Raw genomic sequence first — 72,089 nt, 5'->3', positions numbered from 1 at the left:
GAACACCTAACAATTTTATATGTGTATGTACCTAATGACAGAGCTACAAATTATATGAAGCAAAAACTTTGAAAAGAGAAATAGAAAAATCCACAATTATAACTGGAGACTACATTTTTCTCTCTATAATTGATAGAACTAGCAGCCAGACAATCAGTAAGGATTTAAAAGTGTTGAACAATGTCATTGAATGAAATAACTGGCGTTTATGAAACACTTACCTAACATCAGCAGAATACACATTCTTTTCAAGTGAATATGGAAGATTTGCCAAGGCAGAGCATGTTCTTGACTATATAGCAAACCATGCAAACAAAAATAATAGAATAAATAAAAAGTAATTTTCTTACCATAACAGAATTAATCTTGAAACTAATAACAGAGTTATCTGGAAAATGCCCAAGTATTTTGAAATTAATCATACACTTCTAAGTACCCCATGGGTTAAAGAGCAAGTTTGAAGAGATATTAAAAAAAAAAAAAAAATTTTGAACTAATTGAAAATGAAAGTAGAATATATCAAATATTTGTGTAATGCAAGTAAAGTAATGCTTAGTGTGGAATTATAGCATTAAACTCTTATTTTAAACAAAAGCATCAAACAGTAACCTAAGATGCTGTCTTTAAATAAATAAATAAATAAATAGGCAAATGAAATTCAAAGCAAGCAGGGGGAATCATAAAGAATAAAGAAAAAATCAATGACATAGAAATCAAAGAAAATAGACAAATTCAATGTAACGAAAAGCTGGTTCTTTGAAATGAGTCATAAAATTAAATGAATTTTCTAGATGAGAAAATTAAAACTCAGAGAGGTTAATCCATTTGCCCAAAGTCATATTAAAGCAGAGACAGAATCCGAATCTAAATCTTTCTTGATTTAAAAGCTCCTAACCTACTATGAGAGGTCACATAGTTTATTTAGTTTCATTTAAATGAAACAAGACCCCCAGATTCTTCATTTGAATAAGAGATTTGACAGAGTATTTTTGTTTTCTCCATATGAGGAGCATATAAACATTCCAATCCCACTGACCAATCAAAGAAGAATTACAAAGATGTATGCCGTTGAGAAATCAGAGATAGCAAATTAAATGTTATTACTATGACAAAATTTCATTAATTAAGACAATCAGTCTGTGGTTAAGATTAAATAACATTCTCCAAAGTTTGGGGGTCATATAAGACTTACTTAAAAAAAAATACATGTAAGAACAATTTATTTTTATCTAACTCTGAGTACTAAATATTTTTCTTTCATGTGTGAGGAAATGGAAAACATTTGATCTTTCTAATTTTGCTGAGACTTCTTTCACGCACAGTTAGAAGAGCTTGCAGTTTCAAATCCTTAATCACAAATAGCGAAGAGTTCTCAACATCTCTGTTTGCAATTTCTCAAAGTTCAAACTTTATGTACTGAGTCATCATTAATTGTTTGTTTATCTATAACTGCAGCCCAGCTTCACAGGATGCTAGAATTTGTGTTTTGCTAAGTTGCACTTCACTCTACAAAATGATGATTACAACTGCATTTTATGCCTGTAAGAGACTATCTTAAAAGTGCTGCCTGATATATCTTGTGATTAAATTTGGGTGGTGGGTGTAAAAGCCACAGCGGCTTTTAGTAGAAAGAGCAGACTCATGATTGAGTCTGGCCTCAAAAAGAATCTTTCTGTGCAGATATTCATGAACTTTATAATACTAGCTAAATATTCTCTGACTTGAGGCTCATATTTTTACTTTCTATTTCATTCATAGTATAGGATAAGTTATTGTATCTTTTAGGGTGCTTTCCATAGATAAGGATAGGAAAACTCAACTAAAACTGGCTTAAAAAGGGAACTTACTTGTTCACATTACTGAAGAACATAGAAATCGAATTAGCCTTAGATGGAATTTGAATGCAGAGTCTTAATATCACCGGATCTCTATCCTTTTCCATCTTTCTGTCTACTCTCTACTCATCTACTCTTAAGCTAATTTTATTCACAGCTCAACATAGTCGTTGCCAGTAAACGATATGGCTACATCATCTGCCTCAAAAAGAGTATATCTTTTAGTCAGTGCCCATATATGTCTAATTGTTAAGATTAATTAAACCAGCTTGGGCTATATAGGCTTATCCCTATAATGGGCGTGACAAGGGTTTGGCTCTGTCTGGGTTCCATTTCCATCACTACACCCAGTGTTATCTGAATCACATGGGATGAGAGTCAGGAAAGTTTTTTTTTTTTGGCCTAAAGGAAATTTGGAAGTCCCAAAACAGGCGAATGGAGGCTGAAGAGGCACAAATAATAACCATACAGTGTAACTACATATATGAAGAAGACAGCAAAATAATTTGTGAGAACTGTTTTCCTTTTCCATTTCAAATCTGGCAGCACAACTTCCTACATGAAACAACACTCACAGTGGCATATTTCAGAATGACATGCCCCTTAGCACTGCTGTACTGATTAGATTGGGAGGAAGTTATGATCAGAACAGTTCTTGGAGCTGTTCTACTTCTGTGTTCGCGGATGGGAATTCAGAGAAGTCTTGCTTGCCTCATGGGAAGACAAATGTCTTAAGAATTAAGAGGAACTTGATACTCATGTTTTAGAGATGACTGCAGGTTGCTTGCTTAGAGAGGTTAAAAGGGAGAGCTGCCACTCAGTGGCAACTGAAAGCGTGTTTGAACGTGTAATGCGCTGTGCTGGAGCTGCGGGAAGACTGAAGGAGTCAGAAAGAAAATGGGCTGTCCTTTGGGCATCTCAACACAAATTCACCATTTTTATTCAAAAACCAATGTCTTAAATCAATAACTCCATCAATTCAGCAGAAGCTGTATCTACAATTTCCCTCATAGTTATCTTCCAACACCCACATGGGCAATACTGAATTTTATGTGACCTGTGACATGGATACTTTTTCTATTCTTATTGAGTCTCCTTAAACAATTATAATTGCTCCCTCAGGGAATCATTTAAGATATTCTTCAACAATTCACCTCTATAAATGATAGGTTATTTCCAAGCTCAATTCTAACACAATAAAATGCAATATAATATGTATTCAAAACTGCTGAGGATTGAAATAGGTTGTTTAATGGAAAACTATAACCCCAGATTTCAATCTATCATTGCTTTACTATCTTTAGGAACTTAAATTTATATGAAACTTTCATAAATGCACATTCTTTCCTATTTTTACCCTCATTTTTACAAGTTAAAAATCAAATTAATTATAATGAAGACTTCTAAGAGCACTGGCTTCGTGCTTTTGGCATTTTAATTGTATTTTCATGTTTACTCAGCCATGGTCAATGTCTATACCCCAAAATGCTTCCCCTCCTAGTGTTGATGCAGCAGATGAAATATTATCACTGAATTTTTAATACTTTGTTCTTTCAATGTTCCATCTTGCCAACTGCAAATATAATTATTTTGGAAATAGTTGAAAAGCTGAGCTATCAAATCTATACAACTCTCCCATGTCAATTTGTTACATCTTATTCTTTCTATCTAAAGTGGATGAGGTAATGCCCCAAGAGAAAGAAAAGAAAAATGGAAAGTATAAAATGGGTTCAATGTAAGTATGGAAATTCTTTCATATTTATAAATTGTACATCTCTACTTATATTAAACAGTGCAAGATGGTTATCTTTTGGTACTGTCCAACTGTTTTTTGAGATTTTTAGTATAGTTTCTGCAAACCTGGCACAACATTGCATATCTTAGAAACCAAAGTAAAATCCCTAATATTTGAAAGTAGCTCATTGTTGTGAGGTAGGAAGGGAGTGAGATGGGGATTGTAATATGAGGATAGATAATAAAAAGTTTTTCTTTACCCATGATCCTAGGATTTAAAAACAAAATAATAATTTAATGACTTGGGAACACAGACAATAAAGTGAAGATATGTCACCTGCCAAAATGCATACAAGATCGTTTAATGTAAAAAAATATAACAGGCAGCTATCACAACCCAGAAATGCAAATTTAGAAAAATTATTAATTTTCTCACTTTCTTAAAGCAAATTCAATACAATTCTGATTCTCCTTTCCCCCAACATATTGGAAAAGTCTATAACATCAGTAGTGTTACCCCTTTCTCTCCTTTCTGAAGGTCACATATAATCCAAGAGAATCCATAAAATTGGAAAGATCTCTGACAGCCAGTGTTTAGAGTCATTGCCAATGTCTTAAAGGAGACAACACAGGAAAAAGAAGTTCCACTCTTGCACAAGCAAACATGCCTCACAGCTTGAAGGATTGGGAGAGCACGGTCCTTGTTATCTTGAGTAGGATTTAGAACATATTTTGCTACAGAAATGATTATACTATAATCCCATAATAGCTACTTTAGTATGAAACCTTTCTAAAATACGAAATAATATCAGCCTCATTTTTCATATAATAGGCAAATCTAAGAGTTGGGCTAAATTACATAATCATATGTTCCTCAAAACAAATAAAAAATCTGCATGAGATGTTTGACTAGTGTATGCTCATCAAGTCTGAAGGACACAAAAATGTTTAACAAATTAATACTGGGATATTAATCAATCAATATGTTTTATTGCTATTTAGTTTTGAATACCTATAATGATTATGCAACAAGTGATAATTATATAAATATATCCTTCCTTCAGTTTACCACAAATTATGATAAACAGAGAGTTAATATTAGTGTGGAATTGCCACATTATTTTTGTTTTTAATATGTGCAAATCTAATACAATAAACATTTATTTTAAGGTTAAAATCATCACATTATTCTTTGATAGGAGAATTATTTATTCCCAACTGTTTTTTCAAAAAAAATTGTGTGTTGACCTAATCTAGCACTTTCTTTCAGTTTCCTCTCAAGCGACTCTTTTCTCTATTAGACTTTCTTTGTTATTTGTTTGATATAAGAAATTGTCACTTTGAAGAAAAGCTGTAATGTTCAAAATGTTCTCTATTAAAAGTAAATACCATCATTGTTTATTTGAAATCACAGAAAAATAACAATTATTCCAAATTGAACTCAATGATAGTTAAATATCTAGACATCTCTTCTTTCCACAGAAAGCATATTTATTAAATCTCAAAGCACTCGGAATAAAATAAAGTCTTGCCTGAGCACCTCTTGGCAGCAAAGTATGCAATTTACTTAAACGTTGAGGATATTTCAGTATCGGGTCTCATCAGTGACTTCATGCTATTGTTAGAGATGCCTGCTTGCAGGGCCACTGTCACCATGCCCAACAAAATAGAAAAATAGAAAATGTCATGCATTTCTACTAGTCATCTGACTAATTCTTTTATTATGTCTACTTTTGTTTCTTTTCCTGGATTTCCCAGTAATTGTATATTTTTTGAATTCCTAGTCATCTCTCCTCTTGTCACTTTTGCCTCTGTATTTTTTTCTTAAAAATCTGGGAGAAATTTTTGAAATACTTTCCCCTCAAATATTTTATTTTCAATTGTATTTTCACTGCTTGCTCAAGTTTCACTTTTCAATGATCTTTACAGTATCATTTAAAATATGTATTAAGTATTTTCTTAATATTTTTTGTTTCTTGACAACCAAATCCATTATTATTGGACATTCAGGATTTTTGCAACTTTATTCTGTTAAATGCAAAACGTAACAAATAATCTTCTACAGAAAATGTTGCATATAAGGCTAATTTTTGTCCTTGTGAACAATTTAAAGTTTTTAAGACATATTGTAAAATTTCCTGTGTGAAATCTGGGCCAATTTATAACTCACTTCACATAGATTAAAACTGATACAATTTTTATGTTTGGAAATTTATTGGGCAAAACAAAAATGATATCTTATTGTTTCAATTTGCATTCATCTAAACACTCCTTGTTTGAATAGTTTTCCTTCCTTTTTATATGCACAGGACAGCCAAGAATGTCTGCAGTCTTATGACAGAAGGTAGAAGCAGAGTCAGGGTGATCCACTGGGCAATTATGAATTATACCTAACCAAGGCTAATTCTGAGTTCATCTCTGCTTCATGGATTTCTTAACTTATTAAAAATACTTTATTTTATTTAAATTAATATGATATTGTGTTCTACCAAAATTTGTATCTACTCCAAGGTTGTGATTTTGCTTGGCAATTTTAAGTTACCCACTTGTAGCCATATATTCACATTTTCCCTGTTCCCAATCATTTGAATTGATGAAATATAATATATTCTGTTTATTTTATATGCTTAAATAGAACAAACCCTAAAGGAAATACAGTCAGTCCTATCCATCTCCAGTTCTTTTGTTATTCAGGTACCAGTTCAGCATAGACTATGCTGTGTAAAACATAGAAGACTCAGCAAATCCAGGGCCCTGCGCAACCCAGCCAGACCCACGTAGACATGACAGGATTCCTCCCTCCACTCCATAGCTCAGCTGCAGCTCTGTGCTTTGGGGGATCAGGCTTCCTCAGTGGCTACCAGAAGGCTAGAGAACACAACTTAAAATTGCAAAGATTTAGCACTCACTCTGTGGGACAAAATTGACCACTGAGAACCAGGAGACAAGAGGGAGTTGGCAGTTAAACACTTCTCACTTACTGTGAAGACTGTTCTGAGCTGTCCTGATCCCTCAACTGGCTGTGCATTCTCAGGGAGCTCTAGCGGACTCAGTAATGCAAGACCTTGAAGCTTCCTCCCCTTCTTTCCCAGCTCACTCCTCCTCCTCCCTTATCTTTTGCTAATTTGAGTGCATACCTCCAATAGGTTGTAAGGTTTACAGAGCCTGCTTTTGAGGGACACCAGGCTATGATACTTGGCCCTATCATAATTACTCCTTTGCATATCCCTCAACCCTCTTTCTTCTTTAACATCATCACCCTATGTTGGCAAAATTACAACCCTGGTTAGATCCAAACCTGCACTTGTGCCATTTAATATGGGTGGAGAAATGTATGAAACAGACTTCATTTTCATTTTCAATTTACTTTTAAACATATATCTATGAACCTCATTAAAGATCACAAACTGTGTCTTTGCATCTGTTATCACTGGTGACTAGGATAGTCTTGTCTAGGTTCAGTCCCCCCATGTATATACCAAATCCTATCCCTACTCATTTACTTATTTATAGACCTTCTCTTTATTCCCTACGTGATCATTATTTTCTTTTCATAACTCTTCTTGATGTTTTCCATCAGCATGCAAATGTAATATTTTTATGTCTCATCTTAAAAACAATACACACAACACACTTCTTTGACCATTTTTACTCTCTAGATACGATCTTGTTTCTTCTGTTTCACTGTAAAATTCTCAAAGATTTGTTTCTAATTCCTCTTCTTCCATTCTCTCTTTAATGCATTCCAATCAGGGTTCATCCATTCAACTGAAACTGGTCTTGACTAAGTCAGCAAGACCTTACAGTTGCTAACTAAAATAAGCAATTATATGTCATCATCTTTCTTGACTTAAAGAGCAGCAGTGGCTTATTGCCTCATCCTTGACATGTTGTTTTTTTATTTTTGGTTTTTCTTTTAGTGTAGCTTCTAAGACATCAAACTCTCTTTGCTTTCGTTCTGTCTCACTGATTGCTCCATCTTAGTCTCTTTCAATTGTTATTTCTGTTCACTCTAACTAGTGCAATAAATTGGTGTTATAAGTCCTGAAAACTCAGTCACTGCCTCTTTTTTCTTTTTGAACTGCACTCACTCATTTCCTTGGTTATTTTATCTAGGGTCAATAGTTGCAATAATTTCTGTATGATGATGAATCTTCAATTTATAACTCCAGCCCAGTACTTTCCAGCCCAAACTTCCTATTTGTTAATGTAACTTTCTTATTACCATCTCCTTTTGGTCACATGATAGATATCTCTCACTCAATATGACCAAAATTGAACTTTTATTATTCAATTCAAAATTAAACTCTTATTATTCATCTTGTAACCAGCTTCATCCGTATCCTTTTCCATAACCATTGATGACAACTCATCATTTCAGTCCAAGGTTTTTGGACTAATGAACCTTAGACAAATACCTCGGACACTTTCACATCCCATATGAAGTGAGGTGAATACAGTTGTTATGCATAGTAATATGTTCTAAAAATTTGCCAAAAACATTGAATTATTGAATATTGAACCATTGCTCCTAGGAGAAGTACAGAGTTAAGTTCCTGTAAGCCTCTGTAAGCCACAACATTTTTGTCCACTGATCAATAAATAACCTTGTTTGATGTGTGTTTCTGTTTAAAGATATCTTATTTACTATATGTTCTTGATTCATTAACTTTGAGCTCAGGCTAACAGCCCAAAAACTCATACCTGGACAAAGTTTATCTAATACTGATATTTGCTCTGTAACCTCCTCCTTGGGTTTAGAAACACTAGATAACACTTCAGCACTACACTTGGGGGCCATTTTAACAGCAAGATCACAAATAAAAAGCACAAAGATATGAAAATCATGACACTAAAAAGACCATGAATAGAAGACTTGTTTACAGTATAATGGTTGAAATAAGACAGCAGAGCATCACCTTGCTTAATCTCAGCTGGAAACCTGCATACTGGGCAACTCAAAGTTTTTGCGGGTCTGCTCATGTCCACAAATGACCACGAAAGCACCCCCAGCATTGATTTGGGGATTGCAAGCAAATATTAGTGAGGAGTCAAATTCATAAATACAGAAACTGTGAAGAACAAGGATAGACTATTTTGAAATGGTACTTTCCAAAAATAACTAGAATGTAAGCATTTATTACCAGTCAGAATTGTAGTCATCTCCCACCTGGATTATTCAAATAGACTCCCTTACTGTTCTCCCTGTTTCTACCCTTGCTTCTGTATGGTTTACTCTCAACATAGCCCCATATGTAACATCACTAAGAAAGAAAGAAGGAAAAAGAAAAAACACTGCTAATTATTATGCTAGGGGACCTTAAATTATGAGTCACTCCAATTTCAGAGATGCTAAAATTTGGGAAAAATGTGTTTCTTAGTACTAAATAAAATACAGTATGTTCCACTTACTTCATATGCTTAAATACAACAAATCTAAAGGATTTACAGTGGGTTATACAAAGCTCCAGTTCAATTTTTTTTTTTTTTGAGGAAGATCAGCCCTGAGCTAACATCCGTGCTAATCCTCTTCTTCTTCTTTTTTTTTTTTGCTAAGGAAGACCGGCTCTGAGCTAACATCTATTGCCAATCCTGCTCCTTTTTTTTTTTCCTCCTAAAGTCCCAGTAGATAGTTGTATGTCGTAGTTGCACATCCTTCTAGTTGCTGTATGTGGGACGCGGCCTCAGCATGGCTGGAGAAGTGGTGCGTAGGTGTGTGCCCGGGATCTGAACCCGGGCTGCCCGTAGCGGAGCGCACACACTTAACAGCTAAGCCACGGGGTGGGCCCTCCAGTTCATTTTTTATCAAGGTACCAGTGTAATCCCCTTTGATCATCATGACTGCAGAAAGCATGGTTGTCCTCCCAGGGCATTGCTTTATGCTGTCCACATCTTGTCTCAATACCCTAGGACCAAGTCTCTGCCTTTTCTTATGTTCTTATCAGAGTGTGAAATTCAGGTATTTATGAAGTATTTTTAGGGAAATTCTTCTTTTTCTCATCAATATACTTTGAAGTAATGCTGGCTGTGGCTGCATCTTACTCAGACAGAGAGTCAAGATAGAGAAAGAACTATCTGACTTGAGGATTCTGTGGGTTTTTTGTCTTTATTCTCTTTACAGAAAGAATTGTAGGCTCTAAAATGTTTTCTTAAAAAAAAAATCTTTGAGAAAAATCACTTTCTACTTAAGTAGGATTCAGTAATGTATATCACCAAAACAAAAAATTCTGTTTAATACTTTTCATAGCAGTAGTTTCTGGATTACACGCTGTCAAATACTTTTTGGCCATTAAATATGCTGTACCATTAGTCCTCACTACTGAGGCTGAGTTACGACAAAACTCATGCATATTATTTACATGTAATCATTTAGTGAAACTAGTTAGATTTCATTTTTAGTGCTAGTTTATGTCAAATATTACTTCCAATTATATCCCTTAATCTCTGTGAGATTTTAACTATGATTAACTGTAAACTCCCATTTTTTAATGAAGGCGAATTAGTCTTTAGAGGTTGACATGTACAGCTCCAGTAAATGGGTTTCAACTGAATGCAACAGGCAAAGGGCAAATTGTAGTAGCAATAAATCAACTGATAGAAATACAACTCCAAGTCATTTAAAATCAAATAGTAACCTACTTAAATTTGCATAGAGGTTAATAAGCTTCTTGTTTAGAGATTATCTCTTTCAAATAAAAAGGCTGATTTTATGACAGAAGTTGAATCTAACCTGCTTGAACTTATTTTCCCTCTTTTCTCCCATCTTCTCCTTCCCTTCCTCCCTTTCTCCCTTGCATCTCTCCTTTTTTTTATTTATGCATAGTGGTTAAACACACATGCTCTAGAACCAGAGAGCTTTGGTTACATTCTGCTATAAATAGTTTCTATCTGATCTTAGACAAACTGTTAATTTTCCTGTACCTCAGTTCCTAATATGCTATTTAACTGTGATAACTTTTTCAAGAGTTTGGTAGGATTTTCAGCATGAATGCAAATAAAGAGCAGAGCACAATGCTCGGCACATAGTAACTGGCCAGGTAGTGAAAATTAAAACATTTTACCACAAGTAAATGGTATGTGGATATGTTTATACATTTTATCATTTGCACTTTGATTATTATTTTAAATGATATAATAATTTTTATTCATTAAATGTTTCATGTTGCTTTAATTTACTCACTGTCTTTTGTTTAATTTTTCATAATTTTATACATTAAGTCAAATCCCCTTTAAAACAAAATGATGCTGAAGAGATGAAATAAACAAAAGTAATATAATTTTCATAGTTTTATTGACCCATTACATATAATGATAATAATAATAAGTATTAAGTATTTACAACGTGACAGAAACTGTGCTAAGTGCTTTAAATGGATTTTCTAATTAAATCCTCACAACAATATTCTGAGATCAATATTAAACACACTGTTTGAGGATATTTAGGTGTTCTGCACACTTTTTCTTTCTAAATGATTTCACGTGCTTTCTTACCTTTAAATATGTATATAATATTAAAACCACTACTCTCCCCTTCAAATTTTTCCTCAGCATAGTTCTTTGTATTATGTATGTGTAAATTCAAGAATAAATTTCTCAAGTTCATTTAGCTGACAAGTATTCTTTCCAAATACAATTTTGAGTAATATTCAGAAAGGAGGCAAAAGAATAATTGGCAGTCGTCCCTAAATAGCTAGATTATATTTATTGTGCTCTTAATATGTGTCAGGCACTCTGTTAAAAGTTTTGCCCATCCTTTCCTCTCCATTCCTGCCAAAGTTCTGTGAACTGTCTTGTTATTTCCATTTACCTATTAAGGAAGAGATGGAAGTTCAGAGAATTTGAGTAATGTTCCCAAAAGTTGCACAGCTCGAAATAGTTCCAGGTCTATTTGATTTTAACATGATCTTAAGCATGATATACACCACCAGTCTCAGCCTGAGTTCCCCAGAAAGCAAAATCTAGGACAAAATTATGTGCTACTAATTTATCAGGAAGCATAAGAGAGCATTCTAGGTTGTGCATGATTGGACAGCAGGCAGTTCTTGTGGCATTTAATACATCAGAGGCCATAGGCAAACCCCTAGATGCAAATTAGCAGTCAAAATGACAGACATGGAGCAAGGAGTATTGTCAGTGAAACCTGTCAAACCACACACGGTTGCTGCAGTGGTGGCTGGAGTGACATCAGTGTTTAATGGCTCAAGGTGGTGTGTACAAGGTGTCTGATAGACCCACTTTCTATTTCACTAATGAGCTCATAGTCTAAGAGTTCCAAATTTTAATTTGGAGAAAAGTTAACTGTCTGACATGTGAGTTGAATGGTGACCAACATAAACTGTAAGAGTGAAACCCATAGGCGTATACTGCAAGAAAAGAGAATAATGTTTCCAACATTCATAACTGGCAATGAAGAAGTGCTTTCCATAATACAGATATTCTGAATAGAGCAGAGAATATTATCTGGATATTCTGTTGAAAACCATAGTGTTATGGAAAAAAGTATCAACCTTAAATTATAAAATATTTGTAATTCACCCTTCCCTAGGTTCTAAGAAAAATGGGATCTAAGGAAGGTGCAATTGCTTCCTGCACAACAATGGTAATATAGGCTACCTGATTCAATTCACAATTTTTCTGTTGATAATTAAGCAAAACCAAAAATCTAAAAAAAGAGAGAAAATAAAGATAATTAATCTCTTCCTGATACTGTTGGTTCTTCTTTCTTTTATTTTCTTTTTATATTTTCTTTTTTGAAACAAATGTGGTAGAAGGGAGGGCACTAGAATCAAGCAAAGTTTAAAAAGTGGACTCAGACATATTTTACTGCTTAATTTTCTTTCAGTTGACAATATAGTGAGAAAATATAAATTGCCCGTAAATCTAGGAAACATAAATATACCATAAGCGCTCCCACTATGTTTAGCCACTGGAGAATCCGCAAAATTCATAGTTACAATATAATATACATCTGCTAGAGTTATTACATGAGGATGTTTTTTATCTGTTATTTTATGATTATACTTTAGTGATCAGGTACTTTATTATTTGCACACAAATGATTGCTTCTTTTTTATGTGAATAAGAGTTTGCTTTCCAAATTACTATCAGAATTTTTGTCTTAAATTGTGTTGGACTTTTTTTGGCAATTAATTATATCATTTTTTTTATTATTACAATCCACAAATGTCACTTTGTATTTGCCCATATTACAGTCATGAAATTTGTGGGTAATATTAAAATGTAGTTCTGGTAACTATTGTCCATCTCCTGTAAGCTAAATTACTAAATAATACAGGTTAATTAAATATCAATGTTAAAGGTAGAAACATAAACCAATAATATGAATTTAACGAGATGATCTAGAATTTAGTAAAATAGGTGTCTTCTAAGTTTTGTACCTGAAAATAATTTATATCATTGATTATTCATAGTAAATGTGATTTTCCAGTTTGATTAAATTTTATTCAGAATTCTCAAGAACTCTACATTGTTACTTTCTTTATTATATTATTTTATTTACTTCATATAATAACTACTCCTTAGAGTAGTTATTAACATTTTAGAGTGGAAGAGTCTGGGGCTCAAAAAGCTTAAGTAATATTTACATAATTGTACAGTTAATAAATGGTGGGGTTAGGATTTTCTGATTCCAAACACATCATCAACTTCACCACATCACAAGCTCAGATTAAAGTTGCTTGTGTGGCAGCTTTCTATAAAACAAGTTGCTTTACTCTTCTTGACGTTATATGTTAAGTGAAACAAATAAATCCAGAGAAACAACAATCATAGCAAAAGTCCAGTCTGTGCTAGGTCCTTATAAGACACTGGTGTAAAACACACACACACACACACACACACACACACTCACACATACACCTTAAATAAAAACAATCCCGAAAAAACTTACAGTTATGTGAAAAGATTTACAGTATTGTGCAAAAAACCAAGAAGTACACTAGGAATTTGTCTCTCCTGCAGGCTTATGAGAGTGCAGGGTGCTAGGAGACCACTCAAAAGGAGACCCAGCTGAGTTGGGTGGATTAAGGAAGGCATGTGGGCGGAGACAGCATGCAGATTAGAAACAAGGAAGAAGTTGCTAACCCAGTAGAAAAGAAGAGATGTGGGTGGAGGGTTGAAAATAACAAAAAAGAACAATAACACACTACTAGGGGAACAGAAGAGGATGTGCGGTCTCATCTTCAGGTGAGAGAGAGCGAGATCTTCTAAGCTTACAGAAGTGACCTATCAGATGTGCGCTTCACTAGGGCTGAGGAATGGAGGATGGACTGTTGGTAGCTCAGAGGAGAGGAATGATGGAAAACACTCATGTAGTAGAAGTAGCACAAAAGAAGACTAAAAAGCCTATGCATCTGGGCCCAAGATATAGATCTCATTAGACTAATTATTATAAAAAACACACATATTACACTGTTTTACATATATTAATTTATAATACTTAATTGTTATAAAAACCCCCGGGATTAGGTACTTTTAATACACCTTCCCTTGTGGGAAAACTGAAGCTCAGGGAGTTGAAGTAATTTGCCTGGGGACAAGCAGTTAACAAGAGGACACAGACATTCTAACCTGGGAGGCTGGTTCCAGAGTCCGTGCTCCCAACTCATATGTTTCCCGGCCCCTCTGGATGGCTGGTTGCTTGGGGGTAGCTGTATCCCGCTCAGCAAGTCACACAGCTTCTTCGTACATCAGTTGCCTTGACAGTAAAAGTGGGTATGACCGAAATCATTTACCTGACCATTCCATTTTTTAAGATTGGGAGGGAGTGTAATATGTTATAATCAAAACTAGATTTTACTAATAGAGAGATCAGTTACTAATGTACTGCTTTCATTTAGTCATTTAAAAAATATCTCAAGCACCAACTGCGACAGATTCATCAAACTCAAGCCCTACTCATTCTAGGAGGCTATTTTTTCCCTATTTGCTACGAAATATCATTCCCTTCAAACAATTCCTAGTAACACTCATCTGCAACTCAATTGTAGATCATATTGACTTTTTTTATCATATTGACTTTTTACAGGCTAGTTCTGATTTATAAGCTTAATTGTAACCCCCTTGAAAGCGTGGAATCTAATTTTCGTTATTGATGTCCTTAAGTAGATATCGCATACGTACTGTTAGTAGAAAAATTCTAAACAATTTGTTTTGTCAATCGTGTAATTCACCGTATAGATGACGAAAATAACAGGAGCATTACCAGTCAACACACTGGTCACTTAAGGAAATTCTTTCTGTTGATGACATGTTGATAGTTGTTGATAAATGTTACTGATAGCTATTATTCTAGCAGTATCTGTGATTATTCATCTCTATATGAATGTACTTATGTATGTATCTAAACTATGCATCTATGTCTAGGGTAGGAAGTAAATAATGAAAAAAATGGCGGGCTAAGCCAATACTACTTGCCCGAATCACATTCTCTCACACACATGATATTTTAAGTAGAAAATAAATCATTTATAGTACTAGGTAATAAGAAAGTTTTCATAATTTCTCTAAGTAGAACTCAGCCCAATTTGAATTGACAAAGAAAAAAACAGCCTGAAACAGGGAAGAAAAGATGTGTAGTGTATTTGTTTAAGAACCTTAAAATTCAGAGTCTACGGATAAAAAGTGTAGACATATGGAGTTTGGTCTTGTGTCAGTTGTCAGGGGGAACTAATACAGAATCTCTTCAGAGCAACGGGACTGAAGGACTTTCCCCCATCCCTCCTTGGTCCAGACCAGGGGCAGCCACAGCGTCTGCTCCCAATTAACGTCCTGGGACCTGAGATGTAGAGAGAGCTCCACGTAGCTACCTCTCTCTGCAGCACTCAGAGCTATCTCAAGTTCCAAGTAAACTACACTAGTTTATACACACACAAAACACGTATACCATGTTTATTACAAAAATTATGGATTTTAGGAAAAAACATTTCTTTAGAAAAAATTGATAAAAATTAGGTGGGCTATATAAAATTTTTATGTTACTGCACTCTTTATGAAAATGTTGCTTTATTGCTCTTTTCCTCATCATGAAGTTATGCACCATAAATAATAGACTCATTGCAATGAAGAAATAATTTTTCACACATACCGTAGAGAATATCTTCCAGTAGTCCTACTCATCAGAAATCTGATTAAAACTAGCAAGAGTATAATCAGCCAGAATCTTGAATCAATTACACATGGCAACTTCACTCTTCTCCCAGTGCATGCATAAAACTGCCATTTAACATTGCTAACGTTTGTTGTCTTTGAAAAAGTAAGCTGCTTTTAAAGGTAAAAAAATTGCCTTTAGTATTCTTTCTAGTAATTTAGATATAATCAAATTCATATAACTTAAGCACGTGCCATTTTTCTGACAACCTGATGAAATTATTATGAAATAATATCAACATAAACAAATGTAATTCCAAGAGACGTGTCCAATAAAACACACAGATATACTTGATTCTGTCATTCATAATACATCTCTTGATTAAAATAAATTAAGGCAGTTTATCATAGAATGACATACATTTTAGTAATTCTCATTAGAGCTAAATATGGTTTATAAATTTTAGATAACTTAAAGCTTGAGAAATTTCATCTTCAACCACAGGAGTCTCAATAACGTTTAAGATTCTGGGAACATTAACTGATAAATTATTTTAAAGTTTTATTAATTAAGTTCCAAGGACTTAGAAGTAATCATCTGAGAAATCAGGATCACTTATTTGGTATTTTTTAATTCTTTATGATTCTGAGACAAATATGGAAAATATGTTAACCTACTGCATTTTTGTCAAACAAAATGATACTAAATTATGATACTGCTTTTATTTTTTCTTTGTGGACTCAACTCAATTCAATACAACAAATATTTATTTAGTATATTAGCATATTTATAACAGGGGTTTCATTTCAAGGAGGAGTTCATAAAACGTTTGAGGTGATAAACATACTTGTGAGTCAGATGTTACAAGTCTGTGCACAATATCAAACTGTCAATCTCAGGTTGACATGCAGCTCTACCTGCCTGCAGACACGTACACATCACACACATACACGTGCGCGCACGTGCGCGCACACACACTCACACACTGATGCATCAGCAGTAACAAATATCTGCGCAAGTCCAACTCCCAAAATACCTTTATGTCACTTACTCTGTAAGTTATTTTAAGCTAAGCTATTGCTAGGGCCACAGATTAGATATATATTATTTTTACATATTTTTATCTTTTTCAAACTTAAACCTTCTGCTGGAACATGGTATAGTGTAAATAAATACATAAATACATAAATAATGTTATAATTTCTCATGAGATTTACTTAACTCAGGACTCTATGGTTTTGAGAGTGTCAGATATTTTTACCCATCATTGCACGTCTTTGCAGTGGCTCCAATGGAAGATAACTCAGAAAGTGGGCCCTCTTTTTTTTTTTTTTAACTCATTCATAGTATATTGCAAGTTTCACATTTTTTAAAGAAAATGTTACCTATGAGGAGTGAAAGTCTACAATTTAAAATCAAACAGAAACTGTAACTATCTATCTAATTATCATAATGGCACATGGAAAATCTGTCTTATTTTGTAAATGTTGTATGTACAGAAAGAATTTTAATTACCAACACTGAATTTGTATCAGAAGTCATAAACTATTTTTGCCTTTGATCCAGTAGTTCTAATTCTAATAATTTTTAAATGATTGAATATGTATGAAAATATTTTGCTTCAAGATATACGTTTAAGTAATTTTAATAGGGATGAAAGAAGACAAAATCTCTAAATTTCTTAAAATAGCAGAAAGGTTAAATGTATTATAATACACCTAACAATGAAATATTACACATATATAATATGAGCACTTAGAAAACTTTTTAATGAAATGGGAAAATATTTATGAAACTTATACATGTGTATGTGTATGTTTATATTTTACTGTGTTTATGTATATACATATTTATATCACTCTAAAGAGAAATATGAGACCAGAAAATAAATCTACAGACATGTCTATAATATGTGTGTTTTAACCTCTCTGAAACGTGGATGCATTTTACATTCAGTGAGATTTTATAATCAGTGCCAGTTAGTTGGAGTCATGACATAGATGTGTGAAAATCTTCCTTAGCACCTTCTGATAAAATCACAAAACTGTCAACATCAAAGCTGCTTAAATTTCATGAAGTATAGCTTCATAATTAGATCAAGATGATTTTTTTCCTTTGCATTTTTACCTACATTTTTCAAACAATTTATATGTTTTTGTAAAGAGAAAAAAATTAGTAAACCCTATAAAAATAGAACATAAACACATAAAGCATGTAAACAAAATAGTAAATTAAATTTTGGAAAATCAAAAAGGGAGAGAAAGGAATTATACTAAATTACTATCTACTTTACTGTTTTTGAGAAAATTAGTTATATAGCATAAATAGGATTTTAAGTAAAAATACCAATAAACTTGGTGTAAGATTCAAGTCCTGAATAACCCTTACTATGGCCTTGACCTAACCACCCCTACTCTCTCTTATTCCATTCATTCATTTGTAAAATAGAGAGACACTCAGCTAACTAGGTTTGAGGAAGTTTATAAATTAAACCACAGATGTGAAAGTTTTTCAAAATCCTAGTTTTATAGATATCCAGGTTATTTCTTTTGCTTATTTTTATAATAGCATTTGAGGTCATTAAATCAAAAAAATTGTTGTGGATAACTTCTCTAAATATTTGGAAATGTTATAAACACCTATTTGAAAGTGACTCCTGAGTCATCCAGACTGAAAAGTGTTAGTGTCATGAGGTCCACGCCTCAAGAGATGTCACTTTTCTTTACTGATTTTTGTGGGATAACTTAAGTAACGTAAAATTCATGTGTTGTAAATGTACAATTAAATATTTACTAAATTAACAGAATTGTGCAACCATCACTACAATCTAGTTTTAGAACATTTTCTTCATTTCAAAAATTTCCTCCTGCCCCTTTGCAGTCAACCTCCAATCCCTCCCGATGACAGTGACAACCACTGATCTGCTTTCTTTCCCTATAAAATTGCCTTTCCTGGACATTTCATATAGAAAGGATCATACAATATGTGGCTTCTTTCACTAGATAATATTTGGAGGTTTATACATGTTGTAGCATGTATCAAAAATTTGTTCCTTTTTGGTATGCCTGTACTGCATATTTTTAACCTCTCACCAGTTAATGGATATTTGATTCTTTTCAGGTTTTGGCTATTATGAATAATGCTGCTATGAATATTTACATACATGTCTTTGGATAGACTTGTGTTTTCATTTATTTTGGGTAGATTCCCCCGAGTAGAATTATGATGATGTATGGTAAGCCATGGTAAGCCTATGTTCAAAATTTTTAAGAAACTGCCAAACTGTTTTCCAAAGTGGCTGTACCATTTTGTATTTCCAACAGCCTGCGTGAGGGTTCCAGTTTCTGTTCATCCTCACTGATACTTGGTATTTTCTGTCTCATTGTACTATAGCCATTCTAGTACGTAGGTGGTGGTATCTTCTTGTGGTTTTATGTGCATTTCTCTAACGACTAATGACATTGAACATCTTTTAATGTGCTTCTTATCGTTTATACATCTTCTTTACTAAATGTCTATTCAAATCATTGGCTTATTTTAATTGAGTTCTTTGCTTATTATTGAGTTATAAAGGTTCTTTGTATATTCTGGATACAAATCCTTTATTAGATACATGCTTTGCAAATATTTTCTACCAGTCTGTGTCTTATCTTTTCTCTCACTTAGTGTTGTCTTATGAAGAAATTGTTTATACTGATGAAGTGCAAATTATTAATTTTTTCTTTTATGGATTTTCATAAGACTGAAAATTCATTACCTGACCCAAGATCACGAAACCCCTTTTTCCTATGTTCCTTTCCAGAAGTGTCATAGTTTTAGGTTTTACATTTAGGTCTATAATTCACTTTTATTTAATTCTTGTATATGGTATGAGGAAAGGGTCTAATTTTATTATTGTTATTTGCATGTGGGTATTCTGTTTCTTACAGCACTTTTACTGAAAATCAATCAGCCATAAGTGTATGGTTTATTTTTGGACTCTCAATTCTGTTCCATTGATCTATTCACTGTGCTGTATTGATTACTATGGCTTTGTAGTAAGTTTTGAAATCAGCTAGTACAAGTCCTCCAACTTTGTTCTTTTTCAACATTGTTTTGGATATTTTAGGTCCTTGGCATTTCTGTATAAATTTTAGGAAATTTTTGAAAAAATGTATACAACTGCACACTGAAAATATACCGTCAGTTGCTTTCACTTGTTCTCATGACATTGTGCACTGGTTTTGCTTCTATTTTCTCTCCGAACTAGTTGTGATCTAACTTCTGTTCTAGCCCTTTGATGAACCTGCTCTTCTAAGACAATTTACTTCACAGCAAATAAAGTGAATGGTGTCTTATGACTATTTATATTCTTTGATCTCTAATAAAAATTTGCACATATAATTCTTTACTCTTTCTAGGAATTCAGTATTTTTTTAAGTTTATGGAAACTACCCTGGTATGAATCTCTTTAATCCTGAGAAAGATATTTTCTTCTTCCTAGAGTCCCTCTCAGCTCACCCTTTCCCAGCCAAAAAAGTGCGTGCTCTAAAGCTTAGTTCTTTAACTGCTCCTTCTCTTGGTTTCACTGAAGATTTGCGCTGAATGTGCATTTTAGCCAAATGCCAAGTGGCTAAGGGTAAGAGCAGTAAGAAGCTGAAGCCAAAGCTTATTCTGTCATAACTATGGAGCTCTGCAATTATGTCAAAAATTAATTACTAATGCAATCTTATTACTTGAAAATTTTATTAAGCTAATTTAAAAATTTGACATTACAGTGCAAAAAAAAAAAAAGAAAGACGATAATTGATTAGGATTGTCAGCTGCTAGATAATTCCTGTCATCACTGTACTACATATTTTCAATGCTAAATGCAGCTGTCTTTTAATCGAGATTGAAGAAGTAAGATTGGGGGGATAGGTCTATCAGGATAGGGTACTGTCCATGAGTTGCTGACAAGTTAGGAAACTTGCTTCCTCTTTAATGCTATGGACTAGAGTAAAGAGTTTGTAGCCTATGTAAAACTCCTGTGCACAAAGACTTGTTTGATAATGTTGTAATATTCCCTGAAACAATGTGATGAACTAAAATTTTGCACTTTACTTGAATTAGATGTTTTCTAAGCATTTTAAGAAGCAGACTTAAGATAGCTTCTTAAAATACAATATTTTATTATAAATATTGTATAATATTACAAAATATAATGTTTAAAACAATTTTATATGTACTTGCTACCTTATTCAACTGCTTAAATAAAAACATATTTTTAAAACTTGGATCAGAAGTGTGTTAATTGAATAATGTAATCGGCTTTGAAAATAACGCAAAATTATGGAATTTTCAGCTATATCTCAAATATTATTTCTTAGATGTCAATTTCAGCATCTTTTCAAGAAAACTGATTTTTCACTGGAGCCTCCAGAAATAACACAGCCCTGACAACCTCTTAACCTCAGCCTAGTAAGACCCATGTCAGACTTCTGACCTGCAGAATTGGAAGATAATAAATTTGTGTTGTTTTAAGCCACTAAGTTTGTGGTAATTTGTACAGCATCAATGGGAAACTAAAACAGATTTTGGTACCTGGAAGTTGGATGTTACTGTAACAAACATAAAAATGTTGACGTGACTTTGGAACTGGGTGATGGAAAGAGGCCAGAAGAGTAGTGAGAAACATGATAGAATAAGCCTAGATTGTCTTGAACAAAGTGTTAGTAAAAATATGAATGCTAACTCTGCTAGTAAGGATGTAGTAGGAAATGAGGTACAAGTTAGAGAAAACATATACCGTCATGAACAGACAGTTGGTAGAAATATCACCTTTAAAGGCAATGCCAGAGAGGGCTCAGATGGAAATGAGCTAAATGTCAACGGAAACGGGAGGAAAGGGGATCCTTGTTATATAGCAGGAGAAAGCTAGGCTCAATTGCAGCCTGTAGTTATGCGAAAAACAAATTTTATAAACAACCCACTTGTATGTCTAACTGAAGAATTTTCCAGGCAATGTGTTTGAGATTTGCCATGGTTTCTTCTTGCTGTCTACAGTAAAATGTGAGAGGAAATAGAAGAAGGCAAGAATTGTCAAGCAGAAAGGAACAGTACTTGATGATTTGGGAAATTCTCAGTCTATCCAGATTGCAAAAATTGCTAAAATTAGGAGATTCACTGTCAGAAAAGTGTGTTCTGCAGAGAAGGCCAAAGGTGTAGACAACCTTTAGTTCCTCAGAAGGGTCAAAAAATCAAAGTAATCATTTACACAGAGAGCTCTTTGAAGACATTAGTCACGTGAATCATGGATCCTCTCAGCCACCTCAGCAGAAGCCAGCAATAGATAGGATCGTCTTAGAAGGATCTGTGGGGGAGCCTCTTGTCTAATGGAGTAAATCTTTGTGATGTTCATGGGAGAATCACAAGGTTCTTGAGAATTTTATACCAGTTTGGATTGACAGGGACAGAGAGAAGATAAAATAAAAGAAAGTTGTCAGTCTCTCAAAATTCTACAGGTCAGAAATAGGCTGATAAAAACTAAGCTTAAAACACTTGCTACCCTTCAAGAAAAAGAAAGGATGACTTTCAGGGTGGAGCCACAGCCCCGAGGGAGAAGCCATGAACTCAGAGGGCAGAGCCTTGAAGCATAGAGGATTATTTCCAGGCCTTGAAACCTAATGGGGTTTGACAGGCTGGAATTCAAAATTTCTTAGGACTAGTGTATTTTGGAAGCAAATAACTTGTTTCTTGTGTTTCAGGTGTTCACAAATGTAGAAGTTTTGTGTCTCAGGATGGATAATTCGTTGAGCCTGCAGATTTTGAACTTGCCATCTTCCATAATTGCTTAAGTCTATTCCTTAAAATAAATCTCTTTCTATATGTTTACACAATCCTATTGGTTCTGTTTCTCTGGAGAACCCTACTAATACACATTTTAACATATTCTACTTCAGATATATAATAACTTTAAAAAAGTTATATATAGAAACTTTATTATATGACCCATTCTGTCACCCTTTTTGGTGTGTTACTATGGGTGTATATATTGCATCTGTGTATTATGAACACATTTTTATAGTTAGTACTTTATATAATTTTATATTTTTAAAGAAGCTGAGAGAAGAAAGGAAAATAAGTACAGATTTATAGAGTTAGTTATATTAACCTTATATTTACCCTTTCTGGTTCTCATCATTTCTTCCTATGAATTTGAGTTAACATCTGGGGTGATTTCCTTACTGCCATACAGCTGTTCCCACCATCCTCCTTTGTGCTATTGTTGTCAAATATTCTACATTTCTATATATTAAAAGCCCAACAATACAATTATGCATGTATTGTTTTATGTGATTTTACTTTAAAACAGTTACAAGGAGAAAGGAGAAGAAATATGACATTTTACTGTCTTTTATTATTGCCCACATAATTTCCTTTATTGACATTCCTTTGTATGTGATTTTGAATTACTCTCTGGTGTCACTTGTTTCAGCCCGAATATTTTCCTTTAGTATTTCTTATAAGGCAAGTCGGCTAGGCACAAATTATCTTGGTTTTTGCTTATCTAAGAATGCCTTTATTTTGCCTTCATTTTTGAAATACAACTTGGCAGGATATAAGAATCTTTGACAGTTGACAGATTTTTGATTCCTTTTTTTAGTGTATAATTTCATTTACATAACATTCTTTGTTTTGCATTTTTATTGAAATATATTTAACATATAACACTGTAAATTTAAAGTGTACAGCATGTTGATTTGATACATTTATAATTTGTAGTGTGATTGTCATTTTAGCGATAGTTAACACCTCTGTCATGTCACATAATTACCATTCTTTTTTTGTGGTGGGAGTAATTAAGATCTAGTTTCTTAGCAAGTTTGATAATTATAATACAATATTATTGTCTATATTCACTATACTTTGCATCAGATCTCTAGGACTTGATTATCTACTAGTTGCAGGTTATATAACGTGTTTTTTCCTAATTGAAGTATAGTTGACAGACAATATTAAATTAGTTTCAGGTGTACAACTTAGTGACTTGACACTTATATACATTATGAAATGATCACCGGGACAAATTTAGTAATGATCTATCACCATACAAAGTTATTACAATATTATTGACTATATTCCCTATGCTACACATTACATCCCTATGACATTTATTTTATAACTGGAAGTTTGTTCCTCTTAATCCCCTTCATCTATTTCACCCATCCCTCACCCCTTCCCTTCTGTGACCACCAGTTTTTTCTTTGTTATCTCTGAGTCCATTTCTGTTTTGTTTTGTTGGTTGGTTTTTGATTTTTGGATTCCACATATATGTGAAATCATACGGTATTTGTCTTTCTCTGTCTGACTTATTTCACTTAGCATAACACTCTGTAGGTCTATCCATGTTGTTACAAATGGTAAGATTTCGTTCTTTTTATGGCTAATATTTCATTGTATATATATACATATATTCCACATCTTCCTTATCCTTTTGTCTATCAATGGACACTTAGGGCTGCTTCCATATCTTAGCTATTATAAATAATAAGGCAATTAACATAGGGGTACAAATATCTTTTCATTTTAGTGTTTTCATTTTCTTTGGATAAATACACAGAAGTGGAATTGCTGGATCATATGGTAGTTCTATTTTTAATTTTTTGAGGAACTTCCATATTGTTTTTCATAGTGGCTGCACCAATTTACATTCCCATCAACAGTGTATGAGCGTTCCCTTTTCTCCACATCCTTGCCAACACTTGTTATTTGTCGTCTTTTTGATAATAGTCATTTTGACAGGAGTGAGATGATATCTCATTGTGGTTCTGATTTGCATTCATCTGATGATAAGTGATGTTGAGCATCTTTTTATATGTCTGTTGGCCATCTGTATATCTTCTTTGGAAAAATGTCTATTCATGTCCTTTGCCATTTTTTAATTGAAATGTTTGTTTATTTGATATTGAGTTGTATGTGTTTTTTATATGTTTTAGATATTAACTCCTTATCAGATATATCATTTGCAAATATCTTCTCCCATTCAGTAGGTTGCCATTTCGTTTTGTTGATGGTTTCCTTCATTGTGCAAAAACTTTTTAGTTTGATGTAGTCCCACTTGTTTATTTTTGCTTTTATTACCCTTGCCTGAGGAGACATATTCAAAAAAGCATTGCCAAGACTGATGTCAAAGAGCTTACTCCCTATGTTTTCTTTTAGGAGTTTTACAGTTTCACGTCTCACATTTAAATGTTTAATTCATTTTGAGTTTATTTTTATATATAGTGTAAGAAAATGGTCCAGTTTCGTTCTTTTGCATGTGTCTGTCCAGTTTTCCCAGCACCATTTATTGAAGAAATCATCCTTTCCCTCTTGTATAGTCTTGCCTCCTTTATCATATATTATTTGACCGTATAAGCATGGGTTTATTTCTATTCTATTGATCTATGTGTCTGTTTTTGTACCAGTACCAAACAATTTTGATTACTATAGCTTTGTGGTATAGTTTAAAATTGGGAAGCATGATATCTCCAGCTTTATTCTTCTTTCTCAAGATTGCTTTGTTATTTGGACTTTTTTGTGATTCCATACAAATTTTAGGATTCTTTGTTCTAGTTCTGTGAAAAATGCCATTGGTATTTTGATAAAGATTACATTGAATCTGTAGATTGCTTTGGGTAGTACGGACATTTAAACAATATTAACTCTTCCAGTTCATGAGCATAGTATATCTTTCCATTTATTTGTGTTGTCCTCAATTCCTTTCACCAATGTCTTATAGTTTTCAGAATATGTCTTTCACCTCTTTGGTTAAATTTATTCCTAGGCATTTGATTCTTTTTGATGCAAATGTAAAAGGGATTTTTTTCCTAATTTCTCTTTCTGATTGTTTGTTATTAGGGTATAGAAACACAACAGATTTCTGTATATTGATTTTGTATCCTGCAACTTTACTGAATTCATTTATTATTTCTAGTATTTTTTTTGGTGGAATGTTTAGGTTTTACTTCTTCTTTTCAAATTTGGATGCCTTTTATTTCTTTTTCTTGTCTGATTGCTGTGGTTACAACTTCCTATACAACATAATACTATGTTGACTAAAAGTGTCAAGGGTGGGCATCCTTGTCTTATTCATGATCTTAGAGGAAATGTTTTCAACTTTTCACTGTTGTGTATGATGTTAGCTGTGGGTTTGTCACATATGGCCTTTGTTATGTTGAGGTATGTTCCCTCTATACCCACCTTGTTGAGAGTTTTTATCATAAATGGATATTGAATTTTGTCAAATGTTTTTTCTGCATCTATTAAGATGATCATATGATTTTATCTTCCTTTTGTTAATTTGGAGTATCACATTGATTGATATGCCTTGCATCCCTGGCATAAATCCCACTTGATCATGGTATATGATCCTTTTAATGTATTGTTGAATTTGATTTGTTAATATTTTGTTGAGGATTTTTGCATCTCTCTTCATCAGGGATATTGGCCTATAAATTTCTTTTTTCATAGAGTCTGTGTCTGGTTTTGGTATCATGGTAATTCTGGCCTTGTAGAAAGAGTTTGGAAACATGCTTTCCTCTTCAATTTTTTAGAGTAGTTTGAGAAGGATAGGTTTTAACTCTTCCTTAAATATTTGGTAGAATTCCCCTGTGAAGCAGTCTATGACTTTTTTTTTTTTTTTGCTTCCAGCATTTTGAGCATGTCACCCCACTGCCTTTTACTCCCCATTGTTTATGATAAAAAGTTAGCTAATAATCTTTTCAGAGGTTTTCTTTTACATGATGAATCATTTTTCTCTAATAGATTTCAAGATTTGTCTTTATCTTTGGCTTTCAACATTTTGACCGGGATGTGTCTGAGTGTGGATCCCTGTGCTGTTGTCCTACTTGTAGTTCATTGAGTCTCTTGGATATGTAGATTAATTTTCCTTCACTGTGTTTTGGAAAGTTGCTACTTACTATTTCTTCAAATATTTTTTATTTCTTTCTCTCTCCTCTCTTTCTGGGACTTCATTTCTCTGAGGCCTTGTTCACTTTTCGTTATAATTTTTTTCCCTCTCCAGCCTTCAAATTGCATAATCTTTATTGATGTCTCCTAGTTCACTGATTCTTTTTTTCTAACAGTGATGTCCCAGTTCATGTTTTTTGCCTGTTTTTATCCTATAGTCTAGCTACTTAGGGGTCTGTGTGAGTCTGATCCTTTTACTTTCAATATATATCTGTCTTTACATTTAAAATGTGGTTTTTGTAAACAGAAGATAGTTTAGTCTTGCTATTTCATCCAGTATGAAAATATCAGTTTTTTAATTGAAGTGTTTAGACTCTTTAAACACTCTGTTGGGCTAGCCCCAGTGGCCATTGGTGAAGTTTGGCATGCTCCACGTCAGTGGCCCAGGTTTGGTTCCCAGGTGCAGACCTACACCACTCATCAGTGGCCATTCTGTGGCGGCAGCTCATATACAAAAAAGGAAGATTGGCAACAGATGTTAGCTCAGGGTGAATCTTCCTCAGCAAAAAAGAAATAAAATAAAATAAAAAATACAGCAACAGAACTTTAAAAAAAAAAGGTACTCAGTGTTACTATTGATATTATTTTTTGATACCATCAGGGTTATGGTTTTATATTTATACTATTTGGTTGTATTTTGGGTTCCTTTTCTCTGCTCTGTCATATAAACTGAATATTTTGGGGAATTTGATTTTGTTTTCACTGTTGGCTTCTTATGCATATTTCTTTGTTTTTTTTTTTTTATTTGTTGTCCTGAATTTGCAATTGCATCTTTAATATACCACTGTTTCTGTGTAAATATTATGCCACTTTGTGTATAATATATATACCTTACAATGAGGTACATCCTTTTTGTTATTTGTAATTTGTACTGGGATGGATAGTGTCCCTCAAAAATTTATGTCCATCCTGAACCTGCGAATATGACCTTGCTTGGAAATAGGGTCTTTGCAGATGTATTCAAGTTAAGATGATGTCCTTATAAGAAGGAAATTTGTACAAAAATGCATACACACACCCACACACACAGAGGAAACATGGGCATGTGAAAATGGAGGTAGAACTTGGAGTGATGCAGCTATAAGTCAAGGAATACCAAGGATAGTTTGCAACCACCAAAAGCTAGGAAAAAGGCATGGAACAGATTCTTCTCTAGATCCTTTAAAAGGAGCATGACCCTGCTGACACTGATTTCAAATTTCTAGCCTCCAGAGCTGTGAGAGAATAACTTTTTGCTATTCTATGCCACAAGATTTTTAGTAAATTGATATGGCAACCCTTGGAAATTAATACACACTTTTTCCTATAACGGGCAAACCTTTTACTGCTACACTTATTTTAAACTCCATAATACACTGTTATTATTTTTTTAATAAACTATTTAGGATATTATCTTTTAATTAAAGAGTAAGAAAAATATTTTCTGTTTATTCAAGTAGAATAATAATTCAACTAGATAAAACATTTATCTCTTACATTTTTATTCTATATATAGATACAACTTTTCAACTTGTTTGGTTCTATTTTACTTCTGCCTAAAAACTTCTTTTGTAATTTCTTGTATTGCAGGATTTTGGAAATGAATTTTCTCAACTTTTGTCTGTTCAAAAAAATCTTTGTCTTAAATTTTGAAAGATATTTTTAGTGGTTATAGAAATCTAGGTTAAAAGTTTCTCTCAGTAATTTAAAACACTCATCTTCTATCTTCCACAATATTTGTTGAGAACCTCTTTGCATGCACTTCTCAGTATTCAGAAGAGACTCAAAGGAATACGTATGCATGTATGTATTCTTTTCCTGTATAGCTTCCTCCTCTCTGGAGCTCTTCTCTGCAACTTCTATACCTCAAGTCCTATCATTTTGCCTTTAAGTCAGTGTGACTAATATGTTCTCTTGAGGATCCTCCTCCTTGATCAGCATTCTGGAATGTACTTCCTATAAGAAAGCTGAGTGAAAGGTAGAGATCAACTAGTTTGTTTCCTTTTCTTAGGGATCAGAATCTTGTGTTGCCTGTATGCAAAATCAGAAAATCATTTTTACTTAACTTTTGTCTGTTTTTTTTTTTTAACAGAAATGGGGTTTATATAGTCTGTTTTAGTCCATAGTCCATCATGACTAGAAGCTGCAGTTCTTTATCAAATCACTTTAGTTGAGTCATTCTTAATAATTTAATAATTGTAATTATTGAGTAATATTCTACTTACTTCAGAAAATAGTGATGGTACTTTAGGTTACTAACTTGAGATAAGAACATTAAATGCCACTATATTTATCCTAATACTTTAACTGTTCTAACTCAATTTTAACCAATGTATTGTTAAATAAATTTCCTGAGAAAATTTGACGTTACATAAATACTATTTTGTGTTTACCTAAAGGGTTAGCCTAATTTCTTTACTTTACAATACTTTGTGTATAAGTTCCAAACAATTTTGAACAAACTAGTAACATTAAATTCATAGTAGCTTGTAAGTACTAGCAACACATATAATAATAAATATTTTAAAACAATTATCTTTGTTAGAGTTTGTGATTCATTGCATTGTATTGTGAGCTAAAATATGTTTGAATGATATTTAATGCAAGCAATTGAGGAGTTTAATCAAAATACTTGTGTTAAGATTTGTCCACTCAGTAGCTCCAATTTTAATTAACTAGACATTTAAAGAATTAAATAAAATATTTTATTTAGACATAATTTTTAGATAATTTTTTGAGATTTTTAATCTCAAAGCTTCTGATTGTTAATGATATAAATAGTAAATATCTGCATTCCCCTTTGCACTTAGCATTTTCCAAATTTTATCTACAAACAAGCAAACAAAAATTAAATACTTTTGTAATTGCCAAGAAACTAGATGTTATTTTAGTAATTAAACCACTATAATGGATTAAAGCAGCTATTCTCAATGTGTGGTCCATGGACCATTATGGACTTACAAGACAATTTAAGAGATTTTGCAAGGATAAAACTCTTTTCCTAGTAACACTAAGATGAAATTTCCCATTTTCAGTGTGCTAGCATTTGCATTGATGGTTCAAAATCTGTGATAGGTTATACTGCAGTCACTTCAGCGTGAGTCAAGGCAGTGGCACCAAATTGTGTGTAATCATTACTTTCTTCACTGCCTTACACCTGCAAGAAAATTAAAAATTCTAATTTATATAAGAATGCCTTAGGGCCAGTCCTAGTGACCTAGTGATTAAATCCAGCATGCTCCGCTTTGGTGGCCTGGGTTCAGTTCCTGGGTACGGACCAACACCACTCATCTGTCAGTGGCCCTGCTATGGTGGCAGTTCACATACAAAAAGATCAAGATTGGCGGCAGCAGATGTTAGCTCAGGGTGACTCTTCCTCAGCAAAAAAAAAAAAAAAAAAAAGAATACCCTAGATGATACAGTAAAAATGATTAATTTTATTAGATCTTTAACACTGATTTATGCATTTTTTTGTAATTGTGCGATGAGATAGTGAGCATGCATAAAGCGCTTTTGAATACCAAATTATGATGTCTGTCTCAAGGAAGAACACGAACTTTTCTTATCTCAAGAAAGAAAAGAATATGCTGAGTTTCTAGTTGAACTAGTCATTTTTTTATGGAATGTAACTTTACTTAGAAAAATGAAAGAAAAATAAAATATGATTATTTAGACTTTGGTAATTAACAGATTTTTTTTGAGAAAAAGAACAAGTAAGTGAGACTGACACTACAAAAAAAAAAAAAAACAAATGACAGTATTTCTTACCAATAATAAATTTTGAGCTTTTGAGCAAAAATTAGAATTTTGGAAATCTTGTATCTTCTTCTGTGAGTTTGGCAATTTTGAACACTTAAAAACTTTTTTGATGAGATGAGTAGGGATACTAATGTATATGTATTTTTCATATTTTATACTCCGTCAAAATTTGGAAGATTTGTATGACTCAGTGAATCAATATTTTCAAAATAAACAATGCATGATATTACAAAACTATGCATGGATAAAGAATTCGTTCAAAGTACAAGACAAACCAATGGATTATAATGTAAAAGAATACCAAAGTTTATTGGTATAGTTTCAGATCCCATACTGCAATCAACCTTTAAGGAACTATCACTTGTTAAATTTTGGTAAAAATCAAACAAGAATATCTGCAATTACCTGAAGAAGTCATCCTTAACTTTCCCAACTTCATATTAATAGTTGATCAGATTTTCTCCATATACTTCAACTAAAACAATATATTGAATGCAAAAACAGATATGAGAATCTACCTGACTTCTATTAAGACGGACATAAAAGAGATTTGCAAAAATGTAAAACATTGCTGCCCTTCTCACTAAATACTTTGTTTTAGAAGACATCATATGTTTTATTATTTTTAATAAAATTGTGCTATTTATACTATGACAATTATTCATAGTAGTTAGATTTATTCTTGTTATTCTTCATACTTTGAATAAATATTTTTTCAATTTTCTGTTTTAATATTATATGGTGGATAGTGATAGACATAACCCACATAAATAAAATGTTTTGTGAGTCCTCAATAAGTTTTAAGAGTGTCAATGTGTACTGAGACCAAAATGTTTGAGAACTGGTCAATTAGATGGATGACAGGAAGTTAAATTTCTGACCTGTAACACATCCCATACCTCATTACATTCACACATATCTTGTTGAAATTGAATCCCATAAGCCATTACAAATTTTTGCTTCTTTTAGGTAACATCAATTTTCTGCCCCTTCAATTTAAATTGTTTAATATCTAGATATTTTTGAGTTCAATTTAGTTAGCATTTCTATTTTATTATGATGATTGCTATCGTATACAGAGCTAATAACTGATTTATGGTATTTAAGAAAGGAAATGTTTTATATATTGCTAATTTAGTCTTGAACTTAGACTGTGCTATGTAACTATGCCATTTGTTCTGCTAACATGGTAAACAGAATAGTAAGGGAAGTTATAATATATCCCTTAGGTGTTTGCTAACAATGAGGAGGTAATGATGGGAGACAACAGAGAGCATAAAATATTTATGTAGTGCCACTTTTTTTGCCCAGTTGGGAAATCAATATTTTAGCAATCATATTTTACAATACCCAGGATCATAAGTCTACTGTACTAAGAAAAAGAGAGTTTATAGAAGTGGAGACTGAAAACACCAAGTGTGTAAAACTTCTTAAAAGTATGCATCCTGGAGCTATAAAGAGAGAGCAACAATACACTAGCAGAAACTAAACCAGCAATGATCTGCCTGCTTTTCACCTCATATGAATGATATTTTCCTTACGATATTTGATATCCTTCCTTCCACATTCTGTAAGGTAATAATATTGTGCTGTGTTATTTAGGCTGTTTTAAAAAATCTAGGCTGAAAGATAAGTATCCAAATTGCATAAAGGGTATTTTTTTTTTTTCAGAATAATTTGGGGAACACTTTTTGTTCCACAAGTTTTTATGGTTAATGTAATTATTCTTATTATTAACTGTTATATTTATGATGCTTTATATAGATAAAATTATATAAAACATATTCTTTGTAAGTAAAATCTGAAAGGAATTTACTTGATTACCACAATAATTTACAAAATATGTATATATATAATGAAAATATTCTCTGTAATATATATGATTTGAATAACAAATTAATATGTAGACATTTCTTTTTTTACTTTTGAAAAGCAAAATTTACCATCTGTTTTATTTATACACATTTCATAAATAATTTAAATGCCATTTTCAAATAAGAAACTTAGATCATTAAAATATTTTAATAATAAAATAATAAAAATGGAAGAGGTCCTAGGAAAATATACTACAATTTGGATTAAATTATAATTTTAGGGGTAATTATATTGTCATCTTATTTTTTTAAAGATAGAAAAGTAATATAAATAATGAAAGCCATAGAGTAAACTGACCTATTTTATATAGGATATTGCAAATAAATTTCAATTTTATACAAACAGCCAATATGTCATTGCATAATTCCTTATCAGCCTTTTTATGTTAGAGATGATCATTATGCAGTAAAATTTTCCCTTTTTACTGTGCACTTCTCTGAGTTTTGACAAATGCATACAGTCAAGTAACTGCCACCATAATCAAGAGCTAAAACAGTCCATCCATCCCACCCATCCCCACCCGATTCTCCCTTAACCCTCTGTGTTCAACCCTTCAGCACTCTCAGCAACTAGCAACTACTGATCTGTTTCCAGTTCAGATAGTTTTGCCTTGCCCAGAATGTCATACAAACAGTATCATATAATTGAATCTGATCACATGCTCAGATCTTGTAGTCTTTTGAGTTCATTGTCTTTCATTTAATATAATGCATTTGAGATTTATCCAGGTTGCTGTGTATATCAAGAGTAGTTTCTTTTCATTACTGAGTAGTATTCAATTTTGTGGATATACCACAATTTATTCATCTGTTTACCAGTTGAGGGAAACTTGGGTTCGTTCCCATTTGAGGGCAGTTACAAATAACGACACAAGAAACATTTCTGTATAGGATTTTCCATGAACAAAAGTGTTCATTTTACTTTGCTAAAAACTTCTGAGTAACAGTGGTTGATAATTTTACATTTAACTTTATGAAATCTCCAAAATACTTTCCAAAGTAACTGTACCATTTTACGTTCCCCCAAGAGTTGTATAGGAGTTTCAGTTGCTATGCATCTTTCCTAACTTAGGATTGTAAGGTTTCTTTTTTTAGTTATCATTTTCACCATTAAAATATTTGTGTAGTATATCTTATTGATATTTTCTTTTGTATTCCCCTACTGATGAATGATATTGAGCATCTCGTCATGTGCTTTTTGCTATCCTTACATTTTCTTGGCTAAGTGTCTGTGTAATTCTTTTCCCAATTTTTAATTGGATTTTGTTTTGAGTCTTGAGTCCTGAAAGTTCTTTATGTATCCTCTGCTAGTCTGTGTCTAGCTTTTCATTCTCTTAATGATGTTTACAAAGAATATTTACATCTAGTAAAATATAACTTATCACTTTTTTCCTTTCATGATAGTGCTTTTGGAGTTGATTCTAATACATCTTTTCATAAACAAGAGTAAAAAATTTCCTGTTATATTTTCTCCTAAACTACTTATACTTCTAGGCTTTTGATTTTGGCCCTTGATCCATTTTTAGTTACTTTTTGTATAAATTTTTTAGAGGAAAACCTTTGTGACTTTGCATATGAGAAAGATTTCTTATATATAATACCAAAAGCATGATCCATAAAAGAAAAATTGATAAATTTGACTTTATAAAAATTAAAACATTCTGCTCTTTGATAAACACCTTTAAGAGGAAAAATAGACAAAACACAGACTGAGAGAAAATATTTGTATATCATATATCTGATAAAGAACATATACTGAGAATGTGCAAAAACTCTTAAAGCAATAATAAAAAAACAAGCAGCTCAATTTTTTTAAAGCAAAAAATTTGAACAGACCATTCACCAAAGAAGATATTCTAATAACAATTAAGCACATGCAAGGATTCTCTTAGCCATTAGTGATATTCAAATTAAAAACATAATCAGATACCACTCACACATTAGAATGTCTAAAATTAAAACTGTCTAAAATTAAAATTGAATATAGCAAATGCTGGCAAGGATGTGGAGTCATTGCAACTATTATACACTGCTGGTGGGAATGTAAAATGATAAAACCAACTTGAAAAACTAGCAGTTTTTAAAGAGATTCAACATAGATTATCACATGATCCATCCATATACTCTTAGGCATTTACTCAGGAAAAAAAACATATTCCCATAAAGAGACTTGTACGTGAATATTCATAGCAGCTATATTTTTAGCAGACAAATTGAGAAACAATCTAATTGCCCATCAAGAGGTAAATGGATACACAAACTGTGGTATACACGTACAGTGAAATACTAATCAGAACATCAGACAAAAAGGGTACATACATGTGACTTCATTTACATAAATTTCTAGAAAATACAAAGTAATCTACAGGGACAAAAAACAGGTTGCTGCCTGGTAATGGCTGTGCAGGGCACAGGAAGGGCCAGTGTGGAGGCATTACAAAGTAATGTGCGTGAACTTTTCAGGGTGATAAATATGTTCATATCTCAATTGTTGTATGGTTTCCCAGATGTATACATATGTCAAAACTTATCAAATCATACAATTTTAATATATGTAGTATATTGTTTGACAATCATATCTTAATAAATTTGTTTTAAAAAATTAAACATAAACAATAAATGCATACTTACCATATTTTTTCCCATCCACTTTTAGATAATTTTTATTATAACAGGCTAGAAATTCTATTAAAAATAAGTTATAAAATGTGCTCATTTGCTCAGTAACCTCCAGTGATTTCATATCTCATTCAAAATCCTTCAATAGTCTAAAATTTCCTACATCATTAATTTTCAACGTACTGAGCCCTAGGAAAAGTTTTGGAAATTTGTGGGGTTATCTTTGTGGTATCAATGATTATGGAGATCTATTCGCCCTTAGTGGGATGCTAGATGTTCTATAATGTTCAAGAAAGTCCTGAAAAAATGATTTTTCTCGTGTTCCCTCAATATTGGAATCTTCTGCTAGACATTCATCAAGTGAAAAAATCTTGCACCTAAAATTCAACTTCATCTTCTGGATAATCACTAAATAGTTTTAGACAGCTTTAATATAAAATAGATGTTTCAGGAATGCAAATATCATGAAAATGGAAGAAGGTTGAATTTTTGTTTAGGATTTTTCCAGTTTTTTTTTTGGTTTTTGCCATCTCAAAAAATTACATCACAGAAAATAACCCTAGACACTTGAGGTATTTCAATTAGCGACACAAAGACCTGCATCAGTGCTATATTTGTAGCTGTCACATTCACACTTACTCTACGTAGAGGTGCAAGCATCTGACTCCAGCACCCCATCTTCCAGACTAGTCATGCCTGAGCAGTCACCCATTGAAAAGCACATCATTTAATAATAATTCCACATTAATTTCTTTTTTATAGTAAAGTCAGGTGTTGCATGTTGCATTCTCAAAAAAACCTCTCTGAGTTGGAGTTTAAGGTGCAGGCTTATTAAGTAGGATTCTTCACATCCAAACCTGTTGAAAGGAAGAGAAGGAAGCAGGACTGAGCAGAGGGAGAAGTGGATCTGCAATATAGGCCTAAAAACAACCTAACCCTGCCCTCACTCAATGTCCTCAGAAGTTCCAGAGGTAGACTATCTCTTCAGAGTTGGACTCAATTAGGCCAAGATGCCCAGGCCTCTATCAATTGTTGGACATGAGCTGCCTTTGTAGTTCTGTGGCTGAGAGCACTGCCTTAAGTTTAATGGATTGTGCAGAACTTCCAATGCTTGGCTCTCAACATTTTGCTGTTACCATGGTGGACAGTTTCAAAACTAGAGTTTATCTACCTTGAATTAACTATTTATTGGACAGTTAAAAAATAGTGGGATGTTTATTTATTAATGAATGTTTTCTCAGCTGGCGTAAAATCCTGTGGGTGAAGTCCTCTTTGAGGTAGTGGTTTGCACAAATAGTAGACAGCATTATCCCTGTGCCTGCCTATTGGAGGGTAGAAAGCCATGAATTTCAAACATTGGCCTAGATTTGAGGCTCTGATTGGATGTGCAAGTGTTATTCCACAATGGAAATTTCTGGAGTTTGTCCCAACTTGAGAACTTTTGACATTCATTGCCAGAAGATTGTGATGGCTTAGGAAGTCACATCTTTTTTTTGGGTTATATGTTCTGCTCCCACTAGGGCCCAGGAATAGCTTAGCAGAGGAATTTTATTTTTAATACTGGGTAAAAGTCTGAATCAAAAAGCCTAGGGATTTGTGGCAAAAAATCAAGAACAACAAAAACGGTATTGTTGCCAAGGTCTTCCTTCAACTGTAAAATTGGTCATATATACCTATAATTCCATAAGATCTGAGGGGTATAGAAGACCCAATGTCTGGCTTTTTTTTTTTGGTAGTAAAATACTTTCTAGGGATTTTATATCTAGGGGTCCCCCACTCAGTCTGAGATGCTTGTTGATTACTTGATGTAGAAGATTTAGTTAAATATCCAGGTATGAGTTGTGTCATATATTACATTCAAAGCAACTAACTTCTTTATGATTGAGACCTGCAAATCCAGTGGTTTCTTGCTCATTAGGTCTTAAAATGTTACAGCCAAGTTGTACAACGGCGGGTTTTTTTCTCATTCTTGAATAGGCAGTACTTGGAAAGCATGAAATGCAATGCTGGTGGAGGTAGCCAATATAAAAATTTTACGAATATAATTATATATTTGGACACCAACTAGTAGTTCACAATGTATAAAGATTTGCCCAACCGATGGATGTTAAACTTTAAGAGAATTAAAATACCTCTGAGAAAGGATGTCAAATGTGCATGCCCTTCTAGAGGCAAGCATATTGATTGTTACCATTGGGACAAGAATAGAAAAGAAGGCATTAGTAATGTCAAAGGCTGCATCCAAATGCCAGAAAAGGCAGCAAATATTCGGTTGTTTGATGTTCAAAAAATAGTGATGTTCCTGTGAGAGTTTTGGTAGTTTACAGTACAGTGCCAAACAGAGATGGCTTCCAGAAAATGATGCATAACACTCAACTTCTACGAATCTTGTAAGAAAAAAACAATTTTTTTCCTCCTGTAGACGTTAGTTCATTATGTCTTTGATAGCTATAAAGAGTATAGATGTTCTTGGCCCTGCATTTGTGCGACCATTCTAGAAGCTAACAGTAGTGTCATAGAGGACGTGTTCGATCAGTATATTCACACACCTGCGTCTGCAGAATATCCATATAAATTATATAGGCTCTCTAAAAAAAGTAAGCATAGTGTATGTAAATGATGATGATAATAATAACAACCATGATTATAACCTTGTAAGTTTCAGTACATAGTAATTTCATGAAGGTATTTAGCCTCCTCCTGGAAAGGGAATGGAAAATCGAGTCTCAACTCTTGTCTTTGTCTCTGTTTGTCCGTTGCCTCTGACCTTAAAAGGAAAATTAGTTCTGCATTTTTTTAATTAATTATTTTTTGTGAGGACATCAGCCCTGAGCTAACATCTGCCAATCCTCCTCTTTTTGCTGAGGAAGACTGGCCCTGGGCTAACATCTGTGCCCATCTTCCTCTACTTTATATGGGACGCCGCCACAGCATGGCTTGCCAAGCAGTGCGTGGGTGCGCAACCGGGTTCCTAACCGGCCAACCCCAGGCCGCCACAGTGGGAGCGCTCGCACTTAACCGCTTGCGCCACCTGGCGGGCCCCCAGTTCTGCATTTTCACGTTAGCCTATTAGCTTATATGTGTTTCTGCCTAGCAGAAGCAGCCAAATCCATTTCTGATTTAACCTTGGGTTATTTGCAATTTTGCTTTTCACCATCATTGTAACTATTACAGCTTCTAGCTGAGCTCATACAAGTAATATATATAAGTTTTTGTTAAGATCCAAAATATTCTGTGCAGGGGGACACAGACATGAACCACCCTTGCCATGTCCTATTAATGTAAAGTAGAGCTTGTTGGAGAAACTCATGATGCTGAAGCTCTAAGTATCCTACAGAAATATTAGTTGGGGCTGGCATCGCTAAAATAAGCTTAAAGAGAATATCACAAAAGAGATTCTAACTTGTAATAATTTACATGTTTATAGGAGACTTGAAAGCGGATAGAAAACATGTTTTCAACCGTGTAACAATTAGAGCTTCCTGATCCCTGAGGCTTTGCTAGAACTAGCTGCTAGTATCATCCAAAAGGCTTATGTTCTGTTTAGCTAGATTTTTATTAAGCTGCCAGATGTCATTCAAAGCCATCCATATTTCCATATGCCTTCTTTCATTAAAAAAATGTATTAATTAATTTATAAATTATATATTTATCATAGTGATGCTTGTAAAATATCAACAGGATGGAAACAAACTAAAGGTCCATTGTTGAATTTCATTTTTAAAATTTTAAAAATTAAGGTCTATCTTAATAATGGATTATATGTCTCCACCTATCTATCTATATAATTGCCATTTCTATATGAAATGACGTGAAAAGAAACAAGATTCAGTGGGTGTGCCATCTATCTTTCCATTTATATAACTAGAAATAATAGATCAGAAAATGATTAGAGGGGCCAGCCTGGTGATGCAGCAGTTAAGTGTGGGCACTCCGCTTCTACGGCCAGTGGGTTCACAGGTTCAGCTCCCAAGCGCGCACCAACACACTGCTTGTTGAGCCATGCTGTGGCGGCGTCCCACATAAAGTAGAGGAAGATGGGCACGGATGTTAGCCCAGGGCCAATCTTCCTCGGCAAAAAGAGGAGGATTGGCATCGGATGTTAGCTCAGGGCTTATCTTCCTCACACTCACACACAAAAACAGAAAATGCTTAGAAAGAGAGATGCATAGTTGTCTAGAAAACATCAAAATATATCTGAAATGTACATACATTTGAGAAAATAAAGAGGAATGTGAATGTAAGAGAAATATTTTTCACTGAATATATTTTCTCTGATATGGATTTTTCTAACCAGTTTAATGTACTGTTTTATCCTGAAAATAAGAAGAACACAAAAGTGCAAAGATCTTGATTTCTAATACCATTCTCCAATAAAAATAACCCAGGTTCCATGGAGAAATAGCTGATTCTAGGGCTGGGGCATGGAAAATCAAAGATGAACATGGAGAATCTTTCAGTGCAAGTGAGTAAGGAAATATACACTGATGGGGGTATTTTAAAAGGATACAGGAGCCACCTTAGAGAGTTCCCAATGGCCAAAACTGGAATAATTTGAGCAAGAAAATAACTAGTATCATATTGGAGTATAACCCAAGGTATAAAATAAATATTCATGAGTCCATATTGATGCAAATTAATGATTAAATGAATAAATAAAATGGGAAGATGATGGGAAAATATGTGCAGAAGAATTCCAAATAATTTATGTAGATACTCTCTACTCTTCTTTAAGTGTGGGCTGCACAAAGTGACTTCCTTCCAAAAAGTACAGTATGCAAATGAAGGAAAAAATAGTATCTTTACAATGCAGAAACATGACAAGCACTATGTCATCCAGATGATGAAGGTTAATATCAATAGGGATAAGTGATATTGATAGCATGTACCTTTCGCAGTGTGATGAGAGTGGCACTTTACCTCTGTGATTTTCCTCCCCCAAAAGCCATAAGCCTTGTCTAACATTGAGAGAAAAAAAAATCAGGCAAACTCAAAGTGAAGGACAGTCTATAAAACACCTTATCAGTACTCCTTAAAATTGTCAAGGTCATTAAAAAGTCTGAGAAAATGTCACAGTCTAGAAGGGCCTGCAGAGACACGATGACTAAATGCAGTGTTATATCTTGGATGGGATTCTGGAATAAAAAAGACTTTATCTAAAAACTAAGGAAATCCATACGAAGTATAGACTTCGTTAATGTACCAATATTGGTGCATCGGTGTGACAAATATACCATACTAATGTAAGTTGTTACTAAGAGGAAGAGCTGTGTGTAGGGCACGTGGGAACTCGGTACCAACTTCATACCTTGTCTATAAATCTAAAACTGTTCTAAAGAAAAATTTTATTTTAAAAAAAGAACAAAAAGATGTAGGAATAATAGTAAAACCCTTCTTTAATTTCAAAATGAATAAAATCAATTGTATCCTCCAATAAATTATTTTGTATTTTGCTTTTATAAAAGTATATTATATTTTTTCCTCATAAATATTTTCCATAAAAGAATTAGTAAATTTTTAGGATAAACAACACTGTCAATAATAAACTAAGCAAAAGTTACATGCACATATGGTTTCTGTCTCTGTTTAAATGAGTTTTTAATAAAATCTGCAGGATGATTTATAAAATAAAGAGGACTGAATATTATTAAGATAGGTTTTTGAAGTTGTTAAAAGGGATTTGCTTGTTTTTTTCCTCAAGGCTTGATCAAAATATGTCATTTTATTTCTTAGCAGAACATATTGTATTTAATTCAAAACACTTATTTTTTGGTATTATGACTTACACAACTCCCCTTGATGCTGATTTTCTTGTGTAACAGCCATATTGCAGGAAGACTACTACTTCTCTTGCAATACAAACACTTCACAGCTGAGAGATTTAAAATAAACTAAGCAATCAAAAGTTTCCAACATACCAAAGTAAAAACAGTGCAGAGACAGAAATTTGGGGCATACTTTTATTTTATTGTGAATAGTTTTAAAGTGTTCTTATATTTCCTCATGCATTAAAAATCCTTCACTATTAAAGTTTGAACATTGATTTGTTGCTGTTTTCAGCAAGGCATAAAGGGATTTGGGGTACAATGACAAAGAATTTGAAAAGTAGGTTCAATGATACACATGTAAAACGATTTTATATTTTTCTGTGGGATAGTTGAGTGAAAGTTGTCACACGCATACATGTAAGCATACCAACATATATGAACATATACAATTCTGGACACTCATTATATCTTAATCTGAATAATAGCTTAATGCTAACAACAGGGTTTATGTGTTAGGGAACTCCTAATATTTACAATGCAGAAATACCTAGAATTTTCATTTTCATTTTTCCATTCTGTTGGGTCCCAAGCAATCCCATGGTGCCATAGTTGCAGCAACAGATACAGGAGTCCACAGAAGCCAAATATTTCAGGGAAGGGAAACTTCATTTCTGATCAGTGAAGCTACAATCTTAAGAGGATGAGGCAAACCCTCCCTGTTCTCCCAGCTCTTTGCCCCAGAGGCACAGTTGTGGAAGCCTGTGTCCGAATAGGATAGTTAAAGCCCAACTTTCTGACCTGAGGACAGATTAAAGGATTCTCAGGGAACAAGAAAGTCTTGGGAGATCAAGGAGAGGGAGGAGCTTGGGAAAGCAACCCTATGAAGTTAATTAGGAATTCCTAGACTCACATGTTGATTAGTTGCTAAATAGCATATAAAGAAACTAAATATGAAAAATTATTCTGAATGATTTTTTGTCTCTTATTTACCTTAATAATACAAAATTTTATAGTATTTACTTAGCTTAAAATTTTTTCTTAAAATTTTATGTAAATGCATAAAGTTTATGTAAAATGTACCAAAGTTAAATGTTTAGCTTGATGAATTCACGTAAATATATTCCCCTGTATTGTCACCACTCATTGTAAAACACAAAACAATAACAGCCCCTTAAGCCTCCAGTCAATCTGTCTGCAAAGGTAAACACTATATTAACTTTTATCACCATAGACTCATTTGCCTACTTTTGAACTTCAAATAAATGTAGTCACACAGTATACACTTCTTTTTGTCTGTATTCTCTAGCTTAACATGTCTACGCAATTCATACATGTTAGAGCTTAAGACAATTTGTCCTTGTTATTGTCTGTACTGTACCAATGTACAAATATATCACAATTTATTTTTCCATTATACTCTTCATGGACATTTGGATTATTCCCAATTTGGTACTAGTATAAATAAAAGTTCCATGTACATTCCTGTGTATATCTTTTGGTGGACATAAATATTTATATAGAGTAAATACCTAGGATTTGAACTGCTATTTCAAAAATGGCTTAATATCAATAATTGCATATGTTCTACCTAATACCATCTGATTTGCACTATTTAAATAGTAGCTTTTGATACCCGCCCGTTACCCCCATTACCTATGCAGCAATGAGCTTATTCTATCTTCATCTTTCTCTCTTCTCCTATATTTTAAATCTGTTATTTCTACTTTGTCAGAACATTTGTATCTTATTCTTACCCCATTGTCTCCAACTTTTGTTTTAGTCATAAATCTACAACTACATATACTAAATGCCCATTATCAGTTATTTTGCTGAAGTTTTCCCAGTCATGTCTGTGTTGGATGATGCTCATCGTTTACCAGATTACTTAAAAAGAGGTTACATTTATATGAAATTTGCTCTTTTTCCTAGGAATCCAGGGGCTTTTTTTCTTTCTTCTAAGTCTAATAATGCTCTTAGTCTAAAAAAATTGCTAGGCTATGCCTTACAGTCAACTACTCAGGTCAACTGAAGGTCAATTTTCTCAGGTGCATGGTCAGTCCTGTCAGTATGTAGATACAAATCTTTTAATTCCAGAGATTTTTCTTGCATCATAAGTATAATTATTATTACTTGCTTTTTGTTTTTCTTCTTCAGAATCTGCAATTACGTATGTACTTGTTCTTTACTGCTCTTCAATTTGACCTACCTTCTCCTTTGTCCTTTTAAACTCTATCTCCCACATTCATTATCTTGGTTTTCTTACTGTATTTTTCAGCGTTGTTACATGCCATCCAGTCGGCTCTGACTCCTGGCAACTTTATGAATGAGTGATGTCCACAATGTCTGTCCTCAACAACCCTAGTCAGCTTCTGTAGATTCATTCCTATGGATTCCTTTATGTAGCTCCCAGTGATAGTTCAGACTTAACGTGCTCTAAGACCCATTTGCTCATCTTTCTGGCAATCCTGAGTATCCATAGAGCTCCCTTCCAACACCATGTTTCAAACAAATCAATTTTTTTCCTGTCAGCCTTCTTCACTGCCCAGCTGTCACAGCCTTACATAGTATTTGGGAACATAAGGGTGTGGCTAATCTTGGCCTTAGTCGCTAATGACACTCCCTTACACTTGATGATCTTTCCTAATTCTTTCATTGCTGCCCATCCAAGTCTCAGTCTTGTCTGGATTTCTTGGCTGCAGTCTCCATTTAAACCGATGACTAAACCAAGGTGAACAAAACCTTCAACAACTTCGATATCTTCATTATCTACGTTCAAGTTGTGTAGTTCTTCTGTAGCCATTTTTGTCTTGTTGATGTTCAAATGCAGTAATTTGGGGTTGGATTTATGCCCTCTTATGAATCTTGTAATTTAGTCTTTGTTTCTGATATAATTTTGCCTTTTTCTTCATTTCTGATCTTAAATTCAATCACTATTTTGTATCTTCCTGGATTTTGCCCATGTCTGTTTTTAGTTTTTGCAGTTCTTATTTATGGTGTTTTTTCCCTTTAATATTTCCAAATGCTTGCTTAATTATATTAAATGGAGCTTGAAGTTTTCCATTAGAGTTTTCTTCTGCCTTTTTTTTTAAGAGGAATTTACATCTGTTGAAATATTTTGATTCTTACTTTCTATTGTCTTCTTAACAGTTATTTGCCCAGTTTTAGATTCCTTTTTGTTGTTTCTTTGGGCGGCAGCTGTTAGGGGTTGGAAGTATCTCAAAAGACTATCAGTTCAAGACTACCCTCTTCAGTCCATGTAGTGAAGTGTAATTTTGCTTTTCAACATATAACTTTTTCCCTTGATGGTGTTGAGGGGAACATTTAGTGTGTCTTTCAACTTTATAATTTGCTTTTATTTCTTCAGGATCCCTTAATTTCCCCACTTTCTTTTGTCTTTCTATTCACTTCTGCTCATCCACACGTTATTGCCCATTTTCTATTTACTCCTAATCCCCTAGAAGCAATTATGTTTATGATTTCCACCTCAGTTATTCTTTGTGTTCAAATGTTTTCCTTCATCTCCTGCTGAGATCTATCAGGTCTTAGACTTGTTTTCAGTAGTTTTTTTTTTTTTTTTTTTTTAATGTAGCAAAAGGAATTTTCTTTCTGAGATGATTTTGTCTATGCCCCATCACCTTTGAGCCCTCTGCTCCCCTCTTCTCTTCTGCATGAAGTCTCCTCAGAGTCCCTGCATTCTCAATTCTGGGCTCTGGTAAGAGCCATCTACTGGACTATGTTTGTTTCTCTAGTTATGCATAAATTGAGGTTTGTAGTAATCTCTGTCTCCTGACATACTGAGATATGGGTTATGTTTAGTTTTATATACTCTCCTTGTTGATCTGTTTGGGCTAATGGAGGATATGCAGAGAAACTCAGATTTAGCAAATCAAAATTATTTTAGACGACCTAGAATGCAAAGATAGAACATTTTTATTGGAGAAGAATTATTTTTCATTTTGAGAAGTTTAGAAAATATAGAACTCAATGAAAAGTAAAACCAATTATAGAGATGATTGTTGTGAATATTTTGATGCTTATACAGTATTTTATGGAAAGATGCACAAATGTACATATATACATACACAGATGTATTATTCGTAACTTGGATCATGTCGTATAACATTTTTGTATTTTTTCTCTTGATGACATATTTTTGCATTATTTCTATGTTATTGTAATGCTTTTCAGCATGATTTTCCATAATATTTTATCAAATATATCCTAGAAATATTACTTATCACAGATTGCCACACATCAATATATTTATTTGCACTATCTAAAAGTAATCTTTATGTTATTATAAAACAAATGCAGAATACCACAGTATGTAAAGATTTAATTTTCAAGTTCAAAAGACAGTTAATGTTACTTTTATTAGTGGCCAAAGTAGTTATATTTATTATTGAGATGGTTACCTACCGTGTTGATCATTAATAAGTTATAATTAATTGTGAAATGATTTATTTTGCAAAAATTTTGAAAAATCTAGGAGAAAAGCCCATAAAACTGCAACAATCAGCATTGCTGTAAAATTTTAAGAATGGATAAACTCTGCTGAGTTGTTACACCCATTACACCATCTGTTCAATCAATTTTTCAAACAATCTCTTTTAATACATTACTAAATATGTCTCCAAAGCTCACATCCCACCTGCAATAAAGATGTAGGAGATTTCTTAGTGTAAAAACGATTTTGTTACAACTTTATTAATTTAAATCCAGAAGATGGGAATTAGCTCAAGCCTGGTAAAATTAGTCTTCTTCTTACTATCTTTAAGTAGCTGGCCAATAGTGTTTGCTTATTACTCTGTTTCCTTTCACTGCTTGAAGAATCACTTTCTAACTTTTATGTCACACCTGCTGTGAATTTTCTATTTTTCTGCACTAAGCAATAGTAGCCAAATCACATTTATGCTTTCCAAATTCCATCAGAGAGGATATCAGAGCTCATCAGAGAAGAGCTCTGACACTGGTACACTGGGATATGGCACATAAAGTTAAACCACGTTCCTTTTCCCTCTTGAATCTGTGTCTAACAGAGATCCTGGGTGGGCTTATTTTGAATAACTAGAGTAGGATCTTGCTCAACAATCTTTAGCACATTACGAATATTTACAAAGGAGTGTGAGACATTTGGATTCAAAACATTGAGTTACTTTATTAGGGATTGTGTTATTTTTCTGAGGCTGCTGTAACAAATTACCACAAACTTGCTGGCTTAAAACAACAGCAATTTATTCTCTCATAGTTCTGAAGGACAGAAGTCTGAAATCAAGGTGCCAGTAGGACTGTGCTTCCTCCAAAGCTTCTAGGAGTAAATCCTTCCTTCCCTCCTCCAGATTCTGGTGACTCCAGGTATTCCTTGATTTGTGGCTACATAAATCCAATCTCTGTCTCCATTGCATACATGAAATAAATTCCACTTGATAATTGTGTATAGTTCTTTTTATACATTGTTGGATTACTTTTGCTAACATTTAATTGAGGATTTTGGATCTATGTTTATAAGAGATAATGGCCTGTAGTTTTCCTTTCATATCTTTGTCTGGTTTTTGTGTTAGGGCAATGCTGGCCTCATAGAATGAATTAGGACATGTTCTCTTTGCTTTTGTTTTCTGACACAAGGCATAAAGAATTAGTACCATTTCTTCCCTAAATGTTTGGTAGAAAATTCACCAGCATACCCATCTGGGCCTGATATTTTCTTTTTTGGAAGGTTATTAGTTATTGATTCAATTATTTTAAAAGATATAGTTCTATTCATACTTTCTGTTAATCCTTGTGTGATTTTTGTCAGTTGTGTGTTTCAAAGAATTGGTCCTTTTAATCTAAGTTATCAAATTTGTGGACATACGGTTGTTCATAATATTTTTTTATGAACTTTTTAGTGTCCATTGCATCAGTAATGATAGCCCCTCTTTCATTTCTGGTATTAGCAATTTGGTTTTCTTTCTTTTTTCTCAGTTAGCCTGGCAAAAGTTTGGATTTCCCCACATACTATAGTTTGCTCACCCCTGCCACAGACTCTTGAGGAACAAAGGTTTAGAAATATGTTTTGATGGGAATATTTTGAAATTATATAATTTAAATAATGTGTAAACATTAATGTTTACTAATTTTTCAGCCCCTTACTTCCCCCGCCCCATATTTCTTTTCCATTCTTTGCTTTCCCAGTTCCTTATACTTAGTTTTATTTATGCTTCCTCACTGAAGACACATTCACTCCATTTCCTAAGATATTCACAGCAGTCACTGCTGTGCTTAAGCTCCTTTAGACCCTCCATGCAGTGGGGGTTAGGAATAAGTCACCCTTCTAGAGACTAGTTTCCTTGCCTCCTGTCAGACTTATTTCTTATGAAATAATAAAATATGTTCTGCTATTTTAATATCAACTCGAACATCACTACAAGGAGCAACTTCAATAGCTCAAATACGTCTAATAGAATAGTCCAGGGTTACCTTTTATGAGTTCAACAAAAAAGAAATATGTACTTGTGGTGGAGTCTTATATTTATACACCAAAAGTGAGAACATATAGGGGATTATGGTTTCTTTGTTTATATATGTGATTTAACCAAAAATCAAGGTACCCACCAGTATTCATGGGTCCTCTTAGGCCAGGGTAGTGTGGGCATTACAGACACAGTGGACCCGGTGATGCAATTTAAAGACATCACAATACCTTCTGCTTCAAAGACTCTATTTGTCATTTTGTAAATACATAGCGGTTTTTTTTAGGGTTTTTCCTTCCCTACTCCTTCTCATATTGGTATGTGTGTTAATAGGAAATATTACCTGCATCTACAGGAAGAGAATGTGGCTTTACATCCATGTGTTTGTCCTTTTTCTGTCCTGTGGGTCTTTGGTAGTTTTGGTGACAATATGTCATATTAAACACTAAGTTCCTTGCCAGCTTTTGCTAGCCAGCTCTTGCTGACACTGCAGGATTTCTGTGACACAGTCACAGCCTCTAATGTATTTATGGCTTGTGTCATCTGCCCATACAGCCTCCATTTAGAGTCACCTTACCCCTTACCACAGTGAAGGACTTTCACAATGGTAGGTCCATTGATTCTTTCTATGTTTCCCATAGGGAGCACACAGGAAAAGCTCTCTTACCTAAATTACAGAAGCTTTGAGAAATTGTTGGCATAATCCCTGGTGGCTCATTTCTCAGTTGGGCCTGCTCCAGATTAACATAGGGAGATGCTAAAAGGCAGTCTCCTCACTGAATCTAACATGGGAACAGAGAAAACATCTATTGGTTATTTTGGTTAGGCTACCATAGCAATATATCACAGACTGAGTGGCTTAAGCAATAGAAGTATATTTTCTCACAGTTCTGGAGACTGAAAGTCCAAAATTAAAGTGTCAGCAGGATTGATTTCTCCTGAGGCCTCTCCCTTCAGCTTGTAGATGGTTGTAGATGGTTGTGCCTCTGTGTAAGTTCACCCCTGGTGTCTCTTTGTGTGTCCAAATTTCCTCTTCTTATAAGGTCAACAGTGAGATTGGATTGGGGCCCACTCTAATGGCCTCTTTTTAACTTACCTCTTTGAAGGCCACATCTTCAAACACAGTCACATTCTGAGGTACAGGTTAGGATTTCAATATATGAATTTTGAGGGAATACATCTATCTATCTAGCTAGCTAGCTAGCTCTCTTTCTCTCTCTAATCATTTCTATTCACTCTATCCCCGTAGCAGGCATTTTGATCTAAAGAGGAGCTAATGTTTTCCTTTTACCTCCCTCCATTCTTTTCCATTCTTATTCTAAGAACCACTAGATATTTTTAAATTCTTCTTTCCCCTCTCCTGATTTCCTATGTCCTATCCTTCTCTTTTCAGTCACTTGGGAACACGGAGGTAGGGGAACTTAAGGTGTACACTGACAATACTATTATAATTACATTTCTCTTCTTCTTGATAATAAAACATCAGATATAGATATATTAAACAATCCTTATATTTATAAAAATTTTCTGATGAACAGAAACTTTCTGAAATAATATATAAATAATGGGAAACAAATATATTAGCAATATACAAAACATAATAAGTGCAGATATAAATTGTAAGCAAAAAACAAGAAGAATTTTTAAACTTTTGGAGGCTCACAACATTTTTAAAGCCCCAACAATTATTTGCTTTATGATATGAAACAGTGCTATAGAGTATATCAAATAATTCTGCAAATCTCAAGAGGAATTACACATTTTTCCCTTGAGTAGATAAATGTTTATCTTATTCCCTGAGTATGGCTTTCCATAGCAGTCCACACCTTTTTCCCCACATCTCAATAATATCTTTAAACATAGTTTAAAGTTTTTCATACACTGTGAATTTTGGTAATTGAGTTTGCCTGAAACACTGAATTGCATTCTGTGAGAATATGTACAAGAAGGATTAAAAATAACAAAGAGGATTTTAAATACATAAAGATATCAGATCTAACTCTACCTCAGAATTTTTCATCTTTATTAAGGATTGTATAAATGCCTTAAACAGAGTTTAGCTTAATAAGAAAAATATTCTCATCCTGTTAAGAATAGAATTAATTCAGCTCAAGTGATAGCAGATTCATTTAAATAAGAATAATTTTGACTATAAACGTAGAAAAAATAGAGTTCCAAATAGGTAAATTTTTGAATTCAGACTAATATTAAAACAAACCAAAAGGACTTTACCCAACAAGACAGATTGAACACATATTGATAGTTTTATATTTCTGTGAAAATTTCTGTATAGAATGATTTTAATATTACATTACCAAGCATTCCTGGAGTTTACATAAACCTTAAATGCACCTAAATAAGAAAAGATGCAAACTCATAGGGATTACCTATTCTTTACCTGTTCCTAAAGTAGAGAATTGTCATAAGTGGACAATGGGAATCAAATAAGTTAATTGCTGTTTGACAAAGACCACAGAGGTTTCAAGATCTTATAAATGACCAACAAAGAATAACTTGTGCTAAAGTGTGCCATATGCAACTCTTGTTGAGACAGAGATATAGATAGATAGATAGATAGATAGATAGATAGATAGATAGATAGATAGATAGATAATGGATAAGTAGGTAAGTGGGCAGTAGAAATCTAGGTGGGTAAACAGACAGATGGCTGAATAGATAAATGTGTAAGAAAAAACTGAAGCAATGTATTCTTTGAAAATGTTTTAGGAACTTAGTATTTAGGAATCCTAAATACTTGCATGAGTGAAAGGGATAGTAAGAAACAGCCAGGTGCTGGTGATGTTTTTCTCCCTGTATTTGGAAATTAGAACTGTTGTCATTGAAAAATGGAAGTATTAGAATGAGTATGTAAGGACTAGAATTGGTCACAATAGCAATTATAGAAATTTTGATTTCTCACGTCCTTAGTTATGCTAAGGATACTTTTCCTCAAGTAATTGTTCTACAATAATGTGAGAGAATATTCATTTATAAATGACCATTTTCCCCAAATGTGTCATTCTTTTTCTCTTTGGACTCCCAATAGTTTTGTCAATCAAATAGCACTTCCTTATTAAAATGGATAGTTTGATATTTTCTGATGGAATACCTAGCATCCATAAAAAAGTGTAGGAAGGAATATCCACCTTACCTTTGGAGCAATAATATAGATTGTGATCAGCAAGCATATGGCCTCCAGGTTTCCTGAAATATTGATTGGAGTAATGGGTTTTTATTAATGTGTCATTCTTCTACAGGACAAGTTAAAGATCTCAAGAATATAACTGATTATTCTCTACATGTGTCCTGGAGGCTACTGATGGGAGGTGTCTTATGACAAAAAGAAAGACAAGCTTCAGAGGGTCCAGAGGTCTTCCAAATAATCGTATTAAAACACGGATTTTTGGCAATCAGTTGACCTCTTCAAAACAATATCCTGGGGAATTCCCTGGTTGCTACCTCTTCTACTTTCAAGCTAAATCCAATAATTCACACTCCTGCTTATCTCTTTCCTGATTCTGCCTTTAATTTATATAATTCTACATGCTCGGCATGAGAGTTTTTTCTCCTCTTTACCTCTTAAACAATTCTAATTTTTCTTCTCACTTGAATATATGATTTTTAAAAATTGTTGTTGTTTTATTAAGATTTTATTTTTTAGAGCAGTTTTAAATTCACAACAAATTGAGGGAAAGATACAAAGAGTTCCCATATACCCATTGCCCCCACACTTGCACAGCCTCCCCCATTATCAACATCCTCCACTAAGTGGTACATTTGTTACAATTGGTAAACCTAATTGACACATCATAATCGCCCAAAGTCCATAGTTTACATTATGGTTCATTCTTCGGGTTGTGCATTCTAATGGGTTTGGACAAATGTATAATGACGTATATCCACCATGAAGTATGAAACAAAGTTTTCACTGCCCTAAAATCCTCTCTGCTCCATCTATTCATTCCTCCCTCCTGCCCACCCCCCTGCAAGCTTTGACCTTTTTACTGTCTCCATTGTTTTGCCTTTTCCAGAATGTGATAGAGTTGGAATCATACAGTATACATGTACATATAGACTTTTCAGATTGCTTTCTTTCACTTAGTAATGTGCATTTAAGTTTCCTCCATGTCTGTTCATGGCTTGATAGCTCATTTCTTTTTAGCATTGGATAATGTTCCATTGTCTGCATGTAACACAGTTTATTTATCCATTCACCTGACGAAGTCTTGGTTGCTTCCAAGTTTGAGCAATTTAAAGCTGCTGTACACATCCACGTGCGGGGTTTTACGTGGACATAAGTTTTCAAATCCTTTGGGTAAATACCAAGGAGCACGATTGCTGGATCATACAGTAAGAGGATGCTTAGTTTTTTAAGAAATAGCCAAATCATCTTCCCAAGTGGCTGTACCACTTTTCATTGCTGCCAGCAATGAATTAGAATTCATGTTGCTCCACATACTCACCAGCATTTGGTGTTGTAAGGGTTCTGGATTTTGACCATTGTAATAGGTTTGTAGTGGTATCTCATTTTAATTTGCATTTCCCTGACGACATGATGTGGAGCATCTTTCATATGCTTACTTGCCATCTATATATCATTTTGGTGAGGTATATGTTAAGGTCTTTGACCCATTTTTTAATCAGGTTGTTTGTTTTCTTACTGTTGAGTCTGAGTGTTCTTTGTATATTTTGTATAACAATCCTTTATCAGATGGGTTTTTTGCAAATATTTTCCCCCAGTCTATGGCTTAGTCTTCTCCTTCTCTTGACATTGTCTTTCACAGAGCAGAAGCTTCTAAATTTAATGAAGTTCAGCTTATCAATTAATTATTTCTTTCATGGATCATGCCTTTAGTGTTGTACTTAAAAAGTCATCTCCATACCCAAGGTAATCTAGCTTTTCTCCTATGTTACCTTCTAGGAGTTTTATAATTTTGCATTTTACACTTAGATCTATGATCCATTTTGAGTTATTTTTTGGGAAGGGTATAAAGTCAGTGTCTAGGTTCATTTTTTTGCATGTGGATGTCCAGTTATTCCAGCACCATTTGTTAAAGAGACTGTATTTGCTTCATAGTATTGTCTTTGCTCCTTTGTCAAAAATCAATTGACTATATTTCTGTGGGTCTCCTTCTGGGCTCTCTATTCTGTTTTATTGATCAATTTTATATTCTTTCAGCAATTCTATGCTTTCTTAATTACTCTAGCTTTATAATAAGTCTTGAAGTCAGGTCGTTTCAGTCCTCCAACTTCGTCCTTCAATATTTTGTTGGCTATTCTGGGTCTTTTGACTCTCCATAAACTTTAGAATCAGTTTGTCCATATCCACAAAATAACTTGCTGGGATTTTTATTGGTATTGCATTGAATCTACAGATCAAGGTGGGAGGAACTGACATCTTGACAATATTGAGTCTTCCTATAAATGAACATGGACTATCTATTTAATTAATTCTTTTATTTTATTCATCATTGTTTTATAGTTTTCCACATATAGATCTTGGACAGTTTTTGTTAGATTTATACCTATTTTATTTTTTGAGTGCTTATGTAAATGGTATTATGTTTTTAATTTAAAATTATACTTATTCATTGCTGATACATAGGAAAGTGGTTGACTTCTATATATTAACTTTGTACCCTCCATCCTTATAATAATTGCCTGTTCGTTTCAGGAGAATTTTGTCAATTATTTCAGATGTTTTACACAGATTATCATGTTATCTACAAACAAACATCATTTTATTTCTTCTTTCCTCAATCTATACACATTTTACTTCCTTTTCTTGTCTTATTGCATTAACTAGAACTTCCAGTACAATGTTGAAAAAGAGTGGTGAAAGGAGACATCCTTGCCTTGTTCTGATCTTAGTGGGAAAACTTCAAGTTTCTTAGCATTAAGTATGATATTAGCTGGAAGATTTTTGTAGATATTCTTTATCAAGTTGAGAGTGTTCCACTCTATTCCTAGTTTACTGAAAGTTTTTATCATAAATGGTGGTTGGATTTTATCAAATACTTTTTCTGCATCTATTGATATGATCATGTGAGTTTGGTTTTTTAGCCTATTGATGGATTACATTAATTGATTTTTGAATGGTGAACACGTCTTGCATACCTGGGATAGATCCACTTTGTTATGGTGTGTAATTCTTTTTATACATTGTTGGATCCAACTTGCTAATATTTTGATGAGGATTTTGCATCTATGTTCATGAGAGATATTGGTCAGCAGTTTTCTTTTCTTGTAAAGTCTTTGTCTTGTTTTGGTATTAGGGTGAAGTTGACCACATAGAATGAGTTAGGAAATATTCCTTCTGCTTCCATCCTCTGAAAAACATTGCTGAGAATTGGTATGATTTATTCATTAAATGTTTGCTATAATTCATTGGTGAACCCGTCTTGGCCTGGTGCTTCCTATTTTGGAAGGTTATTAATTATTGATTGAATTTCTTTAATGGATGCAGGGCTATTCATATTACCTATTCCTCTTGTGTGAGTTTTGGCACACTATGTCTAAAGAAATTGGTTCATTTCATCTGGGTTATCAAATTTGTGGGCATAGAATTGTTCATAGTATTCCTTTATTATCCTTCTAATGTTCATAGAGTCTATAGTGATGTCCCTTCTTTCATTTCTCATTTAGTCATTTGTGTCCTCTCTTTTTTTCTTATTTAGCCTGGCTAAAGGCTTATCAATTTATTTCATCTTTTCAAAGAAACAGCTTTTGGTTTTGTTGATTCAATCTATTGATTTTCTGTTTTAAATTCCATTCATTTCTGCTCTAATTCTTACTATTTCTTTTCTTCTGCTTACTTCGGATTTAATTTACTGTTCTCTTTCTAGTTTCTTAATATAGAAACTTAGCTTATTGATTTTAGATCTTTCTTTTTTTCAAATATATGCATTCCTTGCTATAAATTTTCCTATAAGCACTGCTGTTTCTGCATCCCACAAATTTTCGTAAGTTATTTTTTCATTTTTCATCTAAGAAAAATGTTTTTTAATTTCTTCTGTGATTTCTTCTTTGACCGATGTGTTATTTAGAAGTGCGTTGTTTATCTCCACATATTTTGTGATTTTTCCAGTTATCTATTATTGATTTCTAGTTTAATTCCATTGTGCTCTGAGAGTAGACATTGTATGATTTCTATTTTTTTATGTTTGTTAGGGTGTGTTTTATGGCCAAGAATGTGGTCTATATTGGTGAATGTTCTGTGTGAGCTTGAAAAGGAATGTGCATGCTGCTGTTGTTGGAGGATTTAGTCTATAGATGTCAATTATATTCAGTTGATTGATGGTATTGTTGACTTCAACTATGTCCTTACTGATATTCTACCTGCTGCATCTGTCCATTTCTGAGAGGGGAGTCTTGAAATCTCCAACTATGATAGTGGATTCATCTACTTCTTCTTGTAGGTCACAGTTTTTGCCTCTTACAGTTTGATTCTCTGCTGTAAGGCATTATATGTTAAGAACTATTATGTCTTCTTGGAGAATTGACCCCCTTATCATTACATAATACCCTTCTTTATCCTTGATAAGTTTCCCTGCTTTGAAATGTGCTCTGTCTGAAATTAATATAGCTACTCTTGCCTTCTTTGGATTAGTATTAGCATGGTATATTTTTCTTCATCCTCTACTTTTAATTTATATGTGTCTTTATATTTAAAATGAGTTTCTTGTAGACATCATATAATTGGCTCTTGTTTTTTGGATTCACTCTGAAAATCTGTATCTTTCAATTGGTGCATTTAGACCATTGATGTCCAAAGTGATTATTGATATATTTTGACTCATAACTACCTTATTTATTACTTTTTTCTACTTGATGCTCTTGTTCTTTGTTCCTATTTTTCTCTTCTACTCTTTTTCTACCTTTTGTGTTTTAAATGAACATTTTATGTGATTCCAATTTCTCTCCTTTCTTAGCATATAGCTTATACTTCTTATTTTTTACCATTTTTGTGGGTGGCCTATGGTGTGCAATAGACATATACAGCCAATTTAAGCTTACTTTCAAATGACAGTATACCACTCATGGATAGTGTGAGTACTTTATAATAACAAAATAATCCTAACTTCTTCTTCCCACCCTTTGTATCGTTGCTGTCATTCCTTTCACTTATATATAAGCATATATATATGATATAAACGTAAGCATACAAAATCAAATACATTGTTGGTATTACCTTGATCAAATTTATCTGTTAGATCAATTAAGAATAAGAAAAATAAAAGTTATTTTATCTTCACTTATTCCTTTTTTGATGTTCTTCCTTTCTTTGTGTAGATCTGAGTTACTGACCTACATTATTTTCTTTGCCTCTAAAGAACTTTTATTTTCCCCAATACTTCTCCACTTTATTAAGGTTAACTAACATTTACTGTAAGTTTTCAGTCATGTTTAGCTTCTGAATTATCTTTCCATAGTTAACTAATTTAGGCAAATTGTTTTATATTTTATAGAAAATACTTATCTTTACGTCACAAATAGGAATAAATATAATTTGCAAATGTTACAATGATGATTCCAAATCTCAGCTAACCTTTTTCCCAAATTGGAACCATTCATTTAGTCTTTAATGAAAATAGAGGCCAAAAAGAATTGCTTAAACATATCACTATGTGAAATTCTGGTGACTAAGAAATCCCTGAAAGAGCAATAAGAATGATTTTTGGAAAGCTAAGAACACTACCAAGGCTTAATTGTAAAGTATTTCACAGAAGGCCACAAATTTTGTTTTCCTAAGAGGCTCTGGGAACTATAAATGCCATTTAGTAAAGCATTGAAATGGCATTGCCTAGTGTGAGTGTTGCACAGAAGCTCCAGGTCACCTCTTCCTGATCTATTATTTTGGATAAGCCTCCTTTATCATCTCATGGTCCTGCCCTCCTGCTGCACAGGCAGCAGTGAAACCATACTGGCTTCCTTCCTTCTGTAATCTGTTGGCAGCCAGTGCCTCCAAACAGGTGTCCCAGGGACAGGGATCCACCTCAGTTGTTACACTTCTCCAAAGAAGGCAATCCAACCTTGGTTTTTCTACCCATATACTTTTGTGCAAACCAATCAGAATCCATGGGTTTAACATTAGCCAAAATATGACCTGAGAAAGCTTCCTGAAATTCAAAAGCATCAATATCATCCATTGTTAATCTTGCCTTTTCTAAAATTTTTGAGTAGCATATGTTGGTCCCAGTAACAATAGATCTTTTGGATCCTGAGACATATACCAAATGTCCCTCAAATATGCCTTTGGCTTATAACACATGGCCAGATCTTTTTCCTCTGCCATAATCAACATTGCAGATGCACCGGTCAGGAAAGAATTTGCAGCTGTTATTGTGCCGTAGGACTTGATGTATGCATGTTTTTGTTTGACCATCTGCTCCAGGGAGGAAGGATGAATGCCATTATCTTTGGTAACTGTACCCTTTCCTGGTACTTTGCAAGATACAATAACAGACAGGAGTCCTTCATCCTGTGCCTTCTTGGTTAGGCTGTGCAAGTGCAGTACATACTCATCTTGTTCTAGTAGCAAAACGTGAAAGGCAGCAGTAGGTATGCAAAGTGGACCATGGTCTCACTGGTGGAGAACTCAGCCACCTCAGAGAACTCAGGTAATAGGAAATTCAATCTGAATTTAGAGATTAAAGATAGTTGCCGACCCAGAGTCTTGGCCTTATTGAGATCAAGACTCATTTTCCTTGAATGACGGATAGGGACACTCGACACTAACTCTGCACCACCTGCGATGGCCGCATCATACTGGCCAGAAGCAATCAAGCCAAGACTTGTGGTCATGGCTTTGTTGGCAGAGATGCAAGCCTTGGTGACAGTGTGAGCAGGGGTCTTGTAAGAAAAGCCTGATCCAAGGGTAGCCTCTCTAGCCACATTGCTTGTTTTTGTTTCCAGTACAACTGTGCCAAAGATGATATAATCAACAACTTCCTTTGGGACACCAGTCCAATCCGACAAACTGGAAAATGCTGCTTTAGCCAAATCACATGGCATCAGGTCTTTATATGATGTGCCTGCCAGACAAAATGGAGTGCAAAGCCATCCACCACTACAACATTCCTTATACTGGATTTGGCTAAGGTCTTCTTCAATTTGTTCTGGACAACTGGGACAGCTCCTGGCTGGGAGGAACAACTCACTGGTCTTATAGAAAATCTGAGGGCCCATTTTGAGGTAATAAGAAGATTTTTTGAAATGTTAAGATGGAAGTCTTCCTGAAATTGTCTCGCCTCAGTTAGCGTTCATTTGGGCTCCCTCTGTGGGCAAGTTTCAAACCCAAATGCTGGGACTCAGAGGAAACAAGAGGCAGATCCAGCCTAGAAAGGACCACTCCCCCTGCCCGCCAGCTCTGTGGCCTTTGCTGGTCCCTAGGGCTGCTCACTGGCCCCCTGCTCGCCAGCCCACCAACTTGAAGGGCTTTCCACTTTCCTCCTAGTCAGCTCAGGGCGCTTGGCAGCCTCAGCCCCTGTGCTGCCTCAAGGATGCTCAGCTGATCAAGTGAGGCCTGGCTGGAGGCACCCAAGAGCCCTGGACAGAACTCCTACAGAGGGTGGGCTGGCCTCCCAGTGGCATACTGAGCTCTAAAGAACTCTTTAAAACATTTCCTACAAGAGAAGTCTCCTGGCAACATATTCTTTCAATTTTTGTCTGTCTGAGAAAGTCTTTATTTCTCCTCTTTTGAAGGATAATTTCATAGGGTACAGAATTCTAGGTTGGTGTCTTTTTCTCTCAGTATTTTAAATATTTCACTCTGTTGTCTTCTTGCTTTCATGGTTTCTTAGGTGTAATTTTTATCTTTGTTCCTCTGAAGGTAAGGTGTTTTTTTTACCCCCTCTAGCTTCTTTCAGGAGTTTTTCTTTACCTTTGATTTTCTGTAGTTTGAAAGTGATATGCCTGGGTGTAGTTTTTGTTTTTGTTTTTTGCATTTATCCTGCTTGGTTTTCTCTGAGATTCCTGGATATGTGCTTTGGTGTCTGACATTAATTTGGGGAAATTCTCAGTCATTATTGCTTCTTCTGTTCCTTGCTCTCTTTCTTGGGCTTTAGTTAACTGGTTTCCTCAGAGGGAAGGTCTTGTTAAGAACAGAATGCCCTGGAGTATTTCAAAATGGTTCCTTTTTCTCTCCCCCTGCCGGAAGACCAAAGGGATTTTTCTTTAATATTTACTGTGAGAACCTGGTCGAGTTCCTCAAGGTACATCTTACAGTGTTGTGGGGGCTCCTCGTGACTGTGTTCCCCTGGAGTCTTTAACTCTGAGACTTGTCCATCCTGAGCCTCCAGCAATTCTTCAGTTACACTTCAGGTTTCCTACCCTCCCTCCCCACTCTGGTTCTCATAGTGGCTTTATCTTGTGATCTCTGTCCGGTCAGCCCAGACTCCCTGTATTATGTGTGTCTCTCAATCTTGGGGGCACTGGTTTTCCCTGTGTCCTCCTCTCTCTGAGAGATCCAAGAAGAGTTGTTGACTTTTCAATCTGTTCAACTTTTTACTTATTGTTAGGACAGTGTGGCAACTTTCAAGATCTTTATATGCAGAACTGGACACTGGACCCTAAATATGTCATTTTAACACACAATTGCTTGGCCATGAATTAATGCCTATCTAACAAGATCTATACTCTTCCATTACTAGAGATATTGTGGTCCTGCACCCATATTTTATAAGCCAAGAGTCTAAAGTCATTACGGGCACTTGGTCCCCCTACGTCCTGTCTCACAATGGAGTAGAAAGCACTAGAAGAAATTGGTATTTAGGGATCTTCTTTTTCTGCACCCAATTGCAAAATAATGACCTTTACCCTTTTCTTCATATTTATTGTCTGCCTAGAAACTAAGTGTATAGATATCTCTTGTTCCCAGGAGCTCTCTGGTAAATAGCTTAACATTGTGTGTGTGTGTGTGTGTGTGTGTGTGTGTGTGTGTGTGTGTAGAGTCACAGAGCAGGCTGGTTAAGTTATTCTTGTATTATAAATCCTTACACTTGATCCCCAACTCTCAGCCCCTGGCTACACCTGAAGTTACAGATCAAATTAAAAACAATCCTTTTCCACTATTCTTTCTTTATCTCTCCTAGTAGCCTAGAGATAGACTTTTTAAATATTAAAAAGTTGAACTGCCTCTCTGCCGTGGGCAAGACAAAGGAGAGGAGACAACTTCTGAGCATAATTGTGAAGTCAAACCTAACGATTCTGTGATTTCGCAAAGGTTAAAACCTACATTCTCCATGTAACAATGCCTCAGAACGCTGTCACCAGTTCTCCTCTATCCTGGCCCACTACTCACTTGTAAGAGAGTGTACCAAAAGCTGGTTAGTTTCAAGTACCAATTACTGAAGAAACCTTTTTTTTTAAAGAATAGATAAATAATTTAGTCTATCTATTTATAAAAATATCGTATTGGTGGTGAGTAATGTCACCATATATTATTAGAACAATCATTTGTTTAATTTTAGTGTTGTAGAATTTATTTCTTCTTTGCTTTGTGAAAGTTTAATTTCTGACACAATTTGATTTGCATATTATTTTCTCTTTCTCTCCTGGATTAAGCATTAGTGTTTCTGCCTTATCGATTTGAAAGTAGTGCTGGCCAAAGGCTCTGCACAATCACCAATGTGCTAGGTCCAATATTTTACTGGACTTCAGGGACTATTTTATGATTTTATCACCCTGTGCTGCTATTCAGCAAAATGCCATGACAACGTTTGTACAGCATACAGAGACCTAAAGAACCCTATGTGGTGTTTTTCACTCTGATTGATTTTGGGTATATAACTGCTCTCCAGTGGATAAAAAGCAAGAAAGTAATTTTGCTTTACTAAATAGCTCTCAATGAAAGTGATCATTGTATTTCCTTATAGAAGAAGAAAGGAGGTCCAGGGGATTTTTTCGGGGATATCTGTTGACTTAATCCCTTACCAAATAAGCTTTCAAAAATGAAAGAACTGATTTTTCCTATTCTCAGTGCACAAATTTTATTTAAACATCAACAAGCCACTCATCCAGAAAAAGAAAAAAAATGTGAACTTAAATATAAAAACGTATATATATATGATCTTTGTCCATATTCATATGAGCATATTTTAGAAAATGGAAATCATACTGCATATTTAAATTTGTACACTATAATTTTTGCTTGACTAAATATGAACATTTGCATATTTCTCCTTAAAATCTCTGCTATAATACAGCTTTTACTATGGAGTTGTATTAAAATTTATTAGGTTAATCTCCTATTGTTGAACAGTTATGCTATTTCAAGATTCTCATAACCACAACAATGTTTCAGTGAATGTCCTTTCATATAAATGTGTTACCAATTCTTAAGAGTAAAGATATTTATTCTTTTACAGAGATTTCTGTAAAAGAGTTGTGTTATGTTTTTTGGCACAATCACCAACCTTGGTGTTAATATTATGTTTGACACATAATTAACTTTTCAAAGGAGAAATGGAACATTATTGATGTTTTAATTTGAATTATGTTTGTTAAAGGCAACATACAATAAGTTTAGCATGGTTAATTGTCATATATTTTTATCCATTTAAATTTTGTATACTCATTTCCAAGTTTCAACAGGAACGTGCATTGTTTTTATGTAACTTTAATTTTTGTCTTATAGTCTGCCAGATATGGGGCTAATAGTCTCTCTCACATTCATTTTGCCTTTTATGTTTATATTAAATTTTACTTCACATTGAAAACTTCACATACTGATTTCTACCAACAATTTTTTGATAGTGTATTTCTATTTATATCCAATTTGAAAGCTCCTTTCTGTCCCAACACCAGCTACATGCATATTATAATTCATATTTTCTGTTGTTTAATTTATCATCTGTTTCTTTTATTTTTAGTTTTTGTTCTTTCAATATGTTTAAAATGTACCTTGGTGTCTGATGTAAGGTAGAGCTAAAAATTGGAATAATCAGCATACTTTTTGAAAGTTCATGTTTCTGTTCTTTATTTTTTCTATCTGATAGTTTAAAGGCACCCTTGATTAATTTCTATTTATAAACGTATGTTTACTTGACTTTTTTCTACCAAATTGTTTTCAAACTACTTGGTAAGATTCCATTGAATTTTTTTTAAAATTTTTTGTTTGTTTATTGCAGTAACGTTGGTTTATAACATTGTATAAATTTCAGCTGTACATCATTATACTTCTATTTCTGCATAGATTACATCATGTTCACCACCCAAATACTAATTACAACCCATCACCACACACATGTGCCGAATTATCCCTTTCACCCTCCTCCCTCACCCCTTCCCCTCTGGTAACCACCAATCTAATCTCTGTCTCTATGTGCTTGTTTATTGTTGTTATCATCTACTACTTAATGAAGGAAATCATACGGTATTTGACCTTCTCCCTCTGACTTATTTCACTTTGCATAATACCCTCAATGTCCATCCTTCTTGTCACAAATGGCTGGATTTCATGGTTTCTTATGGCTGAGTAGTATTCCATTGTGTATATATACCACATCTTCCTATCCATTCATCCCTTGATGGGCACTTAGGTTGCTTCCAAGGCTCGGCTATTGTGAATAATGCTGCAATGAACACAAGGGTGCATGTACCTTTACAAATTGGTGTTTTCAAGTTCTTTGGATAAATACCCAGCAGTGGAATAGCTGGATCATATGGTAATTCTATCCTTGATTTTTTGAGGAATCTTCATACTGTTTTCCATAGTGGCTGCACCAGTTTGCACTCCCACCAGCAGTGTATGAGTGTTCCCTTCTCTCCATGTCCTTTCCAACACTTGTTGTTTCCTGTCTTGTTAGTTATAGCCATTCTGACGGTCATGAGGTGATATCTCACTGTAGTTTTGATTTGCATTTCCCTGCTAGTTAATGATTTTGAACATCTTTCCATGTGTCTGTTGGCCATCTGTATATCTTCTTTGGAGACATGTCTGTTCAGGTCTTTTGCCCATTTTTTAATTGGGATGGTAGTTTTTTTGTTGTTGAGATGCATCAGTTCTTTGTATATTTTGGAGATTAAGCCCTTCTCAGATGCATGGTTTGCAAATATCTTCTCCCAATTGTTAGGTTGTCTTTTCATTTTGTTGATGGTTTCCTTTTCTGTGCAGAAGCTTTTTAGTTTGATGTAGTCCCATTTGTTTATTTTTTCTATTGTTTCTCTTGCCCGGTCAGACATGGTGCTTGAAAATATGTTGCTAAGACCAATGTCGAAGAGCGTACTGCCTAGGTTTTCTTCTAGAAGTTTCATAGTTTCGGGTCTTACATTCAAGTCTTTAATCCATTTGGAGTTAATTTTTCTGTATGGTGTAAGGTAAGGGTCTACTTTCATTTTTTTGCATATGGCTATCCAGTTTTCCCAACATCATTTGTTGAAGAGACTTTCTTTTCTCCATTGTATGTTCTTGGCTCCTTTGTCAAAGATTAGCTGTCCATAGATGTGTGGGTTTATTTCTGGGCTTTCGATTCTATTCCATTGATCTGTGTGTCTGTTTTTGTGCCAGTACCATGCTGTTTTGGTTACTATATCTTTGTAGTATATTTTGAAATCAGGGAGTGTGATACCTCCAGCTTTGTTCTTTTTTCTCAGGATTCCTTTAGCTATTCGGGGTCTTTTGTTGTTCCATATAAATTTTAGGATTCTTTGTTCTATTTCTGTGAAAAATGTTGTTGGAACTTTGATAGGGATTGCACTGAATCTCTAGATTGCTTTAGGAAGTATGGACATCTTAACTATGTTAATTCTTCCCATCCAAGAGCACAAAATATCTTTCCATTTCTTTGTGTCTTCTTCAATTTCTTTCAGCAATGTTTTATAGTTTTCCGTGTACAGTTCTTTCACCTCTTTGGTTAAGTTTATTCCTAGGTATTTTATTCTTTTTGTTGCAATTGTAAATGGGATGGTATTTTCAATTTCTCTTTCTGCTATTTCGTTGTTAGTGTATAGAAATGCAACTGATTTTTGTATGTTGATTTTGTATCCTGCAACTTTACCATATTCATTTATTACTTCTAAAAGTTTTCTGGTGGATTCTCTAGGGTTTTCTATATATAAAATCATGTCATCTGCAAATAGTGACAGTTTCACTTCTTCCTTTCCAATTTGGATCCCTTTTGTTTCTTTCTCTTGCCTGATTGCTCTGGCTAGGACTTCCAGTACTATGTTAAATAGGAGTGGTGAGAGTGGGCATCCTTGTCTGGTTCCTGTTCTTAGAGGGATAGCGTTCAGTTTTTCACCATTGAGGATGATATTAGCTGTGGGTTTCTCATATATGGTCTTTATTATGTTGAGGTACTTTCCTTCTATCCCCATTTTATTCAGAGTTTTTATCATAAATGGCTGCTGTATCTTGTCAAATGCTTTCTCTGCATCTATTGAGATGATCATGTGGTTTATATTCTTCATTTTATTAATGTGGAGTATCACGTTGATTGATTTGCCAATGTTGAATCATCCCTACATACCTGGAATAAATCCCACTTGATCATGGTGTATAATCTTTTTAACGTATTGTTGTATGCGATTTGCTAGTATTTTGTTGAGGATTTTAGCATCGATGTTCATCAGTGATACTGGCCTGTAATTTTTGTGTGTGTGTGTGTTGTCCTTGTCTGGTTTTGGTATCCGGGTAATGTCAGCTTCGTAGAATGAGTTAGGGAGCTTCCCTCCCTCCTCAGTTTTTTGGAAGAGTTTGAGAATGATAGGTATTAAGTCTTCTTTGAATGTTTGGTAGAATTCAGCAGGGAAGCCATCTGGTCCTGGATTTTTATTTTGGGGGAGCTTTTTGATTACTGTTTCGATCTCCTTACTGGTGATTGGTCTATTCAAATTCTCTACTTCTTCTTGATCCAGTTTTGGAAGGTTGTGTGATTCTAAGAATTTATCCATTTCTTCCAGATTGTCGAATTGGTTGGCATATAGCTTTTCATAGTATTCTCTTATAATCTTTTGTATTTCCGATGTGTCTGTTGTAACCTTACCTCTTTCAATTCTGATTGTACTTATTTGTGCCTTCTCTCTTTTTTTCTTGGTGAGTCTAGCTAAAGGTTTGTCAATTTTGTTTATCTTTTCAAAGAACCAGCGCTTGGTTTTATTAATTTTTTTCTATTGTTTTTTTTGGTCTCTATTTCATTTATTTCTGCTCTGATTTTTATTATTTCCCTTCTTCTACTGATTTTGGGCTTTGTTTGTTCTTCTTTTTCCAGTTCCTTAGGTGCATTGTTAGATTGTTTCTTTGAGATTTTTCTTGTTTGTTGAGATAGGCCTGTATTGCTATAAACTTCCCTCTTAGAACTGCTTTTGCTGTATCCCATAAATTCTGACATGTCATACTTTCATTTTCATTTGTCTCCAGGTATTTTTTGATTTCTTCTTTGATTTCTTCGTTGACCCAGTTGTTGTTCAGTAGCATTTTGTTTAATCTCCACATATTTGTGGCTTTTCTGATTTTCTTCCTATAGTTGATTTCTAGTTTCATACCGTTGTGGTCAGAAAAGATGCTTGGTATTATTTCAATCTTCTTAAATTTATGGAGACTTGTTTTGTAGCCTAATATGTGATCAATCCTGGAGAATGTTCCATGTGCACTTGAAAAGAACGTGTATTCTTCGGTTTTTGGATGGAATGTTCTGTATATATCTACTAGGTCCATCTGTTCTAGTGTGTCGTTTAAGGCCAATGTCTCCTTATTGGTCTTCTGTTTGGATGATCTATCCGTTGGTGTAAGTGGAGTGTTAAAGTCCCCTACTATTATTGTGTTACTGTCTATTTCTCTTTTTATGTCTGTTAATAATTGCTTTATATATTTAGGTGCACCTACATTGGGTGGGTAGATATTTACAAGTGTTATATCCTCAGGTTGGATTGTTCCCTTGATCATTATGTAATGCCCTTCTTTGTCTCTTTTTATAGCTTTTGTTTTAAAGTCTATTTTGTCTGATATGAGTACTGCTACCCCAGCTTTCTTTTCCTTGCCATTTGCATGGAGTATCTTTTTCCATCCCTTCACTTTCAGTTTGTGACTGTCTTTAGGTCTCAAGTGTGTCTCTTGTATGCAGCATATATATGGGTCTTGGTGTTTTATCCAATCAGCCACCTTATGCCTTTTAGTTGGGGCATTTAGTCCATTGACGTTTAAAGTGGCTATTGATAAGTATGTACTTACTGCCATTTTTTAACCTTTTTTTCTCAGTGTTTTAGTATTCCTTCTCTGTTCCTTTATTCTTCTATACAGAATTGATGGTCTCTTTAGTTTGACCTCTGTCTGAAAGCTCTACTCTTTAACTCCCCTCCTCCCTCCTTTTATGTTTTTGATATCATATCTAACCTCTTTATTGTGCATTTGTATCCATTACCCTCTTATCATGGAAAGAGATCATTTTTCCTATTTGTGGTCTTCTCTTTTCCCCTTAAAGTAGTCCCTTTAACATTTCTTGTAGCACTTGTTTCTTGGTGACAAACTCCTTTAATTTTTGCTTGTCTGGGAAATTTTTGATCTCTCCTTCCATTTTGAATGATAACCTTGCTGGGTAGAGTATTCTTGGCTGTAAGTTTTTTCCTTTTAGCACTTTAAATATATCGTGCCACTCTCTCCTAGCCTGTAAGGTTTCTGCTGAGAAATCAGCTGATAGCCTTATGAGGTTTCGTTGTATGTAACTTGTCTTTCTCTTGCAGCTTTTAGGATTCTCTTTAATTCTGGACATTTTGATTATGATGTGTCTTGGTGTGGGCCTCTTTGGGTTTATCTTGTTTGGGGCTCTCTGTGCTTCCTGTACCTGGATGTCTGTTTCCTTTCTTAGGTTAGGGTAGTTTGCATCTATTATTTCTTGAAATCGATTCTCTGCCCCTTTGTCTTGCTCTTCTCCTTCCGGGACACCTATAACACGGATGTTAGTGCACTTGATGTTGTCCCAGAGGTCCCTTAGACTGTCCTCACTCTTTTTAATTCTTTTCTCTTTTACCTGTTCAGCTTGGGTAATTTCTTCTAGTCTTTCGTCCAGCTCACAGATCCCTTCTTCTGTATCCTCTACTCTGCTTTTGAGTCCCTCTAGTGAATTTTTCATTTCCAGTATTGTATTCTTCATTTCTGATTGATTTTTTTTTATATCTTCCATTTCTTTGTCGACATTCTCACTGAATTCATCTATTCTTCTCCCCACATCAGTGAGCATCCTTAACACTCTTTGTTTGAACTCTCTGTCAGGTAGGTTACTCATTTCTGTTTCACTTAGTTCCTTTTCTGGGGTTTTGTCCTCGTTCTTGTTCCCTTACTTGGAATGTAGTCCTTTGCCTCCTCATTTTGCTTCTTTCCCTGTGCTTGTGTCTACGTATTAGGTAGGTCAGCTACGTCTCCTGCTCTTGGATAGGTGACCTTATGTAAGTGATGCCTTAGGAGACCTGCAGTGTGCTTCCCTCAGTTCTCAATGTTCCAGGGGTGACCCCTATGTGGGCTACATGTGTCCTTCTGCTGTGGCCTGTTTGCTTTCCCTGTAGGCACCCAGGGAGGCCGAGTTATGCTCCTGGCCAACTGTTGTAATGCTCAGCTGCTTGTAGTTGTTGTGGGCCCTTCAGTATCTTTATCAGGTGTGGGGAGCCCCAGCACAGTTGACTGCAAGTTCTAATACCACATTTGTGTTGCAGTATTTCTTTTAAGTGAGTAGGCCCCCAGCGTGGCAGGTTGTTAGGCTCAGGGCCTTACAATTGCTATAAGCCTCCAGCCTTTAGGTCTCTTGTCAGCTCTCTGAGGATTGCAGCTGTGTGGGGCTGGCCTCAGGCACTGGAGCACCTAATTGTTTCAAGCTTTGGAAGGCTGGGCAAACCCCCAATGTGGGTCTTAGAGAAGCACAAGTCTTCTGCAGCTGACAAGCCCTGCCTCCCACAGGTCCACACACACAGTCAACACAGTCCTGCCCCGTGTGCACACCCCGACCTCCCAAAGCGGACCCAGTCTCTCCATGGCGGGAGCCCCACACACTCCACCACCACCGCACACTCTCCACTGGTTCCTGGTGCCCGCCCTGCCCCACTGAAGTCAGCTCAGTTGCCAGGCTGCAGAGAATCCAGTCACCAATCTATGCAGGCCCACAAGTTGCCTGAGGGCTTGTTGTTGGGTGGGGCCAGTCTCTAGGGTGGGCTGCCTGCCCTGGCTGAGCTGGATTAAATCGGTGCTCTAGCAGACCCTGGACTAACAGGCCTCAGAGAGAACTCCAATGGCACCTGTGTCAGCACGCCCACACCAGGCCACAACAATGACCACCGCCAATGTCCCAGTCCCTGGAAAGGTCTCACCTGTCACCGAGATGCACTCAGGGCCCATTAGGTGAGTCTCTTTTCACCAAAGCACTGTGCACCTTTCTTTCTGGTGATTTTAGCTTGCTTTCTGAAACGAGTGAGTTTGCGCATGGGCCCTTTAAGAGCCGGTTTTAGTTTCTTTGTGAACCAGCTTTTCTGGGGGTGGTCCCCAATGTTTTAGTAGCAGGCAAAGTCAGATATTATGCCACTCATCTCGATTGTGCTGGGTCCACAAAATGCCCACAGCGGGGGCGCTCCCCGGCTCAGGGCCCTGCGCCTCCAGGGAAGACTGCGTACCTGTGAGTGGCTCCCAGGCGGCCGTGATGCTGGCGGCTTGTGAAGGCGGCGTTTTTTCTCTCCCGAAGGGAGTTTCTGCCTCTTCCACCTCAGTTAAGATTGTCCGTTGTTGCAGGAGTTCCTCTTATCCAGTTTACAGTTCTGTCTCTGGGGTAATTTTTCCACGAGTAGTTGTAAATTGGCTGTGTCCGCGGGAGGAGGTGAGTTCAGAGTCTGCCTACGCCGCCATCTTGACTTTCTCCTCCATTGAATTTTTAATGGAATATCAATAAATACATTAATTTGGTAAATATTATCTTTAAGCTTATGGGTTTTTTTTGGATGTTGGCAAGTCTTTTATATCTTAATAAAATTTATATGAGAATTTTCCAACTTTTTATTCCTCGAAGTTGTCTATATTTTAAAATCCAGAATAGATTCTAAAATTTCCATTTATTTTCATACACTATATTATATTCCCCTTGTTTTGATACAAAATGCTATTTTTTTATTTGCAATTATTGCCATTAATTATGTGAAGTCATTTTTTAATTGTTACCTCTCCATGTTTTCCTGTAATACACTCGACTTGATCATATTTAAAACAAAATACATGATGGGATTTAATTTAATGTTTCATTAATAGTTCTGCCTCAATATTAATAAATTTGCTTAGAGTATAGATTTCATATCATGTAATATTTTCCAAGTTTGGTAGCAATTGTGAACATAATATAGGAAACTTTTCATCTTAAGTTGTGCTTATGTAACAGCAGCCAAATGTTTCTTCAAATATTGAAGTATATGCTTTTAAAATTGGTTGGTAATCATCATGTTTAATTATAGTAATATTTCTGAAAACTTCCTGTAATTTTATTCCTTCTTATCCTGTTTATTTTTGGGTTATTCCTTGAGACGATATAAATTTTTGACTTACATTTTATATAAAACAATTTACTTCTTTCAACATTTATTAGTGTAGCCTTACACATAAAGTTTATTTATAATTAAAAATACTTAAGTTTCTGCACAGTGCCTGGCGGTCCCCTTTGGATTCTGAAAGCAACACATCCATACCTAGTAAGACTGCCCCAGCCTGTATAGCACGTGATGAAGAAGGTAGCCAACTTTGAGTGGAGCCTAGAGCAGGAAAGGGTTGTTTTCTTTATTATGCTACCTAGATTTGTATACTTAACTGGCCATTTCAAATAAATAGATCTTGATCTTTTTAAATGAATTCTATAGTTCATCTCTTTTATTTTTTATTAATGCTGTTCTCATTTTTTATTACTTTCCCTTATGTCACTATCATTAAATTCATGAATTAGTTTTCCAGCTTATTGAATTTGATAATGTTTTTTTCATTTTTTATATACTAATACAAAATTTGATATTAATATTCCTATGCTTGCAAAGTATATTATATACCATATATTTTGAAACATAGTATTCATATTGATATTTTCAAAATAATCCTTTGTTTTTTGACCTGTTTCAAGAAACTGTTTTTGTGTTTTGTTCATTTAACTGTCCAAACAAAATTCTTCCTAAATTGATGTATAGATTTAATGTGATCTCAAATAAAAATAGGAGCTGTTTTTATTTTAATATAAATAGGCTGATTTTATAGTGCTTAGTCTTCCAAGGGCAGTTTCTTCTAAGATGCTGTATTAGTTCAGATCATCTAAAAAGCAGACACAATACAGGTTTAGATGTGGAAGAGATTTATTGGAGGGAAATGTCTTTAAAAGTTAAAGGGGAACAATCTAGTGAGGCTGGAGAGAGCATTGAGTCTGTGATGCAAATCTGACATTTGTGAAGGAGAGTAAGGCAAGAAAAATTGGAGAAGAAGAAACTCAGATTACAACATAGTTCTGTGAACATTTTGGCTAAAATAAGGAGTCCTCCTCAAGTCAAAGTCATTCATTGGAAGGATTCCACATCTTGCAGGAATTGGCCTGCATTGGTCCCATTGCCATGGTCAGTCATCATTCACTGGAAGTAGGCCAAGGGAAGTGTGACCTTGGTGACAACTCCCAAAATGTGGCTGCTGGTGCCTTTTATCGGCTACCACAGTCCGTGCCTTTTGTTGCACAGATCTAATTCTTCATTTAGATTTATGCAGCAGCTCTATGGTTTCCATGACTTCTCTTCCTGAAAAGAAACTTGGAAGCGGGAGGCTAGTGGAACCAACTATAGCCTCTTTTGCTGCATTTGATCTCTGGGTCACGACTGATATTTATCCTTTTCCTCCTACACTATCTATCCAAAATTCTTCTCATCCTCAGCTTGCCTAGGTAGCTTGCCTAGTGCTGTGACCCAAACATTCATTTGTGATGTCTGAGCCCTTGGTAATCACGCCCTTTTCAAACTAAAGTTGTTGTCTCTGTCCATTTACAGTTACAATGTGTCAATGAGTACAGGAAGTACTAGAATAGATCACCTGGGTTCTGCACACCTTCCTCCCTGCCATCATTGTGTTAAGGCAGCTATAATGGTGATTTCTCATCTGTTGGTCCTGGACACAGAGTCCAAAGAGATCTTTTCAATATTCTATTGTAAGAGTGTGTCCTTTTTGAAGAGCAAGACCTCCAATCCTCCAAGGCCCACAGTAGTGAGAATAGGAAGCACAAAATCGCTCAACAGGCAACTGGGAATGATGATAAGTAGGGCCTCCCCGGCTTCTACCCCTCAGCTTCTCAACCCATGTATCACTGTTTCTTAAGATAAAGCACATATAAATGTCTTTGATATAACACATGTATTGCATTTTAAAGAATGACATCCTATTCTTTAGGATGTTTGTTTCCAGTATGAACTTCAACTATGCCTTTAGAAGGCTCTTCTTGTTTTAAATTAGGCTGGCTGCTTCTGTATGATGCAATATGTGATATGACCAATGGACATTATGGACATGGGTCCACTCCCATGCATTCTTTTCTATGATGTGAATCCCTTGATCAGATTCTATGTTGTATACGATTCCATATGATAGAAGTATGAGAGGCATTCCAGAAGCCCCTGGATGGTACTTTTGACTGAGACTTTACTGAAAATAAAAGCAAATGTTTATCTAGAAGAGATATCCATACTTCTGAAGACACAAGCCCTTCTAGGGTGAAAAGAAGCCAAAGTAGTCGACTTGCCATCAAGAGGCCACTGGTGTCCTTGAGAAATAGTGGTATATTGGGGGCTCAGTATTGGTCTCTATTTCTAACAAGTTGGACATTCAAAGGCATCAGTGACTAGATTAACATTGATAATTGGGAGTTAACGTTGTTAATCCCATATGTAGCATCCATCTGTATCATTGTTGCACTATCCTCCTGTGCCCACTTCACCAGTTTAAGAGAGGCTGATGACAAAGACTGGCTATCACCAACAGTCTTAAGTAATTTTGTCTACTTAGTTGTTCAGTGCCTCTTCTCTGGTGATATTCTCTGGTGGACATTAACCTACAGCACAAAAATCTCCACTCTTTTTTCCCACTCCTTTATATTCAACCACTTAACTTCTGTCCGGACTTCCGTATATGTTCTTACATCAGGTCACTTCCCTTTTCACACAAAGTAGATAAATGAATGCATTGATTGCATCTCTGAAATATTGAATACTTTCCCTCTTCACTATCATTCAAGGCCATGCTGAAATGGGGCCAAAGTACAGCTGACACCAGTTTTCATCTTGCACCCATATTCTGAGATTGACAACCCATAAATCAAGTTCAGACCTCTTCCTCCTCCTTCAACTGATTGAATGGGACCTCCTCTTCTCCAATATAACTAAAAGCACAAATTTAGGGGAGGGCAGTGATGCAACTGTGGTGGATGACAGGAGAGTCTGGGATACCTGGTCATATAGCTTACTTATGCCTTCTTGTCCTACAGATACTCAATCCAGATACATCTTTTCCATATTATAATCGTCAGATGCTGGGCCTGATCAAATTTGTGATTTTCCAAGTGTTATAGAACTGAACTCAAAATGGGCAATTTTGGACACATTGTCACTTAGAGTAGCATAGTCGAACATAGTGTCTCCACCAGTGCTGTTTCTTAAAAGGCATATAATTTTCTGATGTAGATGGATGGACTTGTTCTCGAATCTGGAGGGCTTATGTTGTGATGCTCTAGTTGGGATTTGCTTTAAGCTCCACAGGGCATATTTTTCCACTACATACAACTCAGACACCAAAGAACCTGCTGAATTGTATGACCCAACCAGCAGGGCTACTTGCACTACAGCAAGAGTCTTCTGAAAGGCTCCCTCCCAGCCTGGGCCTCATTCAAAGTCGGCTGCCTTCCTTGTTACCTGCTGTATAGACCAGAGCAGGATTATTGTGTCAAGGAATGTAAAGCACAACAATATGTCTTTTACTTTGTAGAGGATGTCATAGCACATCCTTAACCCCTGGTCCT

General features: G+C 34.6%; 1 pseudogene; it reads right to left on the bottom strand.

Annotated features, from left to right (window-relative positions):
* Nucleotides 1-55,951: 55,951 nt before the first annotated feature.
* On the bottom strand, nucleotides 55,952-58,101 carry LOC131411620 (trifunctional enzyme subunit beta, mitochondrial-like; annotated as a pseudogene).
* Nucleotides 58,102-72,089: the final 13,988 nt, after the last annotated feature.

The sequence above is a fragment of the Diceros bicornis genome, chromosome 11 (assembly GCF_020826845.1).
Source record: "Diceros bicornis minor isolate mBicDic1 chromosome 11, mDicBic1.mat.cur, whole genome shotgun sequence".
NCBI lineage: Eukaryota > Metazoa > Chordata > Mammalia > Perissodactyla > Rhinocerotidae > Diceros > Diceros bicornis.
Note: the sequence above shows the minus strand (reverse complement) of the source record. Positions and strands in the feature narration are given on the sequence as shown.